This window comes from Thalassophryne amazonica, chromosome 3 (genome assembly GCF_902500255.1).
Source record: "Thalassophryne amazonica chromosome 3, fThaAma1.1, whole genome shotgun sequence".
Lineage (NCBI taxonomy): Eukaryota > Metazoa > Chordata > Actinopteri > Batrachoidiformes > Batrachoididae > Thalassophryne > Thalassophryne amazonica.
In genome coordinates this window covers 9,586,529-9,658,617 of record NC_047105.1, presented here as the reverse complement: position 1 = coordinate 9,658,617, position 72,089 = coordinate 9,586,529, and the positions used below count along the sequence as shown (strand labels likewise).

The window sequence follows — 72,089 nt, the reverse complement described above, 5'->3', positions numbered from 1 at the left end:
TGACTTCTGGAGAAGATCAAAGATGAAGGTCAAAGTATAGTCTGAAAAACAAATTTTCCTAGATATGTAGCTCTGTAACCAGTAGGGCTGGAAATGCAATGTAAAGCTTATGTTAATTAGTAAGTCATTTCTCAAATGATGTCTTAATTGTCTGAAAATCACTTTTGCACGTTATCCCCAAAACCAAAAGTATTAGAGACACAATGTAAAGTTTATGTCCATCAGATCATTTGCACTCAACTCCTATCAGTGACATTATGATGATGTCACAAAGATGTTGTGAAATTATGTCAAAATTTTCAGGAAAAAAAAACACTTTTCAAGATTTTTCCATTATCATGGAGGTTGAAGAGATGATATACAGCTTCTATCAATCAGCAAACCATTTGTAATCAAATGGTATAAGTGACATTGTGATTTCATAGTTGTCAGGGAAAAAACACATTTTCCGTGTTATAACTACAACCAAAGGGCCAAGCAATACATCAATTCATGAGTGATTTGTAATCAAATGGTAAGAGTGACATTATGAAATGATGTAACTGTTGGTAAAAACAGATTTTCCAGGATATCTCTACAACCAACAGAGTTAGAATGAGTTAGAAATGAAATGCAGCATATAACAACCACCAAATCATTTGTAATCAAATGATGTAACTGACATTATGATGATGTCATAAAGGCATCATGAAACAATGTCTACTTGTTGGTAAAACAGATTTTCCAGGATATCTCTACAACCAACAGAGTTAGAATGCATTAGAAATGAAATGCAGCATATAACAACCACCAAATCATTTGTAATCAAATTATGTAACTGACATTATGATGATATCATAAAGGCATCATGAAATGTTGTAATAATCATCTGAAAACCACTAGCTACTACCAGTCAGTCAATTATTTGTATTCAAAGATATAAGAGACATAATTTCATTTCATGATGTCATAAAATTCTCATGAAATTGTAATTCTCCCTCTCTCTCTCTCTCTCTCTCTCTCACACACACACACACACACACACACACACACACACACACACACACACACACACACACACACACACACACACACACACACACACACACACACACACACACACACACACACACACACACACACACACACACACACACACACACACACACTTTTCAGGATGTCTCTAAAACCAGTAGGGTTACAGTTCATTTGTCATTTGTGGTGTCATGATGATGTCACTAAGGGTCATCAACTGATGTCACTATTGTCCAAAAAAAGCACATTTCCTGAATATCTGCAACCACTGGGGGCTCGATGTATGTCTTGTTGGTCTCTCTGCTACCACCAGGAGGAGTTCCTCACAGGTGTGTCTGTGATAACACACAAACTGTTGCACTGTGAGAGCCATTATACTTCTCCTTTGACTCTCACCAGGTATTTTCAAAATCGAAGACTCGGCTCACGTGGCCAGACTGTGGGGACTGAGGAAGAATCGTCCTGCGATGAATTACGACAAGCTGAGCCGCTCCATACGTCAGTACTACAAGAAGGGCATCATCCGTAAGCCCGACGTGTCTCAGAGACTTGTGTACCAGTTTGTTCATCCAGTATGAAGGAGCAACCAACAAACCCTTCAAAGTAAAAGCACAGACTATGTCTCTATACACTTGAAGTCCCCAGTGCATGTGCACTGACCGACCCCAGTGGTATACGCAGAAGTGATAGCTGCTGTATGAAGGCTTATCTGTGCATGGGAAGATTTTTCCAGTTTTTCAATTTCCTGCTGCAGAATGAGGTTCACAAAAAGAAAAAAAAAGATACATAAATGAACTGCCTCATCATTTGCATGATCTGCCTGTTTGTCTTCTGTCAGCTGTCCTGCGCTCACTACATCAAACAGTTACACCTGATTTCTTTCCAAGGAAAACACCCATCCCCTGCAGGCGCCTTGGCTTTGTCTTTTCAGTTCCCCCCGTTTTGACCACTGCCTGCGTGCCGGCTGTGTTTGACTAAGAGCCAGTTCTGCACCCTCTGTTGGAAGAGTGGTTTGGATTGTTTTGCTTCTTTTTTGGGTTTGGTCCTGGCTGTTTACACAAACAGTCATGCTTCATCTCATCAAGGACAAGAGGCAATCACGTTTTTTTTTTTTTATCTCACTTGAATTTTACTGAGAAGACTGTTGATTTTGCATGTGACTGTGTGATCCAATGGATCCTCAAATCCTGGTGTGACTGTGTTGTTGATAGCATTAGTTTTTCTTAAGGTGCATCTTGACAAACTGTTGAGGAGCCCTTCTTCATTTTTAACATGTAGTCTCTGAAGTTTGCTGGCGCGTTTTGTGGCATCCGTCACTTGGAGATTGTCTGTCTGTCCATCCGTCTGCCTGAGTGACAATGATATCTACATTTCAAAAAGGGCTCATTAAACTGCGTTTTTGACCCAGAGATGTGTCCGTTTGTCTGTGAGATTTGGGAAACTACAAGGACATTACTTATTAATGCTGAGGTTGAACAACCCTAGAAATCAACATCAAATCCATCCCATTGAATTCAGTGACCCATCTCATGGGAGGAGTCATTTATAGGCCCTGAGGCCCGTTGGTGCCGGTGCTTATCTCTGGATTCCATAGCATCAAGCAGATGAGACACCCACTGGGTGAGACACCAGTCCAGTGCAGTGCCTTGTCCAAGAACACAGACAGGTAGCATGCCCAGGAATCAAACCCAGATCCATTGGCAGCCCAGCTCCTTATCCACTCAGCTACCTGCTGTACAAAATTTCAGTGAACTAGTGCATTGCCCGTGGGGATCCATGGGCTCTAGATTGGGTAGTGTTTATAAAAGAGGTAGCTGACATTTTTCAAGGGTGGTAATAAATTATACAAAGTTTCTATAGTGAGTTGGAATGGCGTGTGAGTCCAGAATGTTTTTAGAACCTTAGACCTCAACAGTTGTTAGAGTAAGAACTCAACCCTGTTATTTTCTGTTAATTATGTCATTTTTTAAAATATTAATTTCCTGTCAGGTATTTATAAATTGTTTTGGTTCTTGTTATCATATACACATTATTATTATTATTATTATTATTATTATTATTATTATTACCCGAGGCTATCAAATATGATCATCAGGTATTGCAAAGACTTTGTGTCTGTGCTCATCATAAGTCCAGTCCTGTTACTGCCAGAGTTTTCAAATTCACAGGGAACATTCTTGGGACACAGACCTTTGCACATGTTCAAAGATGGGTAATCTTGACTTATTTTAAGAGGTTAAAATGTGACATTGTGTTTCATGCTGTTCCTTTTTTTAAGTGGTCAGGCTGACAGCCAATCAGAATAGAGAGGCACTGTGACGTCAGCAGTGTTGCCAACTTGGCGACTTTCCAAACCCTCTAGGTGACTTATTTTCTCAAAAGGGACTAGCGAAAAATCTAGCGACTTTTCCTGGCGTCACTGGAGACTTTTCTGGTGTTTGGCGACTCAGATCTAGTTTCCGTTCTCACCAAGCAGCAGCGGCTCAACCCACCTCCGCTGCTGCTGCAAAGCCTTCTTCTTCTTTGTCTTTCAGCTGTTCTCGTTAGGGGTCGCCACAGCAGATCAATCGTTTCCATCTCACCCTGTCCTCTGTATCTTCCTCTGTCACACCAACCACCTGCATGTCCTCTCTCAGCACATCCATGAACCTCCTCTTTGGTCTCCCTCTTCTCCTCCTGCCTGGTGGCTCCATCCTCAGCATCCTTCTCCCTATATACCCTGGGTCCCTCCTCTGCACATGTCCAAACCATCTCAATCTCGCCTCTCTGACTTTGTCTCCAAACCGTCCCACCTGAGCTGTCCCTCTGATATGTTCATTCCTAATCTTGTCCATTCTTGTCACTCCCAAAGAGCATCTCAACATCTTCAGCTCTGCCACCTCCAGCTCTGCCTCCTGTCTTTTTGTTAGTGCCACTGTCTCTAAACCATACAACATAGCTGGTCTCACTACTGTTTTGTAAACTTTCCCCTTCACTCTTGCTGATATTCCTCGGTCACAAATCACTCCTGCCACCTTTCTCCACCCACTCCACCCTGCCTGCACTCTCTTCTTCACCTCTCTACCACACTCTCCATTACTTTGAACAGTTGACCCCAAATATTTAAACTCATCTACTTTCACCACTTCTACTCCTTGTAACTGCACTAGTCCACTGGGCTCCCTCTCATTTACACACATGTACTCAGTCTTGCTTCTACTGACTTTCATTCCCCTTCTCTCCAAAGCATATCTCCACTTCTCCAGACTAGACTCAACTTGCTCTCTACTCTCACTACAGATCACAATGTCATCTGCAAACATCATAGTCCATGGGGACTCCTGTCTGATCTCATCTGTCAACCTGTCCATCACCACTACAAACAAGAAAGGACTCAGAGCTGATCCTTGGTGTAATCCCACCTCCACCTTGAATCTGTCATTCTAGTGTAGTCCTGCACTACCCTAACATACTTCTCTGCCACTCCAGACTTCCTCATACAATGCCACAACTGTTCTCTTGGCACCCTATCATAAGCTTTTTCTAAGTCCACAAACACACAATGTAACTCTTTCTGTCCTTCTCTGTACTTTTCCAACAGTATTCTCAGAGCAAACATTGCATCTGTAGTGCTCTTTCTCGGCATGAAACCATATTGCTGTTCACAGATCTTCACCTGTTTTCTAAGCCTAGCTTCTACTACTCTTTCCCATAACTTCATGCTGTGGCTGATCAGCTTTATGCCTCTGTAGTTACTGCAGCTCTGCACATCACCCTTGTTCTTGAAAATAGGAACCAGCACACTTTGTCTCCACTCCTCAGGCATCCTCTCACTTTCCAAGATTTTATTAAACAATCTGGTTAGAAACTCTACTGCCATTTCCATGCCTCCATTGGTAAAATGGTAAAATGGTAAATGGACTGCATTTATATAGCACTTTTCCATCTGCATCAGACACTCAAAGCGCTTTACAATTATGCCTTACATTCACCCCGATGTCAGGGTGCTGCCATACAAGGCACCCACCACACACCGGGAGCAACTAGGAGATTAAAGACCGTGCAATGCCTCCGTGGCTGTTCCTGCACCTCACTCGGACTCAGTCAGACTTTACCTCATTTGCTGTGCTGAGACTAATTAGTCTCCAGACTTTGAGGATCAGTGGCCTTGAGAAGTTATGTTATTTTGAGAAGTGATAGCTAATTTTAATGGCAAAATAAACAAACAAACCAACAATCAAGTTTATTTGTAGTTCAACATTATTAAGGTGTTTTTACTCACTTTTTTTTTGTCTGTCACAACGTGTTTTTTTTTTTCAACAAATACAATAACAGTAAAATGAACAACAAACAAACAAAGTACAGTCATTTGCCCAGTTCTGGATAACGCTTTTTAAAGTCCTGCAATACGGAGCCATAATGCAACTGAATGTCCTTTACTGTGTATTGCTCCAAACCATCAACATGTCTATTAGACCCCATTCCTACCAGGCTGCTCAAGGAAGCCCTACCATTATTTAATGCTTCGATCTTAAATATGATCAATCTATCTTTATTAGTTGGCTATGTACCACAGGCTTTTAAGGTGGCAGTAATTAAACCATTACTTAAAAAGCCATCACTTGACCCAGCTATCTTAGCTAATTATAGGCCAATCTCCAACCTTCCTTTTCTCTCAAAAATTCTTGAAAGGGTAGTTGTAAAACAGCTAACTGATCATCTGCAGAGGAATGGTCTATTTGAAGAGTTTCAGTCAGGTTTTAGAATTCATCATAGTACAGAAACAGCATTAGTGAAGGTTACAAATGATCTTCTTATGGCCTCGGACAGTGGACTCATCTCTGTGCTTGTTCTGTTAGACCTCAGTGCTGCTTTTGATACTGTTGACCATAAAATTTTATTACAGAGATTAGAGCATGCCATAGGTATTAAAGGCACTGCGCTGCGGTGGTTTGAATCATATTTATCTAATAGATTACAATTTGTTCATGTAAATGGGGAATCTTCTTCACAGACTAAGGTTAATTATGGAGTTTCACAAGGTTCTGTGCTAGGACCAATTTTATTCACTTTATACATGCTTTCCTTAGGCAGTATTATTAGACAGCATTGCTTAAATTTTCATTGTTACGCAGATGATACCCAGCTTTATCTATCCATGAAGCCAGAGGACTCACACCAATTAGCTAAACTGCAGGATTGTCTTACAGACATAAAGACATGGATGACCTCTAATTTCCTGCTTTTAAACTCAGATAAAACTGAAGTTATTGTACTTGGCCCCACAAATCTTAGAAACATGGTGTCTAACCAGATCCTTACTCTGGATGGCATTACCCTGACCTCCAGTAATACTGTGAGAAATCTTGGAGTCATTTTTGATCAGGATATGTCATTCAAAGCGCATATTAAACAAATATGTAGGACTGCTTTTTTGCATTTGCGCAATATCTCTAAAATTAGAAAGGTCTTGTCTCAGAGTGATGCTGAAAAACTAATTCATGCATTATTTCCTCTAGGCTGGACTATTGTAATTCATTATTATCAGGTTGTCCTAAAAGTTCCCTGAAAAGCCTTCAGTTAATTCAAAATGCTGCAGCTAGAGTACTGACGGGGACTAGAAGGAGAGAGCATATCTCACCCATATTGGCCTCTCTTCATTGGCTTCCTGTTAATTCTAGAATAGAATTTAAAATTCTTCTTCTTACTTATAAGGTTTTGAATAATCAGGTCCCATCTTATCTTAGGGACCTCATAGTACCATATCACCCCAATAGAGCGCTTCGCTCTCAGACTGCAGGCTTACTTGTAGTTCCTAGGATTGTAAGAGTAGAATGGGAGGCAGAGCCTTCAGCTTTCAGGCTCCTCTCCTGTGGAACCAGCTCCCAATTCGGATCAGGGAGACAGACACCCTCTCTACTTTTAAGATTAGGCTTAAAACTTTCCTTTTTGCTAAAGCTTATAGTTAGGGCTGGATCAGGTGACCCTGAACCATCCCTTAGTTATGCTGCTATAGACTTAGACTGCTGGGGGGTTCCCATGATGCACTGAGTGTTTCTTTCTCTTTTTGCTCTGTATGCACCACTCTGCATTTAATCATTAGTGATTGATCTCTGCTCCCCTCCACAGCATGTCTTTTTCCTGGTTCTCTCCCTCAGCCCCAACCAGTCCCAGCAGAAGACTGCCCCTCCCTGAGCCTGCTTCTGCTGGAGGTTTCTTCCTGTTAAAAGGGAGTTTTTCCTTCCCACTGTTGCCAAGTGCTTGCTCACAGGGGGTCGTTTTGACCGTTGGGGTTTTTTCTGTAATTATTGTATGGCCTTGCCTTACAATATGAAGCGCCTTGGGGCAACTGTTTGTTGTGATTTGGCGCTATATAAATGAAATTGATTTGATTTGATTTATTGTTGTATTGGGTATTTGGATGTTATCTAGCTGAAAAAGTCGTGTAAAGCCACATTATGTGTGGTGCAAATATGTGCCGGAAATGAATCACTTTGCCCGGTTCTGGATCACGACACTCTGTGTCACTCTGGGGTCATTCCTGGCATCTGGCTGGAGCCCTTCTAATGCAGAATGATACACACTGTGCCCGAGAATGTGTTTTGAACACAAAATGATATAAATTATACTTATTAAATGAGAATTTACTTAGTTTCGAAAGGCAATGTTATACGTTTTTACGAGCAAAAAATGTAGTGTTTTTAAATAATAAATAAATGAAGATAAAATAAAATCTGTGGTAATAAACATTCTTGGATTTTGTTATCTCCCCCTATTTAACTCAATGAAGTGGGTCAGGATAGCACAAGATGCCCCAACTTGCTATTATTTCACACCTTATATCGTTCGAGATGGAGAGCAAAGGAGGGATTTAAATGTGTGGAGGTGAGATTTCTCCTGAATTAAAAAGTAAAAGCCCCCACATTCATGCCTATTCGTGATGTTGAGATGACCCTCAAAGTACATATGGATCACAAGTACTGACACGAGGCTGCTGCTTCAGTGATCCACAACCAGCAAATTTTCGCGTCGGAGATAAATGCGTGCAGCAATTAAACAGTAAGACCTAACACACTGACATTTTCTACCCAAGTAAGTATTGTATATCAATGACTTTGTGAATGTATCTAAAGTACTTAGCAGCATATTATTTGCTGATGATACAACATTATTTTACTCTGGATCAGATATACAGGAAGTAGTACAAGTGATAAATACAGAGTTGGAAAAAGTTAAACACTGGTTTGATATAAACAGATTGTCACTAAATCTTAATAAGACAAATTTCATATTGTTTAATGACAGAGTTAAAAAAAATGATGTGTCATTAAAAATAGATGGAATGGACATACAAAGGGTAAAAGAAATGAAATTTCTTGGAGTCATGATTGATGAAGATCTTACATGGAAGTCACACATAAATGACACAAAAGGAAAAATAGCGAAAGCCATTGCTGTTTTGCATAAAGTCAAATTTTCGTTAAATAGTTATTGTTTATTAACATTGTACAATTCATTGATTGTCCCATATTTAACTTATTGTGTAGAAATCTGGGGATCAACATGTAAAACTTATACACAACCATTATTTATTCTGCCGAAAAGAGCTTGATTAGCAATAGTCCTTTTAGAGATCCATCTAATCCATTATTCATTAAGTATAGGGTACTTAAATTTCATGATTTAGTTGATTTGAAAATATTACAAACAATGCACCAAGCTAATAAAAATACCTTACCAATAAACATTCAAAATATGTTTGAAAACAGAGTAAGTAGTTATAATTTGAAAGGAATAGAAGTCTTTAAAAAACCAAGATTCAGAACCAAAGTAAAGGAACGGAGTATTGCAGTGAATGGTGTAAAATTATGGAACAACCTCAACAAAGAAATCAAAGAATCAAGGTCGCTTAAATTATTTTAAAAAACGTATTAAACTAGATGTATTAAGTAAGTATGAAACTATGAAATAAGTCAGTGGGTTGTGATAAAGTCTAAAATGTAATCTGTTAATAATGTCTAAAATGTTTTAAGTCTAAAATTTAACCTGTTACAAATTTAATCTTTTAAATAATGGCTAAAATTATTAAATAAGTCAGTGGTATGTGACAAAGTCAAAAAATGTAATCTGTTAAATAATGTTGAATAATGATGCTTAAAATTTAAAGATTGTATTGTAAAAAGGGGCAGAAAATATAAGACTTGTTCTTCCCTCTGCTCCTTTTCATTCAATGTCTTGTAATATATTCATTTCTGCTTTTCTGTTTTGTTTTAAATGAATTAAATAAATATTGAAAAAAAAAAAAGTATTTTCCCCCTCCAAAAACACTGAATGGCTAACTCATCTTTGCTACTTCTTAGAGATCGTCACTTTTGCACTTTTACGAATGAGCGAGTCAGAAAACGCACACACCATGGAGACCGGATGTTTTGATTCCTTTGCTGATCACAAGGATGGCTGGATCCAGTCGAGCTTGTGGTCGTTTGTAGACAAAACATCAGTCTTTCCATTGGTACCAAGTATTAGCTTATTCGTGCTGATTACGAGAAACGACGGCGCAAATACTACAACAGTGATCCGGAACCGGCAATGATCCGGAACTGGGCAAGTGACTGTATGAGGCCACAAAGAGATAGAAAAACAAAGCTTTAACATTAATGCTCTTCAAAAAAAAAAAAAAAAAAAAAAATCCTTATAGACCGTGGCAGCATTATGACATATTGTTCAAATTCAGCCAGAGGGCCGTGTGAAATTCATTTACAGTACTCTACATTTATGAATATGGAATTTACCAAACAATATTAAAACGTTGAATTTCAATTTTTCAATTTATTTTCATTTATATAGCGCCAAATCACAACAGAGTTGCCTCAAAGCGCTTCAACACAGGTAAGGTCTAACCTTACCAACCCCCAGAGCAACAGTGGTAAGGAAAAACTCCCTCTGAGGAAGAAACCTCAAACAGACCAGACTCAAAGGGGTGACCCTCTGCTTGGGCCATGATACAGACATAAATTACAGAACAATTCAAAGAACAATTCACGGACGAATATACAAGAAATGCTATTGCCGCACAGGACAGGAGGATCGCCAACACGAATACAACTCCCATCTCTGGATGGAGCTGCACCTTAAACAGAGAGAAAAAACAGAATCAGGCATCAGAAAGACAAAAAAAAAAAAAAATACTGTATAATTTGCCAGCATTAATCAACAAGAAAAACAGAAGAAATACTAAGGTGATCACCGGCCATGAGCCCTAAACTTCACTAAAAGACCCAGAATTTAGGTAAAGTTGAGGCTGCAGCCCGCTCCAATTACTAATAACATGAATTAAAAGAGTAAAAAGTGTAAAACAAAACTGTACCAGTATGCTAGCCATATGAAAGGGAAAATAAGTGCGTCTTAAGTCTGGACTTGAAAATCTCCCACGTTTTTTTTTTCCCTACAGCATCTGTTGATGTCACACTATGCAAACAATGTGCAAATTAGACAATTACATCATTTAGCGATTTCTGGCAACTTTCAGGACAGCCAATAGCTACTTTTCTTACTGAGGAGTTGGCAACCCTGGCTGTCAGTGGCAGGTCTCTGTAAAACCACTTCATTTATGTGTTTATATGACATGTTTCTCATATATTCTGTAAAAACTAGTGAGAAATAAACACATCTAAAACTGAAAACACTGGTTTTCGAACCTAATAACACTCCTGAAGTGATTTACAAGACATTTCACAGACTTTAGCGTGGTGACATCACAGGCTAGCTGCAAACCGTTTTGTTTGTGTGTAAATATAACCTCTGTCATATATTATATAAAAGTTAGTGAGAAATAAACACATCTAAAACTGAAAACACTGGTTTTGGAACCTAATAGCACTTCTGAAGTGATTTACAAGACAGTTCACGGACTTTAGTGTGGTGACATCACAGGCTAGTTGCAAACCGTTTTGTTTGTGTGTAAATATAACCTCTGTCATATATTATGTAAAAGTTAGCGAGAAATAAACACATCTAAAACTGAAAACACTGGTTTTCGAACCTAATAACACTCCTGAAGTGATTTACAAGACATTTCACAGACTTTAGCATGGTGACATCACAGGCTAGCTGCAAACCGTTTTGTGTGTAAGTATAACCTCTGTCAGATATTATGTAAAAGTTAGCAATAAATAAACACATCTAAAACTGAAAACATTGTTTGTGGAACCTAATAACACTTCTGAAGTGATTTACAAGAGAGTTCACAGACATTAGCGTCGTGACATCACAGGCTAGCTGCAAACCGTTTTGTTTGTGTGTAAATATAATCTCTGTCATATATTATGTAAAAGTTAGTGAGAAATAAACACATCTACAACTGAAAACGCTGTTTTTGTAACCTGATAACACCTCTGGAAGGATTTACAAGACATTTTGCTGATGTCAGTGTGCACGCTGACTTCCGCTGACTCAAAGTTAAATTCTGCTCTTGTCAAAAGCTCATAAACATAAATACTGTTTATGATTGATTGATTGCTAGAGGGGCTTTATTGAACATGTACAAATTGTAAGTAAGGCAATTACATCTTAAAAATTAATGTAAATAACAATCAAGGTATAATTTTATATTTATATAATTATATATTATACTTTGCCCTGGGATACCATTTAAACAACTGCAATTTATAAAGAAAAAAATGTTCATATGGCCTAGCGTATTTTAGCATTGCATTATTTATTATTATTATTATTATTATTATTATTATTTGTCATTTGATTTTTAAATAGATTACAATAAAAATAAGGGTTTCACTTTCTTTTGCCGTTCATGTATTTTTTATGTATTTACAATTATATTATGTACTTACATTGAACTTACCAAATAAAATCATGCATGCACACATACACGTACACAGACGCCACTTCACTTTTAATATATAGATGATTTACCACCCCCTGCTGGAATGGTGTGTGAGTCCAGAATGTAATTATCAACATCCATTGTTCAGTGTTGTTAGCTAATATCCATAGTTTCTCCAAAAATATCAGTCCTATCAAAATTACATTTTGGCAGCGTTCATCCTTGATATAGTGACAAAGAAAAATGATTCAGTGTGTGTCAGAAGATAAGCAGATGTTACATTAATGCATGAAGTTCCCAAGTCCTCACAGTTTTACATTTGGTCAGACCACATTTAGGGGCCCCTGCTGCATCATTCAGTGATGGGTGGGAAGATGCGGGGGTTGTTTTGTATGTTTGTTTTGTTTTGTTGTTGTTTTTTTACAGCTGCGTAATTTCTCTCTGACAGTGGCTGGAACTATCCATTTTAATTCAGTGTCAACACAGAACATTCATCTGTGTTTTGGTTATGTTAAGGTTATAGTCGGAGCTAGGGGTAGGGTTAATTATTTGTAAGGTACAAGTTTACTAGACTCTAAGGGCATTCTCCCATTGCCAGTTTTTGGCCCCAATTTTCATCCTGATTTCAAAATTGAAGCAAATTTTTTACAATAGTAGGCAAAATTCGAATTACCTACTATTTTTAGATCCACTTGTATACAAGTGTAACAGTGTTTGTGAATACATTCACCAATGTATGTATGATTCCCATTACACGATTGGTTTTGCCCATGTTTAACGTCTGCCTTGTGTTTCCCCACTCGGGGCACAAATTCAAGATCTCCTGGATGGGAGGCAGGCAAACTAACCACGAGGCTAGACCAGTGCCACAGACTGAACGGTTCCTTAAAAATCGGCCCCCCCGATGATGCGGTTCACGGATCATCATCTATCTCAGCGACAGATATCTGAAGCTTTTGTACAACAATCATTTCCACATAAATTCAGCATTATTTCATCATAAAAGGTGGCGGAAGTGATCAGAGTGCCACAGCTAAACAAGTTACCAGCTGATGCACTCACTGCGCATCGGTCATTTCAAAACATCACGTAATTTCGCTGAGTTTCTGCTTAAAACAGCCTCTTTTGTGCTTGAAACTGACTTTAGACAGATTTAAGAGGTTTAACCTTTATCATCTGATGGTTAATAATCCCATTAATCCATTTGATTGCTTTGGGTGAAGAGACTCTGTCTCAGATGTGCTGCTGTGGTCTGAAATGACGCATGTGCAGATGCAAAAGGCGGACTGTTCTGTCTACAACACCAGTTGTCGCCAGAGCATCTTTTGGTATCACGATTGAGGTTTTCTGACGGCTTCATCACACATGCACTGGCATTAGCGCAAAGTGCCACTTCTGTGTTTTTCCCACACTTTCATAAAAGTTCAAATGTCTCTGTTTTAAGATCTCAGAAATGCCTTCTGTCACTGACAGACAACAGTGAGAGCCCCAATTACTGCATATTGTACAACCCCAATTCCAATGAAGTTGGGACATTGTGTAAAATGTAAATAAAAACAGAATATAATGATTTGCAAATCCTCTTCAACCCATATTCAATTGAATACACCACAAAGACAAGATATTTAATGTTCAAACTGATAAACTTTGTTTGTTTGTTTGTTTGTTTGTTTTTTGTGCAAATATTTGCTCATTTTGAAAGGGATGCCTGCAACACATTTCAAAAAGGTTGGGATGGGGCAACAAAAGACTGGGAAAGTTGATGAATGCTCAAAGAACACCTAATTGGAAACAGGTGAGTGTCATGATTGGGTAGAAAAGGAGCATCCCCAAAAGGTTCAGCTGTTCACAAGCAGAAATGTGGCGAGGATCACCACTTTGTGAACAACTGCATGAAAAAATAGTCCAACAGTTTAAGAACAATGTTTCTCAATGTTCAATTGCAAAGAATTTAGGGATTCCATCATCTACAGTCCATAATATAATCAGAAGATTCAGGGAATCTGGAGAACTTTCTACACGTAAGTGGCAAGGCCGAAAACCAACACTGAATGCCCGTGACCTTCGATCCCTTAGGCGGCACTGCATTAAAAACCAAGATCATTGTGTAAAGGATCTTACTGCGTGGGCTCAGGAACACTTCAGAAAACCTTTGTCAGTTAACATAGTTCGTCGCTACATCTACAAGTGCAAGTTAAAACTCTACCATGGAAAGTGAAAGCCATACATCAACAACATCCAGAAACACCACCGCCTTCTCTGGGCCTGAGCTCATTTGAAATGGACAGACACAAAGTGGAAAAGTGTGCTGTGGTCTGATGAGTCCACATTTCAAATTGTTTTTGGAAATCATGGACATCGTGTCCTCTGGACAAAAGAGGAAAAAGACCATCCAGATTGTGACCAGCACAAAGTTCAAAAGCCAGCGTCTGTGATGGTATGGGGGGTGTGTTAATGCCCATGGCATGGCACCATCAATGCTGAAAGGTACATCCAGGTTTTGGAGCAACACATGCTGCCATCTGTTGTGGTCCTTCTTTTTGGTCGTCTCAGGATGTCTTCTTTAGATAACACAAAACTAATTGCAGGTGGTTTGCAAGAAAAGGACACAACACTTTAGAATAATTCAGCCTTAAGCAAGACAAAATGCACAGAGTTTTTAAGTTTATTTAAGCATCCGAAACAGAGCTTATATAAACTGAGCCCTCTAGAGAGACTGAATATGCACCAACCGCGCTCAGCTATATATTGGAGACCCGCGGGCATCGCTCCTCCTTCGACTTTTTTATTTATTTTATTCCCAAGACATGGTTTTCTATTGGAAGCGTCCTCTAGTGAACCCTAAGCAGGTGTTAGGTCATTATTTCAATGTGACAAATGCTCCCATTAAAACTTGAAGGATTTACAACTGATTTTTAAAAAAATCACCATCTGCCACAGGTGCAGCTGGCCTGAGGCCCGCCGCACCTGGCCTGCGGGCTCATTACTGCTGGGGTATCAGCCAACTCTGCTGCCAACTTGGAAAGTACCTGACAGGCCGAGTGACTAATAGAGCCCTTTTTGGGTTGAACACCTGTTAGTTCAACCAGAGGACATATAGTTCAGATCAGGACACTTGATAGTTCATCAGAGAATACACAGTTCAAATAAGAACCTAAAAATTCTTCTACAGTCCCTCCTCTGGGACTCGAAAGAGTCCCATTACATCAACTATACTCTTGGGCTGTTTACTGACAAGACATCCTCATTTGTGCATTGCAATAAAAAAAATCACATCACTCGAATTTCTGATAACTCTGGTGCGGATATGAATATAAGTGATACTTCACACGGTAAATATATTTAAGTGCAGGTGAACTTACATACTAAGGCACACGGTGGTCAATTAGCTGGATTATATCAACGCAAGGTGACACTCAAACATTGAGTTTTGGTGTAAATCAAGGCACTTAAAATGGCCACATAATACAATTTACAGCAAACTCTTAATCATGGCAAAGTAAAGGCATTACATTGACATTGTGTGCAACCAATCATCTTCTGGCATCTATTGTCTCACTCAACCAGAGGCTCCAACCCATTATACTTCGTTCTACATATTATTTTGTTAAAGCTTCACACATTTATTATTTAAGCGCATCAAATAACCCCTACGTTACCACTATTCAGTCAACCAATCAAGAAACTATTCTAAGGTTAGCGCAGCTATGTCTAGTTTAATGATAAACACAATAAATGGTTTCCCTTCATGTCCGTCCTTAAGTCATTTGCCTTATCCAATCATATAATGGTTGTCATTATAGGCCATTTCTCAACACATCCAAGCAACGTCTTTTTCAGGGACGTCCCTGCTTGTTTCAGCAAGACAATGCCAAGACACATTCTGCACGTGTTACAACAGCGTGACTTCATAGTAAAAGAGTGCGGGTACTAGACTGGCCTGCCTGCAGTCCAGACCTGTCACCCATTGAAAATGTGTGGCACATTATGAAGTGCAAAATACAACAAAGGAGACCCCGGACTGTTGAACAACTGAAGTCATACGTCAAACAAGAATGGGAAAGAATTCCACCTACAAAGCTTCAACAGTTAGTGTCGTCAGTTCCCAAAGGCTTATTGAGTGTTGTTAGAAGGAAAGGTGAAATAACACAGTGGTAAACATACCACTGTCCCAGCTCTTTTGAAATGCGTTGCAGGCATCCATTTCAAAATTAGCAAATATTTGCACAAAAACAAATTTTATCAGTTTGAACATTAAATATCTTGTCTTTATGGTGTATACAAATGAATAGAGGTTGAAGAGGATTTTCAAATCATTATATTCTGTTTATTTATATTTTACACAATGTCCCAAATTCATTGGAATTGGGGTTGTACCTTCTTGTACACTTTCACCTACTTTTACACAAGACTAATTGGTCTTCACAAATTATATCTGAGTATTCACATTTTGTGGATCAGAATTTATATGTATGTAATCAATTTTTACCTCCACCAGCGAAGTTAGAGAAGGTTATGTTTTTGCCTGTTTGATTGTGAACAGCCTGAAGCCCACAATTTTTCATATATCATTATGAATTTTTTAGTGAAGATTCATATCCTGATAGGCAAGACCTGATTCAGTTTTCAAGGTCATAGGTCAAAGTCAGGAAAAATCCCTATCTTTAATGTTGAACAAATTTTTAAAAAAATCATAACTTTCAAAAAAGGTTAAATTTATATTTGAGAGCATTATGTATGATGGTATCCTTTATCGACTGACAAAAGTTTGATCTGGATCTGATCCAGATTACAGATTTTGTGGCCATTTAAACTGAACGTTGAAAACCCCATTTAATGTATATTTTACATTATATCTTAATCAAATGTGTGTCGATCACTCTCATATTTGAAAGTGAGGTGCAGACTGGCACTCACTATCACCTGACAGTTTGATCCACATCTGATTTGGATTGTGGATTTTGTGTACATTTGAATTTAATATTGAAAAGCCCATCTGGTGTACATTTTGCATTATATCTCAATCTAAAGTTCCTCAGTCACTCATTTTTCTGTTATGGGTTTACCTGTTATGGGCTCTCACAGGGTACTCTCTTTCTTTCGGCCGCTGGTGTGCACGAATAGTTGTAGTGACAGGTGTACGAGGCGTTTGAGGAGGCTGCGATTTTTCATGAATGCATGCAATTCCTGTTGGGGAAAGTGTAGTGACACGGACCCACAACAGGGGGTGCAAATGAACGGTCAATAAATGAGCCAAAATGTAACAATTTAATTTTGTGAATGTGCACAGACAGACAATCACAGAATCTGATAGCAGTCAATACACAAAGGTGACGTGTGGGCAGGCTCGAGGATAGAAGACGTCTGTTCCGAGAAGAGCCGTAACCACACGATTTCCACCGCCACCGAACCTGGTGAATACTGGAGCCGCCAAGTCCCGAATTCCCAGGTGATCACCGTCCCCGAGTGAGATGTGGGTGTGCACACCCAGTAACAAAAACAGTCAGAAGGTGGAAAGTCACCTCCACCTCTAATCACACACTCGTGCAGCTCCTGTTAAATCACTTATCTGGTTGGAGTGTGAAGCGAAGCCGTCGCTGATCACACTTTACGCCAATCCACAGATAATGAAACGCCACAGGAATATGGCTGCAAAGAAGTTCAGGTTATTACTCAATGATTTAAGTCAGCAGAGAAAAGTACCTTCACAGGTAGATGATATCTCGGCAATGAGGTGGAGACGACGTCCGGTCTTTATGGAGTGAGATGATGTAGTGTAGATGGGTGACAGCTGTCAAGAGATAATGAGTGACAGCTGTCACCCCCCGGCTGTGTCCGTGGCGGCAGCGCCCTCTCGTGCCTGAAGCCCGCACTTCAGGCAGGGCGCCCTCTGGTGGTGGGCCAGCAGTACCTCCTCTTCTGGCGGCCCACACAACAATTCCTCCTTCGTGTGGTCGTCAAAAACTTTTTCGCACTCTGCACAGTTTCCCCAAATCACAGTGACAGAAGCCTATAACGCCTTCAGAGTCAGGTGGGTGTGTTGTGTGTATGATGTTGATTCTATTGTGACTTTATTATTGAACCAGAATGTCCACACCTGAGTCAAATACAAATTAAATCCAGCCCCTCTTCACTTAAACAATGGCATTCTAACACCTCTTAAGACTTTTAATCCAACTTTTCCCCTGTGCAATCTAAAAATCAGTATACGCACGAGTGTGGTTGGCTGCCTGAAGAGAAAAAACTTATTTCACCAGCAGAACTGCTATGACTGGTGTTGCTCAGGGGCACCTTTTCTTGGCAGGTGCACGTTGTGACTCAGTGCATAAAAAGAGCAGTTACAGCTAATTTATGTTTGGACTGTATTCAAAGAGGATCAGTTAACGGTGAGACAAAGTACTGGATAACAGGAACAGCAATATGTAAAAACATTAAGGTTATTAAATTTCCCAGGATGTATTCAGGCAAGTAATGTTTCCAAAATGATTTCACAGCACGCTGAACTCCATAAATGTACATGTACTGTGCATCAAGAAAGTATTCACTGTGCTTCACTTTTCCCACATTTTATTATGTTATGTATGTCTGGTTCCAAAATAGATGATATTCTTTTTTTTCTTCAAGATTCTACACACAATACCCCATAATGGCAATGCGATTTTTTTTTTTTTTGGTTATTTTTGCAGATTTATTTAAAAAAAATAAAATAAAATAAAATCACATGTACAGTGAGGCCAAAAAGTATTTAGTCAGCCCCTGATTGTGCAAGTTCTTCTACTTAGAAAAATGAGAGAGGTCTGTAATTTTTATCATAGGTACACTTGTCAAGAGACAAAATGAGAAAAAAAATCCAGGAAATCACATTGTAGGATTTTTAAAGAATTTATTTGTAAATTATGGTGGGGAATAAGTATTTGGTCACCTACAAACAAGCAAGATTTCTGGCTCTCACAGACCTGTAACTTCTTCTTTAAGACGTTCTTCTGTTCTCCACCTGTTACCTGTATTAATGGCACCTGTTTGAACTCTGTATAAAAGACACCTGTCCACAGCCTCAAACAGTCAGACTCCAAACTCAACCATGGCCAAGACCAAAGAGCTGTTGAAGGACACCAGGAAGAACATTGTAGATGTGCACCAGGCTGGGAAGAGTGAATCTACAATAGTCAAGCAGGTCAGTGTGAATAAATCAACTGTGGGAGCAATTCTAAGAAAATGGAAGACATACAAGACAATTGATAATCTCCCTTGATTTGGGGCTCCATGCAAGATGTCATCACATGGGGTCAAAATGACCATGAGAACGGTGAACAAAAATCCCAGAACCACATGGACCTGATGAATCACCTGCAGAGAGCTGGGACCAAAGTAACAAAGGCTACACACTACGCAGAGAGGGACTCAAATCCTGCAGTGCCAGACGTGTCCCCCTGCTTAAGCCAGTACGTGACCAGGCCCATCTGTTTGCCAGAGAGCATATGGATGATCCAGAAGAGGATTAGGAGAATATCATGTGGTCAGATGAAACCAAAATAGAACTTTTTAGTAAAAACTCAACTAGTCATGTTTGGAGAAAGAAGAACGCTGAGTTGCATTCCAAGAACACCATATCTACTGTGAAGCTTGGGGGTGGAAACATCATGCTTTGGGGCTGTTTTCTGCAAAGGGGACAGGACGACTGATCCGTGTTAAGGAAAGAATGAACATGGCCATGTATCATGAGATTTTAAGCCAAAACCTCCTTCCTTCAGTGAGAGCATTGAAGATGCAACGTGGCTGGTTCTTCCAGCATGACAGTGATCCCAAACACACCGCTCGGGCAACAAAAGAGTGGCTCCATAAAAAGCATTTCAAGGTCCTGGAGTGGCCAAGCCAGTCTCCAGACCTCAGCCCCATAGAAAATTTGTTGAGGGAGTTGAAAGTCTGTGTTGCCCAGTGACAGCCCCAAAACATCACTGCTCTAGAGGAGATCTGCATGGAGGAATGGGCCAAAATATCAGCTACAGTGTGTGCAAACCTGGTGAAGACTTACAGGAAACGTTTGACCTCTATCATTGCCAACAAAGATTATGTTACAAAGTATTGAGTTGAACTTTTGTTATTGACCAAATACTTATTTTCCACCATAATTAACAAGTAAATTCTTTAAAAATCCTACAATGTGATTTCCTGGATTTTTTTTTTCTCATTTTGTCTCTCATAGTTGAAGTGTATCTATGTTGAAAATTACAGACCTCTCTCATCTTTCTAAGTAGAAGAACTTGCACAATCAGGGACTGACTAAATACTTTTTTGCTCCATTGTACATATATTCACAGCCTTTGCCATGAACCTTAAAATTGAGCTCAGATGATTTGTTTCCATTCTTGAGATGTTTCTACAGCTTAATTGGAGTCCAGCTGGGGTAAATTCAATTGTTTGGACATGATTTGGAAAGACACACACCTGTTTACATACAACCCCAATTCCAATGAAGTTGGGATGTTGTGTAAAATGTAAATAAAAAAGAATACAATGATTTGCAAATCCTCTTCAACCTATATTCAACTGAATACACCACAAAGAAAAGATATTTAATGTTCAAGCTCATAAACTTTGTTGTTTTTGTGCAAATATTTCCTCATTTTGAAATGGATGCCTGCAACACGTTTCTAAAAAGCTGGGACAGTGGTATGTTTACCACTGTGTTACATCACCTTTCCTTCTAACAACACTCAATAAGTGTGCAGAATGTGGCTAGGCATTGTCTTGCTAAAATAAGCAGGGACATCCCTGAAAAAGACATTGCTTGGATGGCAGACATGGGTCGATGACTGGTTTCACGGTATACCGCGGTATGAAAAAGCCACGGTATCAAAACCACTAAAATTTTCCCTTATACTGTCTCTACGGTATGAGCGGGTTATGAGAATTCTTGACAGGCAGACTGGAGGCGCCTGCTGCCGCCCTTCCCCCTGGCGCACACCTCTGTCTCTGTATACAAACAGGCAGCTAACGTTAGCTAGCTCTACATCATGGCTAAAGGAGGTGAAGCCTGCACTGAACTTTTCCCTCCGTCTAAAAGGACCAAGTCAGCTTTTTCATTTTATTTTCCTCGGAATAGCCCTTCAAACCAAAAACGGTGGCAACAAAGCACCGTAGCTGTGGCCTGTGTCGGATGCGGAGAGATTCAAGATACCCGCAAAGGATTACATGGAAGAAGTAAACTTTATCCTATCTTTGAAACCACTGAGAAGTACAAGCGGTGGACTCGAGTCGTGCTTGTGGTTGACTAAATTTCTCCCACAAACATGTCAAGAAGGACAAATACATCTATTCCAAGCACTTTGTTGGTGAAGCTGGGCCAAGTATTGAGCATCCAGAGTTCTGGACCTAATTCCAGCCACGTTTCTCCAAGCAAGTAAGTCATGTTTCCCACGCAGCAGATGCTACATGTCTAAAAGAGAGACAATCGTTTTGGTATTTTCTCAAAATTTATCAGTGGTATAGTGCTCGTAGCAGTAGACATTGCGTCAATTATTGCACCTGAATAACGTGCGCTTCATATGCAAACAGCCATAATGTTGTTAAAGCACATTTTAAAGTTATACATAATACCCTGAAACTGCTGTATTTTTGCCCACGGTTATCATACCATCCAAATCTCATACTGGCCCATGCCTACTGGATGGCAGCATGTGTTGCTCCAAAACCTGGATGTACCTTTCAGCGGTGATGGTGCCATCACAGATGTGTAATTGCCCATGTCATGGGCACTAACACAACCCCCATGCTGGCTTTTGAACTTTGCACTGGTAACAATCTAGATGGTCTTTTTCCTCTTTTGTCCAGAGGACACAACTCACTGATTTCCAAAAACAATTTGAAATGTGGACTCATCAGACCACAGCACTTTTCCACTTTGCGTTTTTCCATTTCAAATGAGCGCAGGCCCAGAGAAGGCGGCAGCGTTTCTGGATGTTGTTGTTGTATGGCTTTCACTTTGCATGGTAGAGTTTTAACTTGCATTTGTAGATGTGGCGACGAACTGTGTTAACTGACAATGGGTTTCTGAAGTGTTCCTGAGCCCACGCGGTAAGATCCTTTACACAATGATGCCAGTTTTTAATGCAGTGCTCTCTGAGGGATTGAAGGTCATGGGCATTCAATGTTGGTTTTCTTTCTTGCCGCCTTCATGTAGAAAATTCTCCAGATTCTCAGATTCTTCTGATTATATTATGGACTGTAGATGATGGAATCCCTAATTCCTTGCAATTGAACGTTAAGAAACATTGTTCTTAAACTGTTGGACTATTTTTTTCATGCAGTTATTCACAGAGTGGTGATCCTCACCCCGTCTTTGCTTGTGAACGGCTGAGACTTTTGGGGATGCTCCTTTTATATCCAATCATGACACTCACCTGTTTCCAATTAGGTGTTCTTTGAGCATTCATCAACCTTCCCAGTGTTTTGTTGCTCCGTGCCAACTTTTATGAAATGTGTTGCAGGGATACATTTCAAAATGAGCAAATATTTGCACAAAACAATAAAGTTTATCAGTTTGAACCTTAAATATCTTGTCTTTGTGGTGTATTCAATTGAATATAGGTTGAAGAGGATTTGCAAATCATTGTATTGTGTTTTTATTTACATTTCACACAACGTCCCAACTTCATTGGAATTAGGGTTGTATAAGGTCCCACAGTTGACTGTCAGAGCACAAACCAAGCATGAAGTCAAAGGAATTGTCTGTAGACCTCCTGTCTGCAGGCACAAATCTGGGGAAGGGTACAAAAACATTTCCGCTGCTTTGAAGGTCCCGGTGAGCGCAGTGGACTCCGTCATCTGTAAATGGAAGACGTTCAGATCCACCAGGACTCTTCCTAGAACTGGCTGCCTGTCTAAACTGATTGACTGGGGGAGAAGGACCTTAGTCAGGGAGGTGACCAAAAACCTGATGGTCACTCTGTCAACACTCCAGCATTCTCTGGTCTGATGAGACAAAGATTGAACTCTTTGTTGTGAATGCAGACGTCATGTTTTGAGGAAACCAGGCACCATCCCTACAGTGAAGCATGGTGGTGGCAGCATCATGCTGTGAGGATGTTTTTCAGCAGCAGGAACTGGGAGACTAGTCAGGATTGAGGGAAAGATGAATGCAGTAATGTACAGAGACATCCTGGATGAAAACCTGCTCCAGAGTGCTCTTGACCTCAGACCGGGGCGACGGTTTATCTTTCAGCAGGACAATGACCCTGAAGCACCTTTCACACCAGGCTTACGTAGAGTTGCATTGTGCTGTGTCAGTTGCATGGAGGGAGAAAAAAAAAAAACGTGCATGCAGGGGGAGAAGCTTGGCTCCATGACACTGTTACAGACAGCCTGGACATGCAGATGGATTTAATACACTGGAAAAAAGTCAGAATACATTATTTCTCGGAGTTAATGGACTTTTTTTTAATCTGCCACAATAGTGACAGAACTAAAAAAGGTGGAAGCACCACGGAGCTGCTGCTGGCATCATGCGCAATTTGTCCATGAGGAGTTGACGTGGACATGTTCTCTCGCTGGCCATCTGTCTGTGAGCGGTTATACTGGATGGGGACATGTCCTCTTGCTGGTACTCGTCCGTGAGCAGGAGCTAGTGAATTTTATTTAATGTGCTACAATCATGACAGAACTTGGAGGTGAAGAAAAACTGCAAAGCTGCAGCCGGCGGTCACACGTACAATGAGGAGTTAGTGGACGTGGAAGCTTGGCCGGCCTGTCTCTTCTTCTTCCACTGTTTTGAAGCTTCACTGCCAGCAAAGTCCAGCTGGATGAATAAAATCTATCAATACATGTGTGTACTCATAAAAACACTAAAAGGTTTTTCACCCTGGTGTAGGGTTGTGTACAAATTGTGTAGGCTTGGTGTACAGTAGCGCAGTGTTATGTAGATTTACCTACAGTAGCGGAGTGTTGTGTAGACTTGCGTGGAACACTGCATCTGTGCTCTACACTGACAGTCTGCAAAAAAAAAAAAAAAATTAAACGTTAAATATTTTGTGTCCATTTCATGGCCTCCTTTGTGTCCCTCAGCATATTGCCACGTAGGGCTGCATAAACTCAGCGTAGTCAGTTTGTGGCATTACGCAAATATATGTTGCCCGAGGGGCTTAAGCACACAGCCAAGATATCAAAGGAGTGGCTTTGGGACAACTCTGTGAATGCCGAGTGGCCCAGCCAGAGCCCAGACCTGAATCTGATTGAACTTCTCTGGAGAGATCTGAAATGTCTGTGCACCGACGCTCCCCATCCAACCTAATGGAGCTTGATAGGAGCTAGAAAGAGGAATGGACAAAACTGCCCAAAGACAGGTACACCAAGCTTGTGGCATCATATTCAAGAAGACTTGAGGCTATAATTCCTGCCAAAGATGCATCAACAAAGTATTGAGCAAAGGGTGTGAATACTTACGTACATGTGATTTCTTAGTTTATTTTATTTTTAATAAATGTGTAAAAAACAAACAAACAACATTTTCACATTGTCATTATGGGGTACTGTGGCTAGAATTTTGAGGGTAAAAATGAATTTATTCCATTTTGGAATAAGGTTGTAACAAAACAAAATGTGGAAAATTTTAGTGCTATGAATACTTTCCAGGTGTATTGTGTGTGTGTGCACATATATATATATATATATATATATGTGTGTGTGTGTGTGTGTGTGTGTGTGTAGAGAGCGAGAGAGCATTTCCTTCTGTTGCAAATGGTGCATTTTGAGTTTCACCGCCTCTGTACTTCTATGCTATGGTGTTTCAAAATATTTGCAAATAACAAGCACAGATTTCATTTCATTCACAGATTTTTCATCAAAGTTTGCAGCACAAATATAACGAATTGAATATTTAAATAAGTAAGCTCAAGGGCTTTTTTAATGACATTTAAGGAAAACAAAGAGACCAGCAGGAAGCTGTCTGAGATCAGATATGACGTCCACCAATCAGAAGTCGACATCAATCAATCAATTCAATCAATCAATTTTATTTATATAGCGCCAAATCACAACAAACAGTTGCCCCAAGGCGCCTTATATTGTAAGGCAAGGCCATACAATAATTACGTAAAAACCCCAACGGTCAAAACGACCCCCTGTGAGCAAGCACTTGGCGACAGTGGGAAGGAAAAACTCCCTTTCAACAGGAAGAAACCTCCAGCAGAACCAGGCTCAGGGAGGGGCAGTCTTCTGCTGGGACTGGTTGGGGCTGAGGGAAAGAACCAAGAAAAAGACATGCTGTGGAGGGGAGCAGAGATCAATCACTAATGATTAAATGCAGAGTGGTGCATACAGAGCAAAAAGAGAAAGAAACACTCAGTGCATCATGGGAACCCCCCAGCAGTCTAAGTCTATAGCAGCATAACTAAGGGATGGTTCAGGGTCACCTGATCCAGCCCTAACTATAAGCTTTAGCAAAAAGGAAAGTTTTAAGCCTAATCTTAAAAGTAGAGAGGGTGTCTGTCTCCCTGATCTGAATTGGGAGCTGGTTCCACAGGAGAGGAGCCTGAAAGCTGAAGGCTCTGCCTCCCATTCTACTCTTACAAACCCTAGGAACTACAAGTAAGCCTGCAGTCTGAGAGCGAAGCGCTCTATTGGGGTGATATGGTACTATGAGGTCCCTAAGATAAGATGGGACCTGATTATTCAAAACCTTATAAGTAAGAAGAAGAATTTTAAATTCTATTCTAGAATTAACAGGAAGCCAATGAAGAGAGGCCAATATGGGTGAGATATGCTCTCTCCTTCTAGTCCCCGTTAGTACTCTAGCTGCAGCATTTTGAATTAACTGAAGGCTTTTCAGGGAACTTTTAGGACAACCTGATAATAATGAATTACAATAGTCCAGCCTAGAGGAAATAAATGCATGAATTAGTTTTTCAGCATCACTCTGAGACAAGACCTTTCTAATTTTAGAGATATTGCGTAAATGCAAAAAAGCAGTCCTACATATTTGTTTAATATGCGCTTTGAATGACATATCCTGATCAAAAATGACTCCAAGATTTCTCACAGTATTACTAGAGGTCAGGGTAATGCCATCCAGAGTAAGGATCTGGTTAGACACCATGTTTCTAAGATTTGTGGGGCCAAGTACAATAACTTCAGTTTTATCTGAGTTTAAAAGCAGGAAATTAGAGGTCATCCATGTCTTTATGTCTGTAAGACAATCCTGCAGTTTAGCTAATTGGTGTGTGTCCTCTGGCTTCATGGATAGATAAAGCTGGGTATCATCTGCGTAACAATGAAAATTTAAGCAATGCTGTCTAATAATACTGCCTAAGGGAAGCATGTATAAAGTGAATAAAATTGGTCCTAGCACAGAACCTTGTGGAACTCCATAATTAACCTTAGTCTGTGAAGAAGATTCCCCATTTACATGAACAAATTGTAATCTATTAGATAAATATGATTCAAACCACCGCAGCGCAGTGCCTTTAATACCTATGGCATGCTCTAATCTCTGTAATAAAATTTTATGGTCAACAGTATCAAAAGCAGCACTGAGGTCTAAAAGAACAAGCACAGAGATGAGTCCACTGTCTGAGGCCATAAGAAGATCATTTGTAACCTTCACTAATGCTGTTTCTGTACTATGATGAATTCTAAAACCTGACTGAAACTCTTCAAATAGACCATTCCTCTGCAGATGATCAGTTAGCTGTTTTACAACTACCCTTTCAAGAATTTTTGAGAGAAAAGGAAGGTTGGAGATTGGCCTATAATTAGCTAAGATAGCTGGGTCAAGTGATGGCTTTTTAAGTAATGGTTTAATTACTGCCACCTTAAAAGCCTGTGGTACATAGCCAACTAACAAAGATAGATTGATCATATTTAAGATCGAAGCATTAAATAATGGTAGGGCTTCCTTGAGCAGCCTGGTAGGAATGGGGTCTAATAGACATGTTGATGGTTTGGATGAAGTAACTAATGAAAATAACTCAGAACAATCTGAGAGAAAGAGTCTAACCAAATACCGGCATCACTGAAAGCAGCCAAAGATAACGATACATCTTTGGGATGGTTATGAGTAATTTTTTCTCTAATAGTTAAAATTTTATTAGCAAAGAAAGTCATGAAGTCATTACTAGTTAAAGTTAAAGGAATACTCGGCTCAGTAGAGCTCTGACTCTTTATTAGTGAGACGCCATTTCCTCTCCAACTTACGGGTTATCTGCTTTAAGCTGCGAGTTTGTGAGTTATACCACGGAGTCAGGCACTTCTGATTTAAAGCTCTCTTTTTCAGAGGAGCTACAGCATCCAAAGTTGTCTTCAATGAGGATGTAAAACTATTGACGAGATACTCTATCTCACTTACAGAGTTTAGGTAGCTACTCTGCACTGTGTTGGTATATGGCATTAGAGAACATAAAGAAGGAATCATATCCTTAAACCTAGTTACAGCGCTTTCTGAAAGACTTCTAGTGTAATAATAACAGAAGTGTGTGGTAATTATCACATTTTGAGTGATTCTTTAAAGCTACTGGCAACAATAAAATAAATCAATGTGGTTTCCTGCTGACATCTAGTGGCAGCTTAGCAAACAAAAAAGATCATAATTGAAAATTTTTATTCTTCAATGTTTAACATTTGGTGATAAACATATTTTATTCTGTTCAAATGCATTTAAAGGTGTGTGTGTGTGTGTGTGTGTGTGTGTCTTTGGGACATTTTCTTTAGTACATTGTTATTATTAATTTATTATTTATTATCATAACTTTGATTTTGTGTGCAGGTTCGTGAATCTGAAGGTTGTGGTTTATATTTGTCCTTTAAAATTGTATTGAATGAATTCGCAGTTGGAAAAAAAAAAAATCAGCCATCAAGGCGTTCTGTGCTGCACTAGATATGGTCAGAATCAGAAAATTTTAGAATTTCATTCATGTTACATCTATTTTACAAAAATCATTTCATTTATTTATTTACTGTTTCTTGACATTTATTTATAGCAATGAAGCCAGTGCATTGAGGTGTTCGATAAAGTGTCAAAAACTACAAACAGCTGTGGTCAGCAAGTTAGCTGGGTGGAGTAGAACACAGGGCAGAACATGATGCCCACTATGTAGGCAAATTGGAGATGAAATGTACAACAGAACATAAGCTAAATCTGGATTTAAACAATAAATAAATCATGCCTGGGGATAGTGGCAAAATGTCTCGTGGGTTCTACAAATTAGTGACTAACTTGAAACATCACCCCAAAGTGTTTAAGAACGCGTTTCAACACTGGTCTGGAGTTTATATCAAAGGAAAACATCTCTGTGTGCTACACAGGTAAATACTGTAAGAACTATACAAAAGAATGGGAAACTAAAAGTAGAATTACACAACAGATAGAATGTTTGGCTGGGGATAACGTCAAAACTTTTTGTTGGTCCTGCAAATTAGTGATGTCAGCTCAAAACACCGCTCCACAGCATTTGGAAACCTGTTTAAAACATGGTTTCAAAAGAAAAACATCATTACGTAAGTAAATACTGGACAAAATATGCAACAGAATCTGAAACTAAAACTTGAATTAATCTATCAATCAATCAATTTTTTTATATAGCGCCAAATCACAACAAACAGTTGCCCCAAGGCGCTTTATATTGTAAGGCAAGGCCATCATGCTCTAATCTCTGTAATAAAATTGTATGGTCAACAGTATCAAAAGCAGCACTGAGGTCTAACAGAACAAGCACAGAGATGAGTCCACTGTCTTACACAACAGATAGGAAGTTTAGCTGGGGATAGTACCAAAACTTTTCATTGGTGCTGCAAATTAGTGATGCTAACTCAGAACACTGTATGCAGAAACCTCTTTTGAACAGTGTTCCGGAGTCCAAGCTATGCGAAACGGGGTGTCAATATGCCACCAACGGATTCAAAACAAATGCTTCCAATTCCAATTTTGCCGTTGAAACACTGTGCAGGGTTTATATGTGCATGAGCACATATGGTGTCTTGGAAGTATTCAGCTCTGAGGGCCTTTCTTTTTGAAATTCATTCATTTAAATATGTACTGAGCCAACAATGTCCAAGCATAGAAAGAAAACAAATTTTGTAAACCCTTTTTGCTTCAAACCTTTGTGTTTTGGGTGCACAGACACTCATGCATGTGATTTCATGTTTGCTTTTCTGAGGTTATTTATTTTAGTTTATGCAGATGAACAGGCAATACAGTTTGGAAATTTCACCACGATGGGAAAAGAAGTCAAGGAAAAAACAAGTCCTCTAAAATGTTTCCCTCCACTTTGCAGAGCAACGGCTCCAGCAGACAGAAAGAAAAGGGCGTTAAAGCATTTTTAAATATGATTAGCTGTCCTTCAGTGGCGTCACAGTGGGTGCAGCAGCTGTAACGTACCACTGCATAAACAACTGAATCGAGGACAGACTGGATGGAGTTTACTTCTGCAGTACATTCATAAACAGACATGTTCTGTTTAAAACAGAGTAAAAGCTTAAAAAGGTGGATTTGTTAAATTCAGTTGACAGTCTCTCGGTGGAAAGTCTTTTCCACTTCGGTTGCCATCGTTAGGGTTACGGGAATCATTTCTCCAGCACTTACAGACCAACAAAAAGTGCACCAAAACTGAGAGACTGTGACCTCACTGATCCTTTAACAAGCTTTTTTTTTTTTTGCAGCACAACACTGATCAACTCATCAATATTTCAGAGTCAGATCCTCTTTCTGTAGCTTTCTCAGTAAGAAGACACCAACAGCACGATTACCGTGAATCACGTGCACTGAAATGACTCATGGCTGCTTCACATGTTCTGGACACGATGCAATATTTGAATACGGAGCCTTCAGTCGAGGCACCACGCAAACCACGATTAAAAGTTTAAATTAAATATTCGGTTGAAATAAATTCAGCGTGCACAGTTTGACATCAGTCAAGAGGAGCCACACAGAATCAGCTCATCATGACAAAGAAAGAAACTGGAAGCAGACTGACATGAACCCACAGCAAACGACGACAGAGTGCATTAAAGGTATATCATGCAGTTCACAGCAACATCTAGTGGTGATGCTTCAGATTGCAACAACCCAACAGTTTTTTTTTACTCTCCCCAAAAAAAGCATGAGGTCATAAAACCTGCTTTTTTTTTTGTTTGTGTTTGTTAGTCAGTTTGTAAGTAGTTGTCTTTTTACCTGTTTTTACCCGAGGCCATCAAAATACGGCTATCGGGTATTGAGACGACTTTGTGTCCATCTGTCCTTCTGTCTGTGTTCACCAGTCTTATTACTGCCAGAGTCTTCAAATTCATAGTCAACATTCTTGGACACAGATCTTGGACAAGTTCAAAGATGAACCTTTCCCTATTCCTAATTTTATGGTATGATCTCACGGAACGTTAGCATGGTAACGTCACATCCTCGTGTTGCTAGCTGCTAACTTCATTTTGTTTTCAACTACAAATAACACCTTTCTCATGTATTATGTAAAAACTGGCAAGAAATAAACACTTCTAAAACTGAAAATGCTGCTTTTGTAACCTGATAACACCTCTGGAAGGATTTACAAAACATTTAGTGGACATTAGCATGGTAACGTCACTTCCTGGTTTTGCTAGCTGATCACTTCACTTTATTTTTGGTTAGAAATAACACCTTTCTCATGTATTATGTAAAATCTGGCGAGAAAGAAACACTTAAAACTGAAAAGACTGTTTTTGTAACCTGATAACACCTCTGGAAGGATTTACAAAACATTTAGTGGACATTAGTATGGTAACGTCACTTCCTGGTTTTGCTAGCTGATAACTTCGCTTTAAAGGTACATGGTCATATGGCCGAGGGTATTTTAGTATTGAGTTCTATTTAAATTTAAACTTGAGTTTGATTCTTATGTAACTTTTTAAATTATACTGTCAAATATGGCTTAATTTACTTCCCCCAAAGTAATAGCGATATGACAGAATGCTTTGTTTCTCATTAAGCATCACCCCCGATACATGTTGGTGTTACATCCATCCATAAGATATTTGAACGGTTTATAACCTCAACCATACAAACAATATAAATCCAATGTCTTCCATTGGATGGGACATTTGCGCAGGCTTCCGTGTTTGCCATCTATAACAGAGTCTGCTTATAATACGTGACTTCGAGTTTAGTTTTTTCAATTGCTTGAAAAAGGATCACATGTGGCAAGTTGTGATTTTAGGCTTGTTATAAAGGATGTGGGTTCATATTAATGTATTCTTATGCTAATGTTTTCACTTAAGTTGTAACAGACTATACTAATAAAGGCATGTTTTTGAAGCTGTGGTTGCTTATTTGTGTGGCCAGATGTGGCAACACAGTACCACAAAAACTAAAAACTAACAAAAACCAGGAATAAGATTGATGTCAGGCAAAAAACAGTGGCTTTGAATTTTGAAATATCGCAAACTCTCATGCTGCGGGAATTCGTCCGAGATCCATGAGGGACACTTTGTGGTTTGCTCAGAGAATTGTTGTAATCTTTGTGGTTCTTTGTGTGGGAATCTGAAGTGTGCTTTTTTGCTCCCACACAGTAAAATCACCAATGTAAAACTTAACACTGATGGTGTTAAATTAACACTGGTGATTTTACTGTGCAAGCATCCTGAGAGTTGCTGCACAATGGAGCATCACAAGAACTACCTGTATGAGCCACTTTCCCTTTTCCATACCAGTTAATTTGTGTGAATTACTCGAAAAACTCGATAAACCTTGCCTGCCATTGCTCTTGTCTTTACTGTAAATTACGGATTTTTGCGCCAAAAACTGTAGTGCACTGTGTGATAATTACAGTGCATGGACAGAAACTGGATAGAGATGACTTTTGATAAATGGAATGCACCTCCATTTGGTTTTGGGTGTCAAAACTGACAGTTATCTTTCTTCTTATTGGACAAGTTAGTTAACATTACTAAAAATGTGCATTTTGTATGATTTGTTTTTTTGTTTTGTCAGCTCAAGTTAGATAATGTTACCTAAAAGTTAATCTTACCCACAAACACCAAACAGTTGCTCGTCAGCCAATGCATAAACAGAAAAAGTCAGTGTAATATCATGTAAAGGCTGTGTCGGGTTTACTTTTCTTAACTTGGCAAAATAACACTAGCATAGTGGTGGGGATTGCTGCATCCCTGCACTTTCATTTTTTTTTTTAACCCACTGTGCATTGGTTTTGTTTCAATGACAACAGTACACCGCTAACATTATGTTTACAGTGGTGATGAAAGTACAACACTCAAAGGCAACATTTAGCGTCCGTCCAATCTGCTCCCTTAGATAAGCTTTTCTGTCCCAGTTGTAATAGTCTTTGTTGAGTGATAGGTTGTACAGCACAGCCAGTCAGCCCTTCAGTACATCATGGGTGTGTTCCAGTTACGCAAGAATAGTTGATTATGTGACTTATGCAAACACATGGATGCAGGCTTGGAAAAGAAAGTTGATGGGTTGCAATCTCAAAACTCAACAATAGATGGTACTGTACACTACATAATGCACATTTAATTGCATATACAAAAAAAGCCTTGGCTAAAACAAAACAAAACAAAACAAAACAAAAAAAACAAAAAAACTGAAGCTAATCTGTACAAAACCCCTGCAATCTCATATTTCCATTCAGGCTCTGCATAACCTTTGCCCAAAACCAAATCTCATCTTAGAACAGCAAGACGGTTAATGTAAACAATGCTTACATTTTCATTCCAGAGACACTTTTCTGATTGGCTGTTTTTTTTTTTTTTAAAGACATGGAGCTGTCTTTTATCTCATTTCAAAAATACTAATTCCACGACTGCTTAAACATGCTGTGGAGTGGATCAGGAAATAATAAAAATGCCAAAACATGTAAATATTTCAAAAAGAGAGACTACACTGAATTCAACGAGGAAATTTTGTACAAGGAATCAGACTGTATAAAAAGAAAATATTAAAATATATACATGAAATGCACAGTGCATAGGCAATTCCCGCTATCCAGGCGCCGTGGATGATACTGTAAAAATTTTGCAATGAAAAAACATATTGTTGTGGTATATCAGCATCACAACTGAAGCCAATAAACACGCAAAAGCTCAAAATGTTTTGTTTCAGTTGCAGACATTTGTGCATGTGTTTGGAGAAGATGTGATTCCCAAATCCAGAAGATGTAAAAGTCCCGACAGCTCACTGTGCTGGACAACAAGACGAAGCTTTGAAGTCTCTGGCAACGTGCAGGATAAATCAGTCTGGGTTTGCTTTAAGACAAGATGAGCACCCTCTGCTGGAATAGTTAGATCGGTGCAACATAATTGGCTGGGTAGAGACCCAGCTGGCCGTTGTCTAGGCGACCTTTGCACCAACCCTGCTCGTCCTCCTCCTCCAGCTTTGTCAGTTCATCCCCTGCAAAGGAGGTACAAAGAGAGATTAATAGAATCAAATCTCACTATAGAGTGGAAGCTAACTTTACTGACGCAAGCACAACGCTCCATGCAAAGTGCTTTTTATGTGCACGGACACTGGGGGTGTTTCCAGATACATCTACCAAGTTACTTCATTAAGAACGACAGCGTGTTCTGAGTGATGTGGAATAAAAATCAGTGCAGTAATTAAATCTTATCAGTCACACAACTTATCCACACGACTGCCCTTAAAACTCTGCCCTTGATGCATTTGAAACACCCTGGCTTCATTAGGTTGGATACCCAGGTTACAGTTGTGACTGAGCACATATCAATAACATGAGTAAGTGTAGCAACAATGTGACTGAGCTTACACACATAACTGAGCATCGCAACAACCAACTGAAGGTAAGGTTAGACCTTAGTTGTGGGAAGTGCCTTGAGGCAGCTTTGCTGTGATTTGGTGCTACAACCCCAATTCCAATGAAGTTGGGATGTTGTGTAAAATGTAAATACAAAGAGAATACAATGATTTGCAAATCCTCTTCAACCTACAGTAGTGTTCAGAATAATAGTAGTGCTATGTGACTAAAAAGATTAATCCAGGTTTTGAGTATATTTCTTATTGTTACATGGGAAACAAGGTGCCAGTAGATTCAGTAGATTCTCACAAATCCAACAAGACCAAGCATTCATGATATACACACTCTGAGTTCATCAATTTTGTGGAACCACAGGTGTGAATCAGGTGTCCCCTATTTAAGGATGAAGCCAGCACCTGTTGAACATGCTTTTCTCTTTGAAAGCCTGAGGAAAATGGGACGTTCAAGACATTGTTCAGAAGAACAGCGTAGTTTGATTAAAAAGTTGATTGGAGAGGGGAAAACGTATATGCAGGTGCAAAAAACTATAGGCTGTTCATCTACAATGATCTCCAATGCTTTAAAATGGACAAAAAAACCAGAGACACATGGAAGAAAATGGAAAACAACCATCAAATGGATAGAAGAATAACCAGAATGGCAAAGGCTCACCCATTGATCAGCTCCAGGATGATCAAAGACAGTCTGGAGTTACCTGTAAGTGCTGTGACAGTTAGAAGACGCCTGTGTGAAGCTAATTTATTTGCAAGAATCCCCCGCAAAGTCCCTCTGTTAAATAAAAGACGTGCAGAAGAACAATAAGAAATATACTCAAAACCTGGATTAATCTTTTTAGTCACATAGCACTACTATTATTCTGAACACTACTGTATATTCAATTGAATACACCACAAAGACAAGATATTTAATGTTTAAACTGATAAAATTTATTTTGTGCAAATATTTGCTCATTTTGAAATGGATGCCTGCAACACGTTTCAAAAAAGCTGGGACAGTGGTATGTTTACCACTGTGTTACAGCACCTTTCCTTCTAACAACACTCAATAAGCGTTTGGGAACTGAGGACACTAATTGTGAGTGTCATGATTGGGTATAAAAGGAACATCCCCAAAAGTCTCAGCCATTCACAAGCAAAGATGGGTGAGGATCACTACTTTGTGAACAACTGTGTGAAAAATAGTCCAACAGTTTAAGAACAATGTTTCTCAATGTTCAATTGCAAAGAATTTAGGGATTCCATCATCTACAGTCCATAATATAATCAGAAGATTCAGCTCAAAGGTCATGGCCAAAAACCAGCATTGAATGCCCGTGACCTCACTTCACTTATTCCACATTTTGTTATGTTACAGCCTTTTCCCTTCTACACACAATACCCCATAATGACAATGTGAAAGGTTTTTTTTTTATTTTTGCAAATATATATATATATATATATTCAGTTATATTTGGTTCTGTTCATTATTTTTATGGACAGAATTTCTAGGCGCAGCCAGGGTGTAGAGGGGGTCTGGTTTGGGAACCACAGAATCTCGTCTCTGCTGTTTGCGGACGATGTGGTTCTGTTGGCTTCGTCAAATCAGGACCTTCAGTGTGTACTGGGGTGGTTTGCAGCCAAGTGTGAAGCATCCGGGATGAAAATCAGCACCTCCAAATCCGAGGCCATGGTTCTCGACTGGAAAAAGGTGCTTTGCCCTCTTCAGGTCAGTGGAGTGTCCTTGCCTCAAGTGGAGGAGTTTAAGTATCTCGGGGTCTTGTTCACGAGTGAGGGACGGATGGAGCGTGAGATCGATAGACGGATCGGTGCAGCATCTGCAGTGATGCGGTCGCTGTATCGGACCATCGTGGTGAAGAGAGAGCTGAGTAGGGGGGCAAAGCTCTCGATTTACCGATCGATCTACGTTCCGATCCTCACCTATGGTCATGAGATTTGGCTCATGACCGAAAGAACGAGATCGCGAGTACAAGAGGCCGAGATGAGCAGAAGAACAATAAGAAATATACTCAAAACCTGGATTAATCTTTTTAGTCACATAGCACTACTATTATTCTGAACACTACTGTATATTCAATTGAATACACCACAAAGACAAGATATTTAATGTTTAAACTGATAAAATTTATTGTTTTGTGCAAATATTTGCTCATTTTGAAATGGATGCCTGCAACACGTTTCAAAAAAGCTGGGACAGTGGTATGTTTACCACTGTGTTACATCACCTTTCCTTCTAACAACACTCAATAAGCCTTTGGGAACTGAGGACACTAATTGTGAGTGTCATGATTGGGTATAAAAGGAACATCCCCAAAAGTCTCAGCCATTCACAAGCAAAGATGGGTGAGGATCACTACTTTGTGAACAACTGCGTGAAAAATAGTCCAACAGTTTAAGAACAATGTTTCTCAATGTTCAATTGCAAAGAATTTAGGGATTCCATCATCTACAGTCCATAATATAATCAGAAGATTCAGCTCAAAGGTCATGGCCAAAAACCAGCATTGAATGCCCGTGACCTTCGATCCCTCAGACGGCACTGCATTAAAAACTAACATCATTGTGTAAAGGAGCTTACTGCGTGGGCTCAGGAACACTTCAGAAAACCATTGTCAGTTAACACAGTTCGTCGCTACATCTACAAGTGCAAGTTAAAACTCTACCATGCAAAGCGAAAGCCATACATCAACAACATCAACAAATGCTGCTGCCTTCTCTGGGCCCGAGCTCAACTGAAATGGACAGACGCAAAGTAGAAAAGTGTGCTGTGGTCTGATGAGTCCACATTTCAAATTATTTTTGGAAATCATGGACGTCGTGTCCTCCGGACAAAAGAGGAAAAAGACCATCCAGATTGTTACCAGCACAAAGTTCAAAAGCCAGCATCTGTGATGGTATGGGGGAGTGTTCGTGCCCATGGCATGGGCAACTTACACATCTGTGATGGCACCATCAATGCTGAAAGGTACATCCAGGTTTTGGAGCAACACATGCTGCCATCCAAGCAACGTCTTTTTCAGGGACGTCCCTGCTTATTTCAGCAAGACAATGCCAAGACACATTCTGCACGTGTTACAACAGCATGGCTTCGTAGTAAAAGAGTGCGGGTACTAGACTGGCCTGCCTGCAGTCCAGACCTGTTGCCCATTTAAAATGTGTGGCGCATTATGAAGCTCAAAATACGACAATGGAGACCCCGGACTGTTGAAGAACTGAAGTCGTACATGAAGCAAAGAATGGGAAAGAATTCCACCTACAAATCTTCAACAATTAGTGTCCTGAGTTCCCAAACGCTTACTGAGTGTTGTTAGAAGGAAAGGTGATGTAACACAGTGGTAAACATACCACTGTCCCAGCTTTTTAGAAACGTGTTGCAGGCATCCATTTCAAAATAAGCAAATAGTTGCACAAAAACAATAAAGTTTATCAGTTTGAACATTAAATGTCTTGTCTTTGTGGTGTATTCAACTGAATATCGGTTGAAGTGGATTTACAAATCATTGTATTGATAGCAAACCTATGTGACTGGGTGTAGCAACAATGTGACTGAGTGTAGCAACATGGATGAGCATAAAAGCAAGGTGACAGAGCGCAACAACAACCTAGCTGACCGTAGCAACAACATAATTGAGAGTAGCAACAACGTGAGTGTCCATACCAACATGGACACCATATTTATAACAGATGATAACGGAGTGGATCAGGCTGGTTGTCGCTGTGTGAGTGAAATATTTTCTGCCTATGGAGAGGAATTAAACTTGTTTATGAATTAAATTCATAAACAAGAGTGTGTTCCTGGTTGTACTGATAACTAAGACAAGACTTGGGACCTAAAGTTTTATCTACTATCAGTCTCTGCAAATTTGTGAAGGAAGTTTGTAAAAACTGCAGTAAAAACACGCAAACTACACTTACGCCAGTGGAAGGCATTTTGTCAAAAGCGATGTTTATAAGAATTTACTCAATGATATAAGAAGTGATAATCGTCTGTAAGTATGTTTTTGGGGAGGACATCTGTACGCTTGGAGTCGTGTATCTGTACAACAGTGAATTAGGGCCGTCTCAGCAGGTAACACATGTAGCTGGGGAGGGGAAAATATTCTGAGGTTGGGGGAATTATTTACAATAATCAGAAATATTCTGGAATTCATGTGTCCATTTTCTAGGTATATAATTCAAGCATGAAAGCCTGTGTTGCAGGTCTCAAGGCTGGTTTTCTGATGCCTAGTCCTAGGCCTTGCTATGTAGTTCAAGGCCACTTGTCTTAACCTATTTTTTTGCACTGTTTCCTTCCCACCAAACAAAAAAGCAGCTGTCACAGTAACTTCACGCCTACGATGGTCTATATGTGCAATGCATGAATGCATTGTTTCTGTCACCACAGTACTACACACATACATAGACACATGCTACGTCTACAAGTACTAACGTGTAAAACTCTTCCAAAACAGCCTTGTCACTACCCAAGCATTATTGTAATCCTTTACCCGGGTAACATATTAATATCTGTAATCCAAACACATTGCGTAACGAAAGTGTGCTAAAGTTTACATAAGACCACGTCCAGCTCACCTGGCTGTGGCTTGAAATTACACAAGTTTATAGGAACGGGCCACAGAGTTTGTATAGTAGATAGAGTTTGTATAATATTCAACCTCTGCCTCCAGTTGCTGTGACTGTTTTGGCCTTGGCGTCAGAGACCCAGGACTCGGTCTCAGCCTTGGCCTCGGGAGAGGTGGACTCGACTGCAATACTGATAAAAGCAGATGTGCATCTAATACGACTTCTAAGACTCCATTTCCACCCAAATGCTCAGTTTCCCAACTGTTCACAGTCACAGGAATCGACCCTGTGACACGACACTGAAGGGAGGGGCCACCTGCTGTCCTGCTCACCTGCTCTGAAGCTGAGCTCGTCCTGCTCCTGGCCTTCATAGTCATACAGTGCTCTCACTCTCACCCCTTTTCCAGTGTCTTCTTCGAAGGGGTTGGTCCCTCCGTTGGTGTCATTGCCGGAGTTGGGGGTCATCTGGTCCTCATCTGACCATTCTGTGGAGGCCGTGTACGCCTGGTTCTTCTCATAGCTGCTGAGGCTGTGCACAACACATTGTGCAAGTTAGTGGGTCGCCCAGGACCAAAATTGGGAAACATCAGACTTCAGACAACTTTATTAATCCCAAAAAAGGGCAATTACATTTACACTCGTTACCTCAGAATACAGCAATTAATCCACAATTATTACTTGTTTACCGTAATAATGGCATACATCAAAATGAAAGCCAACACATATACATTTGACATTGTTTATGTGCACTGAACTTGAAGCAGTCCGTCATCTGAATTGAAGCAAAGTGGGTGAAGGCTGCAGCAGGATGGGCCTGTGCCGCCCAGCCTGGGGGTTGAAGGCTGCAGCAGTAAAAACTGCGCTGCCTTCGAGGTGGCAGGGAGGAAGCCAGGGTGAGGGGAGTGGAGAGACGAGAGGGGAGGAATGCGACCGTCCTTGCGGGAGTCCCAAGCTGAATCTCAAAGACATCAGGATGTCTTTGAGAGTAAAATACGAGAAGAAGAGGAAGGCCCCATATTCCCCACCAGTGAAATACTCACTCGAACTTGGATTTAGAATCCAGGCTTGTTTCTTTAGTATTTATCAACATAAAATGTCATCAAGATCCATTCATAGCTTTTTGAGTTCAATATTTCTACATCTCTAACATTCTTCTACATCCCAGATAGAACCTGTGTATGTTTTGGATCGCCTCAAAAATTAAATATATTACTTCAGTTCATCAGTTATCATTATGAATAGTCGTTGGATCTACTCAAAAATGACATAAATTAATTCAGTTCATTATTTATTCACCAGTTATTAGTTCATTATTAACAATTTTTAATTAAGTGTTCCTGAATGCTTAAAACTGGATCTTAAATCCACACACTGCTTCCCGTCAAATTCAAAATAAAATACCCTATTTTTTGGGAGAATTTCCATCTGCTCACTAAATTCAACATCCTCTCTTCTCGTGACTAGTTGAGAAAAATGTAGCTGGATCACCTCCAAAATGGAATCACTTATCTATCGATCTACTCACCAAATGTGTTCATTACTTCTTGAGTTATCTTGCTAACAAACAACCAAACAGACAAATGCTGGTGAGAACATTACGTCTGTGATGGGGTTAATCAGTGTTGGGTTTTACCTTCCTCGATCTGCAGTTTGGGCCTGATCGACTCCCGTTGTGATGTGAGTGAGCGTGACTCCATCGTTGCCCTTCTTTGACTTTTCTTTCTTCGAGATGCTATGACAAAGTTCTGGATTGAACTCCTGTGGAGGTGGGAGACAAAGTAGTCTATAAGTTAGCTTTTTTTGTTTGCTTAACAAGCTGTTCCACCCCATGTTTTCCCATTAGCACGATTAATCTGATCAATAAGTGGGCAGCATTCATTTCACAAAGTGCCAGTCTGACATTCGTGTACCTCAACCTGCGGCCAGTTCATGTGCATGCCGGGGCCATGATTGTCACTGAACCACTTCAGATCTTCCTGCGGGCTGGCTGATGTAATGAGGCATTCAAGGTCTCTGTATATTGTGGCGTAACTACGGAAAAGCAGAAAGAAGTCACAGCAGGACAGAAGTGGTGACTGAGTTCTTATGAAAGCTGTTTAAAAATGTTCCAAACCTGTTGTTCTCTGTGAGGTTGAGGTGGCGTTTGACATCCAACATCACCTCCTGGAGGAAACCGAGCCTCTTCTCTTCAAACTGCTGGCACTGGTCAAACACCTGCTCCATGTTTTCCATGTACTGTGGGGTGGACTTACTCAGCTCATCCACAGCCTTCTCGTACTTCTCCTTAGCCTGGGTTGTAAAACAGACAGGAAAAAAAATAACTGAACACACTGACGGGAATGGAATTTTAAGATGTAACACCATGCTGAGGCATGAGCAGCCATGTGACGTTTGTTTGTGAAGAAGAGTAAAAGTTATTCACTTAGAGACAACAACAAAGAGAATTCAAATGTGAGGAAAAAGTCATCTTTCAAAAGTATGAATGCAGACGAGGCTTTAGCATGAAGGTACAACCCCAAATATGAATAAAGATGGGATGATGTGGAAAAATTTTAAAATAAATAAAAACTGAATGACCGTGCTGGAAGAGGCCAGTGAGGGAAGCCACCAAGACACCCAGGCAGTTCTGAAGGAGTTATAGGCTTCTGTGGTTGTGTCTGGAGAAACTTTGCATCGTGCAATTTTTATGTGTTGCAACACCAGTTATACAGCTTCATGATGAAGTGGCGTAGAGGAGGATTTTCTTAGAAAACACATGCAAAATTTCAGCTGCTGTTTCCCAGAAGTCATGTGGAAAACTCAAGCTTAGATTTGATCTGGTTTCCTGTTCCTCTCTACTTGACTCCAACATAAAGCAGTGAATGGGGTTGCAACAGGCAAAAGCTGCACCATTCCCAGTTTCTCCACTCACATCCACAGAAGCCTACAATTCTTACAGAGCTACCATGGGTGTCTTATTGGCTTCCCTCACTTGTCTCCTTCCAGTATAGTCACTCAATGTTAAAAATGAATTTAATTACTTGTCATAGCAAGATGAATTAGATGTATCAATTTTGTTTTTGTGCATTCTGTACTGTTGTTTGTATGGTTGTGCTTTGAAATGTTAGTTCAGTGATTAATATATACGTAGTATTTGTTATTATGGGTATATTTATATATACATATGTATAAATTTTTATTTTTATAGTTAAAGGGGTGGGTATTTATAAGCTTTTGCTTCTGCCTACACCCTTTTGGGCACATGGGTATGTTGCTAAATTGCTTTCTTTATGAACTTTTTTTGGTATTTTTGAGTCTGTGTGTGCCGAATAAATAAATATATTCATTTATTCATTCATTCATTCAATATTTGAGAACTGCCAACTTGGCATAGATGTACCACACAGTACCATAACATTTGTATTTCTTAATGACTGATGTAAATGAAGTCTAAGACATAGTCAGTGTTCATGTATCCACCCTCAGACTTGCCTCAAGAAAACTGGCTGTAAATGTGATTATTTAATCCTGATATCCTGATAGAACAAGTAAAATTGCCTATGAGGACATGGGCCACAACTGCAAATCTTATTTTCTGCAAACGTTAACTTCTCAAATGAATAAAAAGTTGAGACCTTGCCACACACTAGAGCAGCTTTTGTCACCATCTAGTGGATGCTGTGAGCATTTCAGGGCTTCTGGTACATTTCCCACTTTAATCTAAAAATTCAGTTAAAAAACAAAAAAAAACCAACCATTTATAAATGTCAGAAATGCACGATTTGTTTGGCAGGCAGAGCTTTGATGTCTTAGTATTAATGCAGAAAACAGATCTTATGTTTTAGGATGCAGAAGGTTTTGCAGTGTGGATGGACAGAAGGACAGCAAATTCTCCTGACAAACACAACTTACTGTTGTGAATAAATTGCTACCATCATAACTTATTTGTTCTTTGGAATGTGTTGCAGACCTTAAAGGCAGAAATGGATGTATATTAACAAATGAAATGCATGTCTCAGAGTTATAAAAGTCATTTTAAATCCTGTGGCTGCGACACTGTCACAGTTTTCCAACTAAAACCGGAGCTTGGAACCTTGGATAGGATTTCAGTGACTGCACTGTTCTGAAGAGACACTGAATGACAGTGAGACCTGAGCGCTGAGAAAACCAACACCACAGGTACTGATGGGGCAGAGCAGGTTAAATAATGTATACACCGTCTGATAAAAGCTTGAGACATTTCATGCCTGCATGTTCAAATTTGAGAAAACCCTAAATCTTGTGTGTTGGTCTTGCGAATGAAAAAGTCTGATGAGTGCATGTGCGGAGTCTTCACCTTCTGTGAGTCCTGTTTGCACTTATCCAGTTTTTCCTGGAGTTTCTTCTGCTGCTCAGCTGTGACAGAAGACTCTCCTTTACTGTTGGCCTCTCTGATCGATGCCAGCTTCTCCTCTTTGCAGGCCACATGGTACGACTTCTTGGCAGCATCGAGCTGAAAATGACAACAAAAAAAAAAGTGTCGCTATGAGGAACTCTACGTTTTGAGATGACCGCTACCATAAAACAGAACACGGAGCACCGTAAGTGTTTCAAACCGGCTCACCTCTTTTAGTTTTTTGGCCCATGGTTTCTGGGCCTTCTTGAAGCCGTCCTCTGCTTCTTTGGCTTCCTTGAATCCTCCCATCATCTGTTTGTGGTACGAGTCTTTCTGCCAGTTTTTCACCTTCTCAAAGTCCTCGTTGACCAGGTTGTTCCTCACTTCCTGATGAAGCTCACTTGTCTTCTCTGCCTCCGCCATCAATGCTAGCCACGCTCGTTCCACTGTGCCGTACTGAGGCCCTGATTGAAGGACCGAAAGGACAAAAGGCAATCAGGCTTTGTACAACCACAATTCCATTGAAGTTGGGATGTTGTGTGAAATGTAAATAAAAGCAGAATACAATGATTTGCAAATCCTCTTCAACCTATATTCAATTGAATACACCACAAAGACAAGATATTTAATGTTCAAACTAATGAACTTTATTGTTTTTTTTTGCAAATATTTCCTCATTTTGAAATGGATGCCTGCAACACATTTTAAAAAAATCTGGGACAGTGGTATGTTTACCACTGTGTTACATCACCTTTCCTTCTAACAACACTCAATAAGCATTTGGCAACTGAGGACACTAATTGCGAGTGTCATGATTGGGTATAAAAGGAGCATCCCCAAAAGTCTCAGCCATTCACAAGCAAAGATGGGGTGAGGATCACCAGTTTGTGAACAACTGTGTGAAAAAATAGTCCAACAGTTAAAAAACAATGTTTCTCAACATTCAATTGCAAGGAATTTAGGGATTCCATCATCTACAGTCCATAATATAATCAGAAGAGTCAGAGAATCTGCAGAACTTTATACATGTAAGCGGCAAGGCTGAAAACCAACACTGAATGCCCGTGACCTTCAATCCCTCAGGCGGCACTGGATTAAAAACCGACATTGTGTAAAGTATCTTACCGCGTGGGCTCAGGACCACTTCAGAAAACCATTGTCAGTTAACACAGTTCGTCGCTACCACTGTCCCAGCTTTTTTGAAACGTGTTGCACGCATCCATTTCAAAATGAGCAAATATTTGCACAAAAACAATAAAGTTTATCAGTTTGAACATTAAATATCTTGTCTTTATGGTGTATTCAATTGAACAAAGGCCAAAGAGGATTTGCAAATCACTGTTTTTATTTACATTTTACACAACGTCCCAATTTCATTGGAATTGGGGTTGTATATCAAAGTGAAAAAGCAAATACCTCATTAACATCTACAAGGTCATTCGAGGTACACTGTTACCTTTTTCTACCAGATGTCTCCATCTCTTGGACCAGTCAGTCAGTTGCTGCGCGTAGGCTTTTTCGACTTTGGCACGCTCCTGGATACAGTTCATCAGGTCATTGCAGAGCCTGTGGCCATCGTCAATCCTCTTCACTGTCCGTTTGTAGTTCCCAACCTTCCACACAAACAATGTGTCCAGTTCATTTTACATGGTTTAACTTTTCTACTCTATAAAACTTTGGTACTGTGAAGATCTCTGTCATTTCTCAACTTATTAATGTTCTTTAATGTAGGGCTGAAAAAAGTGTCAGTTTGTTTAGCAGTTAATGGACAGAAAAATAGTTTTCAACTTTTTACATAACTGATGTTCAAGTTATTTATCAAGGAATTTTTTTTTGACTTGTTCAATTTGATAAAACATAGTTTAACTTCTTTCCTGTTTTATTTCAGAGAAAATGTTCCACACAAAGGATAATCAAATGGTTTAAACTGCTTTTAATTGCTTCAAACTTGTCATAACATGGGTTTCTGTGTTCTGTGTTTCTGTTTGTGGTATGAGTCTTTCTGCCAGTTTCTTGGTGAAATTCACTTGTACCTGCCTAAAAGGTAAATGTCCACCAGGTGGAGATATTGCTTCATTTCAAGATCATTGACTACAGGCTGTGGGACACATTAGGATCATAGGTCTTAGCAATTTCATCAATAAGTGGCTAGTCAGCTTTCTGACAGGCAGACCTCAGACAGTGAGTATACCAGGAGCACCACAGGGTTCTCAATCCCGTACTCTACAGTCTTCGTACAGTGCATCTAGAAAGTATTGACCTCACTTCACTTATTCCACATTTTGTTATGTTACAGCCTTTTCCCTTAAATTTCTACACACAATACCCCATAATGACAATGTGAAAGGTTTTTTTTATTTTTGCAAATATATATATATATATATATATATATATATTCTGTTATATTCGGTTCTGTTCATTATTTTTATGGACAGAATTTCTAGGCGCAGCCAGGGTGTAGAGGGGGTCTGGTTTGGGAACCACAGAATCTCGTCTCTGCTGTTTGCGGACGATGTGGTTCTGTTGGCTTCGTCAAATCAGGACCTTCAGTGTGCACTGGGGCGGTTTGCAGCCAAGTGTGACGCGTCCGGGATGAAAATCAGCACCTCCAAATCCGAGGCCATGGTTCTCGACCGGAAAAAGGTGCTTTGCCCTCTTCAGGTCAGTGGAGTGTCCTTGCCTCAAGTGGAGGAGTTTAAGTATCTCGGGGTCTTGTTCATGAGTGAGGGACAGATGGAGCGTGAGATCGATAGACGGATCGGTGCAACATCTGCAGTGATGCGGTCGCTGTATCGGACCGTTGTGGTGAAGAGAGAGCCGAGTAGGGGGGCAAAGCTCTCGATTTACCAATCGATCTACGTTCCGATCCTCCCCTATGGTCATGAGATTTGGCTCATGACCGAAAGAACGAGATCGCGAGTACAAGCGGCCGAGATGAGTTTCCTCCGCATGGTGGCTGGGCGCTCCCTTAGAGATAGGGTGAGGAGCTCGGTCACTTGGGAGGAGCTCGGAGTCGAGCCGCTGCTCCTCCACGTTGAAAGGAGTCAGTTGAGGTGGCTCGGGCATCTTTTCCGGATGCCCCTGGACGCCTCACTGGAGAGGTGTTCCGGGCACGTCCCACTGGGAGGAGGCCCCGGGGAAGACCCAGGACACGCTGGAGGGACTACATCTCTCGGCTGGCTTGGGAACGCCTTGGGGTTCCCCCGGAGGAGCTGGAGGAGGTGTGTGTGGATCGGGAGGTCTGGGCGGCTTTGCGCATATATATATATATATATATATATATATATATATATATATAACCTAATAAATCACAGATACATAAGTATTCACAGCCTTTGCCATGAAGCTCAAAATTGAGCTCAGGTGCATCCTGTTTCCACTGATCACTCTTGAGATGTTTCTGCACCTTAATTGGAGTCCAGCTGGGGTAAATTCAGTTGATTGGACATGTCATTATGGGGTGTTGTGATTAGAATTTTGAAGGTAAAAAAAAAAAAAAGATTTACTCTATTTTGGAATTAGGCTGTAACATAAGAAAATGTGGAAAAAGTGAAGTGCTGTGAATACTTTCCGGATGCACTGTACAAATATGACGAAGTCTGGGAGCATACTGTGTGCTTCAGTGCATCCACCATACCATTGAACTGCTATGTGTACTGGATAGTAACCACCCAGGCAGACATTTGCTTCATCCAGTGACTCTTGAAAGTAGTCATCTAGCTGCCACAGCCAGATAAAACGTGGGTATCCCCTGTGGGAGTTGTTACCCCTGAGGCACTGGGTCATACCACATGCCACATGTCATAGATGTATACTTCTGTAGGTGGGATGGACCAGTTGTCTGCCTGGGTGGTTGCCATCCAGGACCCATGCCAGGTCTATAGCATCATGGACACAGCACAATGCATGTTCTCAGACTTGACTTAATGTTCCCTTACGATGCAAGTGATACTTTACTCCCTAAAGTAAATGCTTATTTGACACAAAGTCATTGCAGTGGTACTCAAGGATCTGCCAAAGAGACCTGGTACCAAAGACATCCCATCATCACCTGAGGTTATTGGTTAGCATCCAAGTCCTTCAATCATATAATCAGACAAAAAGCATCAGGACCCTAAAAATCTTCCTGCAAAAGAAACTTTGCATTGCCAAACACTTCTGTCCAGTGAACACATGGCTCCATAAGCTCTTCCCAGGCATCTGTTGACCTCAAAGACTGAAGACCCAGAGATGTGAGTGTGACTACCGCTATAAGTGAATCTCTCTGCACATTCAGCACTTTCACCGCACACCGATACACTTCTGATGAGTCCAGAAAACATGCTTAAAGAATGCTCCTGTGGGTCACACCCGAGAGCAAGAACAAATAACCTATGTGCTCGTATGGATTAGAGAACTTGCCGATCCTGTCCATCCATCCTGCCATCTCTCTATCCATCTAACCACTCATTGCATTTTGCAGAGCACCTGCCTCGGCTTTTCCAAATCCTTGGAAAACAGTGATGCTTTTCCTGATGACTATGCCTGAAGATGGGATGACTGACAAATTGAGACTTTGTATTAGATTCAGAATAATAACGTGACTGTTTGCAGTACTGCTGCTGTTGTAAGGATCAGGAAGGGGCCACGTTAAAACTCTCCTCTCACCCTGCACGGTAACGGCAGCGGGAGCTGCCATAATGACACATGACTGCATTAATGTCACACATTCATCATCGCAGAGAAATTAGGCTGCGCTTCGGAACAGAAGTGCACTCATACTTCAACTTAAAAATGGCCCGACAAATGTGTAATGCCAACTAAATGAAAAGCAGCGTGGGAGAAATGTATTCCCCGGCGAGTCATCGCTGTAATGCAGTGATGGACTGCGTGATGGAAGCCACCACCTTTGCTGCTTCAGCTGATTCTTAAACAGCTGCCTGGCAGAAGGGACGTGATGAAATTCAGCCTAGAGCCTAGAGGCAACAGCCTAGAATAAAGCCTGGTGAGGCACATTTATCTTTAAAGCACTAAATGACGCCATCTGTCAGGTAGCAGCATCACGGTCACTGCTTAACGCGGTGAAGTTTTTCTTAGTGCCTCATGAACAGTTTTCAGCTCATACATAATAAATGGACTTCAGGAACTTGTTGATCGAATTACATCAGCAGTTTGCTTTTGGAAGAAGCAGCAGATTTGATGTCATGAGAGGAGGAGGACGGCGCGAGCATTTCGTGTTACGACAAACCACTGTTTTCTTTACTGATTAATCTGTCCATTGTTGTTGCAGTTAGGCTAAAATAAATCTGATGGATATGAGTTTTTTAAATAAAATGTTACTAGGGGAGCTATGACCACTACCTTTGCTACCTTTGTTTATATGTTGTTTAAAGGTGTTTTAGTGAACAACCATATTTTGGTGGCCATCTTGGACGCCATCTTGGATAACTGCCTTGAGGCCAGTTTTTATCTTTGGGAACATCCTGATTGTGTTTTGGGGTCATCTAAGGGCCCTGTCCCACTGGCGTTTAGGAGGATTTGCACATGAAATGAGGAGACAAAAGCTGAGCGTCCGCAACAAAGGTGGGCAGAAATGACAAATGTCCCTGGGTGGATCAGCGAATACATGTGGAAGAAAAGCGGATATAACAGGCAACAGAAGCAAAGGCGACCGCGGAGGCGCCCCCATGAGGGGCACAGCGGCCGTGATGCACTCGCTCCATCCGTGCCCACTCTGTCTGCATGCGCAACATACCATTTGCGACCGTGATGTGGCCATGCTGGGCACGCGTCATATCTGTTTTGCACACTGTCCCGGTCCGCCACTAAGCCGCGCCAACCCATCGGTTGCGAATATCAGCGTATGACAGGGGATATGCGGCGCGTTGGTTGTGTATGTCCTGCGTATGTCTTCAGTATGTGTTCAGGCAGTGATGCGGATCTCATCCGCAGCAGGATTTTTGAGCCGCTCAAAAATCCTGGCTGCGGACATGCGTGCCTCTGTGGATGATCACGGATGTGTTCGGATGGCAGTCAACTCATACAGGAATGTTACACGGTTATAGCGGTTGTTTGGCGGATGTGGGCCACTTCTGTGCGCATTCCATCTGCAAATCCTCCTAAACGCCAGTGGGACAGGGCCCTAAGGAACATAAAAAAGTTGGTTTGGTTTAGTCCTGGGGGGGGTGCAAAGGTAGTGGTCATAGCTCCCCTAGTATGTGGCAAAATAGCAAATATCTGATTTTAAAGTCCTGGCAAAAGCACTTAAAATGTTTTCTTTGTAGCTATGGAGTTGTATCAGGAAGGTCATCCAACATGGACCGTGTCAGTAAGGGCTGCCAATCGGTGCGACACAGTGCATTGTGGTCTATGTAACTTGGATCCAAACACTGACCTTGATTAGTGATATTGATCCCGTGCAACCAAAGTTTGACAAGCATAGTTTTGCACAAAATAGAAGTAATAATAATAAAATAATAATAATAATAACAATTATATTAATAGTGTGTACATGATAACAACAACCTAAACAATTTATAAATACATTAAGAAAGTAATTAATATTAAAAATGACATAATTAACAGGAAATAAAAGGGTTGAGTTCCTCTTCTATAAATTGTTGAGGTCTAAAAAGTTCTAAAAACATTCTAGACTGACACACTATTCCAACTCATTGCTTAACTGAAATGAAAAATGTCAGCTACCTCTTTTATAAACACAACCCAATCTAGAGCCTGTGGATTCCCACGGACAACACGCTAGTTTATTTACATAGTGCTAAATCACAACATAAGTCGGCTCAAGGTGCTTTACAGGGATAATTTTTAAACCTTACCAACCCCCCCTGAAAGAAGGAGGTGTAAGAAGAAGAAATAACACTTTAAACCCATCTATCCTTGCTAAAGCAGTTTAATCAGATTATCTATCCAAACTGGTTGAAAGTGCTGGTTTAGATCTATTAGTAAACAGAGCGTGTCGCGGCCTCAACCTTTCTCTAAAGTCTGGGTCTGTTAGTGAAGCTTAGGGCTAGTGGCAAGCGGTCACCTTAGTATTTATTCTGCTTTCCTGTTGCTTAATGCTGACGAATTATCCCTTAAGTGTAGTTTTTTCTGGCCGACTGATTCCGTTTTCTTTTTCTCTCTGTCTGAGATGTGGCTGGATCCACGTGCTGGATTGGATGATTTCTGTGGCGATGTGGGGCGGAACAGATCCAACGAATGGCTCAGTGACCCCAATCCCCTCCTGATGGTGGACTGGACGCCTGCATGGACTCTTGTCAATTGTTGTTGTGTTGTGTTCTGTATTGTAAACTTTTTTGTTAGAATGGCCCAAGCAGAGGGTCGCCCCTTTGAGTCTGGTCTGCTTGAGGTTTCTTCCTCAAATTATCAGAGGCAGTTTTTCCTTACCACTGTCACCTGTGTTCTTGCTCTAGGGGTTGGTAAGGTTAGACCTTACTTGTATGACGCGCCTGGAGGCAGCTTTTTCTGTTTTGGCTCTATATAAACTAAATAAATATATTTTTTTTAAATCCAGTCAAAATTAAGGCAATAACTGTTTTAAATTACTTTAAACCAGGTTTGACTGTTTTAAAGCAGTCTATCCTTCATGCATAGAACATCATTGAAGCAGTTCATCTAAGACGCAACAGCGTTACCAGGACCCCAAAAGTACTGCTACATACCACCACTAGATGCCAGCATTTAGTCACCACTTAGTCAGAGTAGGCCTGTCTGTATTTATTTTACATTATGGTCATTTTGCATGCTAAAAGATGTCAATATGACTCAAAATAAGAGGTTCACTGCTCATCACCTGCATTGATCATAATTTGAAAATTGCAAAGCTCAAAATGCAGTAGCTTTTACAAGTTATTGAAGACCCACTGTTTCACGGACTTAATCCTACGCATGCCCTGCTAATCGCAGGGAATAAAACAAAACAAGGAAGTCCTCCAGTTGAGATTTGAGAAGCATGAACTTATCAATTTTTTTATGCACCTGGACAAATATGTTTACGGTTGATTTCTGAGCCAGTGAATCAGAAGAATTACGGAACGTGCAAAAGCTCACATTGGTTTATTTGCATGTTCTCGTATTTATTGTTTCACATGTAGGTTGGTTAATTCAACTCATAGCTGTAAAATTAGTCATCGTTGCAGAATGCACAAAGTCATTAAATACCATGAACAGATTATCATCAACACAGTTAATAAATGAGGCTTCTTATCGCTCTGACCACCTCACAGAGGAAGTGGGTTCAGAGATAGTTTATCACTTGGAGCCTCGGTAACAGGGTAGAGTTCAGTTTTTCAAGCTGCACCCTGCTGCCTCACCTCCCAGAAGCTGTCTGTGGTCTCCTCCAGGCTGGCTGAGTCATCGTAGGATCCAGACATGGTCCGAGATTTGGTAGGACGGTTTCAGGACGTGGTGATCTGCAGCAGAATGATGTTCCTCATGCACTGGAAGGGAGGATTGCAGAGATCAGTGCGACATAAGCACATACAAAAATATCACTTTGTGCAACACTGGAGCCCGTGTTAGATCATGTGTTCACACCATCGTGGTCTTAATCTGGATACTGTGCTATAAACACTAATCATGTAGCATGAAACGATTGTGAAGAAAGACATTATAATCCATGGTCCTTGCCCATTATCTATATTACCACAGTCACTTCATCAAGGCACAGTGAGTCACCTGTTACAGTCCATGACCTCCGCCGGCCGCCATACCTTCAGAATATGTGCACTGGGCAACATATCGCTTTATTCATTTTTCACACATTTTGTTTTGCATTGACCACTCCACTGGTGTCCTTTTCCCATCATGTACTGTGCACATCTACAGCATCATCCTTCACAGCGAAGCAACCCTAAAGCTACGACCAACAGTGGCACCACAAAGCTTGGCCAGACTCCTGCGACCCGCCTCTTGGACTCACCCAAGGAAAGGTAAGATTTCCTATATAGAAACTTTTTCCTCAAATTTTGAATACTGACACACTGCTACTGTCATTTTCCCATCATGCATCGACCCCATCCCAGCTTTGCCAGCCTCCCGTGAGTATCACAGCTCTCAATGGATTTATTACACTTAATTCATGATTTCTTGGACTTACTGAGGATCCTTCTCTCATGCAAAAGGTTACGGAAAGTGTAAATATTTTAGACAGGCCTCCTCCAAGAAGATCCCGGTTCGGATCTACTTATGCCTCATTCTGCTTGTAGATCTGGAATTGCATCAGGAAGAACATTTGGTGTAAAAGTTATGCCAAATCAACATGTGGATCCAGAAAACCTGTGCAAAATTAACAGCAGAAGAAGTAACACGGTGTGTGTTCTGTTTTATTGCCTGACAACCAAGTTATGGCATTAGAGCTGCAGATAAGTGTTTTCATTGTTAGTTAATCTTTCAATGGCTTTTACAAGTAGGAACAACTGATTAATCATTTACTGTTTAAAATGTTAGAAATAGTTAAAAACAAACAACCCAAACAAAAAAATCCATCTTGTTTTCTCAAAAATCCAGAGACTTTCTTGGTGTTTACTTTTTTCAGCCAATGGTCCTTCAGATCCTTTATGATGAACCATATCTTGTCAATCTGTAGCACGTAGACTGATGTGAATTCAAGTGGTGGATGACAGGACACATTAAGTCGATTTCTGTAACAACCACTTAAACTTAATTTAAGCCAAACAGTTCTAAAACTTGACAAATACAGTTTCTGCTCTGTTTTATGTGCTTCAAATGTTTTAACAGCAGTTTATTTCAGTCTATTTTATTGGTGTTTCTCTCAAGTAAAATAGCACAGGCCCAAATCCTCACATTCGAAAGACAAGTCAAAATATGGCTTATTTTTCTTGATGAATTACAACTAATTGTTTAACTCGGAATCTGACAATTATTATTCTGTCCATAAGTATTTTATCCATCAAGTACTGTATTTTCTGGAGCATAAATTGCACCAGATTATAAAGTGCCACGTTTTTCCTTTATGTGAATTCACTTTTTAAACTCAGTGTTTCCATGGGGGTGAGTTTAACAACAGACAGGAACTCAGTGTAGCACACTGGCACATCACAACCTCTGCTGTAACTTAACATAAGGACTTTTAAATTCTAAAAATAAATAAGAGGGACAAATAAATGTGTGTCAACATACTGGTTGTTATTATGCAAGACGCTCTCAGCTTGTGGTGTGTACAAAAAGGACTGTTAAATTCCAAAAGCAAGCAAAATAACATATAGGATATTATTTGATGCACATGAACACAGATTGCTGGCCCACAACACCACAAAATATATGAGGGTCCATTAGTTTTGTTGTTTGTTTGTTTTTTTTAGAATTTTTATCAGCTCTTGCAGGCATCCATTTCAAAATGAGCAAATATCTGCACAAAAACAATAACGTTTATCAGTTTGAACATTAAATATCTTGTCTTTGTGGTGTATTCAATTAAATATAGGTTGAAGAGGATTTGAAAATCATTGTATTCTGTTTTTATTTATATTTCACACAACGTCCCAACTTCATTGGAATTGGGCTTGTATCATTGTCCTAAGCGACATACAAGATTGATGAACACTTTTACTTTCCAAACACTCATGTTAGGTACCAGCTATCTATAAAACCACGATTGACTTCATGAACCATCAGTGCATTTGTGTTTCATCTGATATTTTACATTGTATTGCTCTCCTGAGACGACTGTCAAAGTTAATGACCGGCTACTACTTTGCAGTGGCGCTGATTCACACATCCCCTGCAGCAGAGCTGTCATCCCCAATTTAGACAATGAACATTATCCCAAGATTTGGTTGGAACATTCTAAGGAATCTGCAGCAGGCATAAGACATGAATAATGACACCGGCAATGAAATGACGGCACAAAATGACACCCAGAGTGTAAAGAGAGAAAATTATTTTATCCAAAATAGAAATACTTTCCTGAGTCACAGAACCTTCACATGCTGAACTGACCATTTCATAAAGCAGAATTACAGACGGCCTCTGTTCTTTTGTCTTCTTCATTTGCACAGAACGAAAACTACCAAACTGCTACTCTTTAAATTTTCAGGCATCACTGCAGCTACTGATTATTTCTGTCAGTTTTTTTTTATTGATTTTTATTGACTCAACAATCTTCCACAAATCAATGTTGTGTTTTCAAATGTCAAAACCCTGAGACGTTAACTACCTCTTGAAGAAAATTCACAAAAAAAGCAGATCCTCACAGAGATCCTCACTTTTGTTAGATAACATAACATCTAGGAGTGTGCGCTGGAAGCACCAGTTTAATAATACCCAATTTCCTTTTTGCATCCTGCCACTGATTGAGAGGACTGTTATTAGGAATTATTGTATCTCCATCAACGCTTTATGATGTCATAATGCCAGAATGTTAAAGAAAAATGATCAAAAAATTCAGTGGCCCAGATGAATCTAAGAACTCATATTTAATTTGTTCTTACAGATTAGTCTGACTCCTCTCCTACTGAAGTTCATTTCACACCCGTTGATCTGACATGGGGTGAGCTTTATATGATGATGGACAGTTAGCATTCATAACTACAGCTAGGCTAGGGTAGCCCTACTATTATTGCTTCTCTACTGGTTGCTCTCATGGAGGAACAGATCAGGAAAGTGGGCAGATCAGGGTCCACGATGAGGCAGAAATCCACAGAGGAGATTACAGGCTTTATTTGGTAGACTGGATTCCTGGCTCGCAGTCATTAAAGTTAAGCATTGGCGACTAAATAATGTCATAGCAAAGGTGTGTACATTATGTTGAACTACATATGAAGTCGATGTTGTAACTTGGTTGCCTAGCCTAACTGTAGATAATTTACAAATTGTTGCCGTGTTGAATTTATGATGTGACAAAGAAGGTGCCAATACAAACAAAAGAGCAGCTGCCAAACGACCAAACGTAAAACTCCTTCATTTGGCAGATGTAATTTGGTTGCTGGAGCCCGTGTGTGCTCTCTGAGGACACCTTATATAAAAATACAGTAGTGTTCAGAATAATAGTAGTGCTATGTGACTAAAAAGATTAATCCAGGTTTTGAGTATATTTCTTATTGTTACATGGGAAACAAGGTACCAGTAGATTCAGTAGATTCTCACAAATCCAACAAGACCAAGCATTCATGATATGCACACTCTTAAGGCTATGAAATTGGGCTATTAGTAAAAAAAGTAGAAAAGGGGGTGTTCACAATAATAGTAGCATCTGCTGTTGACATTACAAACTCAAAACAATTATGTTCAAACTGCTTTTTTTAGCAATCCTGTGAATCACTAAACTAGTATTTAGTTGTATAACCAGTTTTTCATGATTTCTTCACATCTGCAAGGCATTAATTTTGTTGGTTTGGAACCAAGATTTTGCTGGTTTACTAGTGTGCTTGGGGTCATTGTCTTGTTGAAACACCCATTTCAAGGGCATGTCCTCTTCAGCATAAGGCAACGTGACCTCTTCAAGTATTTTGACATATCCAAACTGATCCATGATACCTGGTATGTGATATATAGGCCCAACACTATAGTAGGACAAACATGCCCATATCATGATGCTTGCACCACCATGCTTCACTGTCTTCACTGTGAACTGTGGCTTGAATTCTCACAAACTGTCTGCGGCCCTTGGACCCAAAAAGAACAATTTTACTCTCATCAGTCCACAAAATATTCCTCCATTTCTCTTTAGGCCAGTTGATGTGTTCTTTGGCAAATTGTAACCTCTTCTGCACACGTCTTTTATTTAACAGAGGGACTTTGTGGGGGATTCTTGCACATAAATTAGCTTCACACAGGCGTCTTCTAACTGTCACAGCACTTACAGGTAACTCCAGACTGTCTTTGATCATCCTGGAGCTGATCAGTGGGTGAGCCTTTGCCATTCTGGTTATTCTTCTATCCATTTTGATGGTTGTTTTCCATTTTCTTCCACGCGTCTCTGGTTTTTTTTTGTCCATTTTAAAGCATTGGAGATCATTGTAGATGAACAGCCTATAATTTTTTGCACCTGCGTATAAGTTTTCTCCTCTCCAATCAACTTTTTAATCAAACTACACTGTTCTTCTGAACAATGTCTTGAACGTCCCATTTTCCTCAGGCTTTCAAAGAGAAAAGCATGTTCAACAGGTGCTGGCTTCATCCTTAAATAGGGGACACCTGATTCACACCTGTTTGTTCCACAAAATTGATGAACTCACTGACTGAATGCCACACTACTATTATTGTGATAACCCCCTTTTCTACTTTTTTTTGCTAATAGCCCAATTTCATAGCCTTAAGAGTGTGCATATCATGAATGCTTGGTCTTGTTGGATTTGTGAGAATCTACTGAATCTACTGGTACCTTGTTTCCCATGTAACAATAAGAAATATACTCAAAACCTGGATTAATCTTTTTAGTCACATAGTACTACTATTATTCTGAACACTACGGTGTATATATATATACACACACACACACACACACACACACACACACACTTTGTGTTATGCAAAGTAAAGTTGTGAAAGTCTAGTTATCTTGTGGAGGTTATGTGCTGTTGTGTCGGCGAGAAAAATTACTTCTCTGCAAGAAGGTGCAAAATGCACATCTCCTGACCTCCACGGTTTAGTTTTTATGGTAATACAGCTCATAAATGGTATATGGTGGCTTCGCCCCTTGCATGTACATGCAGCAGATAGTTTGAATCCATCCCAACTTTTCCCTGCGGACACTCTGTTTACTTTAGATATTTGCACAAACACAAACCGCAAAGGTAATAGAACACGGGGACAGAATGAAGTTGAATTTCAAAAAGGCAAAGGCTATACACCCAACCGTTGGGCAGATAAATATAATGTCTTATCTTATTCGCCCAACCGTGATCGTGTATTTGACACGTTTTGAGCATCTAAACTACATTTTTTACACCACTTTTTAAGGCTCTATTGTGGCATATGTTTGACACATTTAATGGCGTCGTCTTTAATTACTGCGATAACACCGCAATGGATCAAAACAGACAAACTTCATAAGCATTTTGAACGGAAGCTTGTTAATGACAACGAAACAGTTTGTGAACAAAATGCTGCTTGTTGGCTGTAAGATGGTGTTAGTTTGACACTGTTCCCTGGGTGTGATGAGTCAAACAGAACCACTTTAGATCACAGCCCCTCCACGGGGTGCAAACCCTCCCACAGCCGGCGAGAAAATATCCGCCTTTTTTCCCCCCTGCATTGAAACCGGAAGTGAGCTTACAAACGTGCTCATTGATCGGTTGTGGTTGGGCATATATGCTCGTGAATTTACTTTATTGACCCAATGGTTGGGCGTATAGCCACTCCGTGTCAAAAACCACGGCGTGTGGGTGAGATACACGCAACAAACACACCACAAAACCAAACAGTGCACAAACATTCTGCTCAAGTGGATAATGAGAATGAAATGACAAGAGCATCAAGTCAGGGTTCAATGCGGCGACACGCCAGCTGCAGGCTGACGGAGCTGCTGCAGGAGCGCAACTAAATGTCAACAAACAGATGATGCTGTGAAGGTATCAGATAAGGATTCACTCTGCGATGTTCTACTGTTTGATCGGTGAAGTGGGGTCATTTTTGTACCACAGGCATTTAGTGACGAGCCAATGTGTGCAGACGCCATGGGGCGTATCCTGATTATCTTGAGCGCACGGTCTAAAGTGCATAGCAAGAATACATTTGGGCTGCGTCCAACTCCACTTTGCTGTTTATACAGTGTGAAATCTGACTGCAAAGTGAGGCACAGGATGCAAAGGGTGGGTTTTGGGCAAAACATGAATTAAACCCCAGACCGGCATCTGTCATTGTCTCTATAAGATGAGCATGCGGGCGGAATTGTTATTTAAATGGCAAACACAAGTGAGGAGTTTTTCTGTGTAGGCTCTCAGTTGTCCAGGTGGTTTCCATAGTAGAGAAGCTTGAATCTTCGACTGGACTGGGTTGCTTGACGCGAGGACGTTTCGCTTCAAATCGCAGAAGCTTCCTCAGCTAAAATTCTTGCTCTGATGGTCTGACTTCTGTCTTGACTCTTGTAGAGAAGAATAATCAAGAAGTCACAAAAGCTGGAGTTTTAAACCTAACCAGACCCCTCCTACCGAGAGGCAGACTGCTATAGGCTGGTGACTAAACAATAGCTCTAATTAGCACCTATTGTGCTCTAGTTAGCACCCTCCTAATGACAGGACAGCTGTCCCTCTCCTGATGGCTCCCTTGACGACTCTGCTGATGACGTGAATGACTCATTACCATGAACAAAAAACTGAAACTCCTTTGACCTGAGTACCCCATTGTAAACAGGGGATAAAGTGTGTCTCAGACCCCCTCCCCGGTTAAGGCTGGGTTTCCTTGACCCCTCTCTCAAACCATTTCTTCTCTCTGGCTAATATTTTAACTTCTTTGTCCTCAAACGTGTGGTTAGTGTCTTTAAGGTGGAAATGAACTGTAAACTGAGGTCCACTGGCGCCCTATCTGCGGTGCTGGTATAGCCTTTTGTGTAAAGTCAATCTTCCATTCCAGCTTATTAATTAATCAAAAACCCAGACAGAGCTTTAATTCATTTGAAAGCTTGACTCTTAGTCTTGTCCATCCAAATTGGAAGTCCCAAAAACCAGTTTTATTTGTTGTTATCTATCGTCCTCCTGGTCATTACTGTGAGTTTCTCTGTGAATTTTCAGAACTTTTGTCTGACTTAGTGCTTAGCTCAGATAAGATAATTATAGTGGGCGATTTTAACATCCACACAGATGCTGAGAATGACAGCCTCAACACTGCATTTAATCTATTATTAGACTCTAGACTTATTGGCTTTGCTCAAAATGTAAATGAGTCCACCCACCACTTTAATCATATCTTAGATCTTGTTCTGACTTATGGTATGGAAATTGAAGACTTAACAGTATTCCCTGAAAACTCCCTTCTGTCTGATCATTTCTTAATAACATTTACATTTACTCTGATGGACTACCCAGCAGTGGGGAATAAGTTTCATTACACTAGAAGTCTTTCAGAAAGCGCTGTAACTAGGTTTAAGGATATGTTTCCTTCTTTATGTTCCCTAATGCCATATACCAACACAGTGCAGAGTAGCTACCTAAACTCTGTAAGTGAGATAGAGTATCTCGTCAATAGTTTTACATCCTCATTGAAGACAACTTTGGATGCTGTAGCTCCTCTGAAAAAGAGAGCTTTAAATCAGAAGTGCCTAACTCCGTGGTATAACTCACAAACTCGCAGCTTAAAGCAGATAACCCGTAAGTTGGAGAGGAAATGGCATCTCACTAATTTAGAAGATCTTCACTTAGCCTGGAAAAAGAGTCTGTTGCTCTATAAAAAAGCCCTCCGTAAAGCTAGGACATCTTACTACTCATCACTAATTGAAGAAAATAAGAACAACCCCAGGTTTCTTTTCAGCACTGTAGCCAGGCTGACAAAGAGTCAGAGCTCTACTGAGCCGAGTATTCCTTTAACTTTAACTAGTAATGACTTCATGACTTTCTTTGCTAATAAAATTTTAACTATTAGAGAAAAAATTACTCATAACCATCCAAAAGACGTATCGTTATCTTTGGCTGCTTTCAGTGATGCCGGTATTTGGTTAGACTCTTTCTCTCAGATTGTTCTGTCTGAGTTATTTTCATTAGTTACTTCATCCAAACCATCAACATGTCTATTAGACCCCATTCCTACCAGGCTGCTCAAGGAAGCCCTACCATTATTTAATGCTTCGATCTTAAATATGATCAATCTATCTTTATTAGTTGGCTATGTACCACAGGCTTTTAAGGTGGCAGTAATTAAACCATTACTTAAAAAGCCATCACTTGACCCAGCTATCTTAGTTAATTATAGGCCAATCTCCAACCTTCCTTTTCTCTCAAAAATTCTTGAAAGGGTAGTTGTTAAACAGTTAACTGATCATCTGCAGAGGAATGGTCTATTTGAAGAGTTTCAGTCAGGTTTTAGAATTCATCATAGTACAGAAACAGCATTAGTGAAGGTTACAAATGATCTTCTTATGGCCTTGGACAGTGGACTCATCTCTGTGCTTGTTCTGTTAGACCTCAGTGCTGCTTTTGATACTGTTGACCATAAAATTTTATTACAGAGATTAGAGCATGCCATAGGTATTAAAGGCACTGCGCTGCGGTGGTTTGAATCACATTTGTCTAATAGATTACAATTTGTTCATGTAAATGGGGAATCTTCTTCACAGACTAAAGTTAATTATGGAGTTCCACAAGGTTCTGTGCTAGGACCAATTTTATTCACTTTATACATGCTTCCCTTAGGCAGTATTATTAGACGGTATTGCTTAAATTTTCATTGTTACGCAGATGATACCCAGCTTTATCTATCCATGAAGCCAGAGGACACACACCAATTAGCTAAACTGCAGGATTGTCTTACAGACATAAAGACATGGATGACCTCTAATTTCCTGCTTTTAAACTCAGATAAAACTGAAGTTATTGTACTTGGCCCCACAAATCTTAGAAACATGGTGTCTAACCAGATCCTTACTCTGGATGGCATTACCCTGACCTCTAGTAATACTGTGAGAAATCTTGGAGTCATTTTTGATCAGGATATGTCATTCAAAGCGCATATTAAACAAATATGTAGGACTGCTTTTTTGCATTTACGCAATATCTCTAAAATCAGAAAGGTCTTGTCTCAGAGTGATGCTGAAAAACTAATTCATGCATTTATTTCCTCTAGGCTGGACTATTGTAATTCATTATTATCAGGTTGTCCTAAAAGTTCCCTAAAAAGCCTTCAGTTAATTCAAAATGCTGCAGCTAGAGTACTGACGGGGACTAGAAGGAGAGAGCATATCTCACCCATATTGGCCTCTCTTCATTGGCTTCCTGTTAATTCTAGAATAGAATTTAAAATTCTTCTTCTTACTTATAAGGTTTTGAATAATCAGGTCCCATCTTATCTTAGGGACCTTGTAGTACCATATCACCCCAATAGAGCGCTTCGCTCTCAGACTGCAGGCTTACTTGTAGTTCCTAGGGTTTGTAAGAGTAGAATGGGAGGCAGAGCCTTCAGCTTTCAGGCTCCTCTCCTGTGGAACCAGCTCCCAATTCAGATCAGGGAGACAGACACCCTCTCTACTTTTAAGATTAGGCTTAAAACTTTCCTTTTTGCTAAAGCTTATAGTTAGGGCTGGATCAGGTGACCCTGAACCATCCCTTAGTTATGCTGCTATAGACGTAGACTGCTGGGGGGTTCCCATGATGCACTGTTTCTTTCTCTTTTTGCTCTGTATGCACCACTCTGCATTTAATCATTAGTGATCGATCTCTGCTCCCCTCCACAGCATGTCTTTTTCCTGGTTCTCTCCCTCAGCCCCAACCAGTCCCAGCAGAAGACTGCCCCTCCCTGAGCCTGGTTCTGCTGGAGGTTTCTTCCTGTTAAAAGGGAGTTTTTCCTTCCCACTGTAGCCAAGTGCTTGCTCACAGGGGGTCGTTTTGACCGTTGGGGTTTTACATAATTATTGTATGGCCTTGCCTTACAATATGAAGTGCCTTGGGGCAACTGTTTGTTGTGATTTGGCGCTATATAAAAAAATTGATTGATTGATTGAAGCACAAAGCACTTTGCAATTATACCTCACATTCACCCATTCACACAGACACATTCACACACCAATGTCAGGGTGCTGCCATGCAATGTGCTCACTGCACACCGGGAGCAACTCAGGGATTAAGGACCTTGCCCAGGGGCCCTAAGCGATATTCCAGTCTAGCTGGGTTTTGGACCGAGAATTCTCTGGTCTGAAGCCCAACGTATAACCACTAGACCATCACCTCCCCAAACACAAGGACAAGCAGAGTGTACATACCTTGTGAACCTGCCTACATAGGAGACATCTGAATATTCTGCCATATAAACAGCAGAAAAACTACACACTTACATATTGAATGCTATTTGATGCAGTTTGGATAAAACAAGTCATCAGATGGGCACGGATTGTTGGCCCACAGTAGCATGGAGAACTCAACAGTGGATTTATGCAGAAGTTCTCAGATTGTGGTGTGTAACACAAGGACAGTTAAATTCCAACTATAAGCAAGACGAACAAATAAATGTGAGATGGACAACATACTGGATTATACTATGCTGGACATACTGGTTATTTGAAGCTTGGACAAAAGAAATCACTAGATGTACACAGACCACTTGCCCACAGCATTGGAAACACTACAATAAAAACATGAGTCCATTTGATTTTTTTTTTTAATGAGCTCTTTATTTTGGGATGTTTATGCATTGTTGTTTTGGTATTTACTGTTTTATTTTTTTGAGCTTTCTGTGTTTATTGCTTTGATTACTGGGAAATTACTGTACAAATAGTAATTCATAGTAATTCTTCATAATAATAATAATAGGTTCCTTGTATTCTGTGAGTACTTGGTGAATAAAAGCTATTCTGATTCTGATAATAATTATAATAATAACAATTATATAATGGCTGAATGGATCCTTGTCATTTGATTGGTGGGTTGTATGTCACTTGACATGGATTATTCGTACCATTTGCCATTGTGTTTCATTGACCGTGCAATAGTTCTTTATAGCGTGCAATTTTGGTGCTATATGAAATGTGCTATTGCATGCCCCGTCCACCGTGCATGCTCACACTACCAGGGGTGGCATTTAGCTAAACATAGTGGAGTTTGTTTTGCTGGTGGACGACGATTTGAAGGTGATAATTGTTCTAACACAAAAAATCTAATCCACTATCAGTGGTGGGCACAGATAACCAAAAAATTTATTTTGATAACAGATAATCTGATAACTGAAAAGTTATCTTTGATAAAGATAAACCACCCAAAAATGTATCGGAAGTTACAGATAACCGATAAATTCCAGTATTGTCTCTGCTACATTTGCAACTACTAACAAGCTGAATTTGAGTTTTAACACCACGATCGCCTTTTGAAGCATCAAAAGCGACAATAGACCCAAACAATGAGCCCGCACTTCTATGTTTGAACATCCTGCCCCCTGCTGGAAGCTCTTGTTTACTACACGGCTTCCAGCACAGAAGCACCCTGAGAGCAGCCACAAAGCCAGCTCTCTACCAATCACAACGCTCCGGTCAGGCGGAGGTCTTGGAAAATAAAGTCATGCTGACTTATGGTTTGGTGTGAATACTAATAGAATAACTCCATTAATGTCAATTCTGTCATTTGTACAAAGTTAACATATAACATATCTTTTAATGTTGAATAATGCACTAATTCTGAGGTTTTGTAACAAACACTGAGAGATTGCAAAGGATTCTGGGTAAAAGTGCCTCTGCTAAACACTGATTGGTTCAGTCATTCATTATGTAAACCAACACATTAATGTGATGTGTGTCGTGTGTTGGTGTTTACAGATAAATGTGCTTTTGTAAAATATTCCATTTTTTATTTGTAAAAACAGGCATTTTTACAGAGCCCTGAAAGTGTCATCACAAAATGTTTTGCATGTGAAGAGAATGTGTGCTCATTTGATTAGTGCCGTGTGCATGTTTTATGATGTTGTAAAACGTGCACTCAATATTGACACATAAATGGTGGCTTTACACTGTGCGAGTTTTGGCCCTTTTTCAGATGATTTTTCATTCGTGCGAGAATTTTTTGGACCGAGTTAAAGGTTAATCGCGCGTCCTGCATCGTGTAGTGTACATCGTGTACATGGAGTAACAAGCTGCGTTTAACATCTCACAACCATCTCCTGATCGCAGATCATATGGTCGAATGAAAATCAAACCTGTTTGATATTATTCTGGTCGGCCGTTGTGAGGTTATCCTGCTGCTAAAGAGCTACAAGCGTCCAACCGCTCGCACTGTGCCTGTGCAAACACCGCAGAGCTGTCTTGTAATGTTTTTTTGTTGTTGTTTTGTTTTGTTTTTAAACTTTGATGTCTCCCATTGAGAGTTTTTGTAAATTAACCCCTTAACGCCTGAATTTATATAGCTGTATATAAAAAAATGTTTTGTGTGTGTTTTTGCCTTTAAGTAGATGGTAAATAATGGTGAGATCATTAATTTCACTTTTGCACAAAAATAAGTCGTAATTTTGGTATTTGGTAATAATTTATGTTATAATGTTCTAATAATAATACTGGTATGTTGCAAATATGCAACAGCAGGCATACTGGTCAGTTTGGTATGTTGCATATTTGAGTCAATTATTGTAGCATATATGCGACAATAGGCATTAAGGGGTTAAGTCTGAAAAAAAGCTTACGTTTTGCTTCTGGAAACAAGTTCGACGTGTGGTTTTTGAATGTACAATGTGTGTGAGAACATAAATCGTGTGCTCTGAACGTTTGTGGTACAGTTTGAACTGAGAGTACAGTGATTAAAAGTATCAGAGTGTCTGCTCAGCTTCAGGACGAATACTGCCATGAACTGCCATGAACACTACTGGCCAGTAGATGGCAGTAGAGGCCTTGAAAACTTGCCAAAACAAAATTCCAGATAATCCGTGTCTGCTACATTTAAGATGCATGGAATTTAACAAATGCAAATACAATAACAATGTCTATAAACCCAGAGAATATATTCACAAGAGTTTTCGGCACTAGAGTCTAATGCTGCTGTCCGTGGAGCCTGAACAGAGTCTCTGAAATGCATTTCTCATGTCGTGAACATACTGAAATTACTCTATCCTACCCATAATGCACTGCTGGGCACAGCATGTGCTCACTAAAACCTTAAAAATTAGCACATTACTTTAAAATTACGAGGGTAGGCTGAAAAGTTCTAAGGCTCCCCATGAAGGAGTAATGCATTAACTGCATTATAGTGAGCCTTAGAACTTTTCAGCCTACCCTCGTAAAACATATATCTGATATTTTCACTTTATAAAACTTCAGACATGACAGTAATTTTAAATAACTTGTCCAAAATTAGTTTGGTTAAAAATTGAACCATAAGTTAAAAATGTATGCCTCTGGATGACTTGGGTGATATTGCCATCATATCAGTATGGTGTTAAAGGAAATGATTTTTTTTTTTTTTTGTGACCAGTTCTCTTTTGCCTTCAGAGGGTAGAGCAGTTCCTCCTGAAAGCAGCTCTCTTCTGTTTGCAGAGGGTAGAACTATCCATCTGTCAGGAAACTTTTAACAGGTAGGTGCTCAACTGATTTTAAATTTTAAAAATGTTTGCTGCTGTTCAGCTTTGTTTACTACGTTATCAGTCTAAAAGTTATCGGACAAAATTTATCGGAAGATAATTAGTCTGATAATGGTTTTTAAAGTTATCTAAAAAGATAATCCAATAATGAAAACATTATCTTCGATAATTATCTGTTATTGGATTACCCACTACGCTATAAGCCGTCTGGAAGCATGAAGAGCTGTTAGGATGAAGATGATGAAGTTAGGATAAAAAGCTGGACAAATTTCTGATGTGATTTTTCACTGGAGTGAGGAAATCAGACGGCAGTCTGTGCTAAATGTGGCACAATGCCAGGATTGTTTTTTGCAAGTTGACTGAGAACAATTTTGGACTCCTATTTAAAGTTTGTGTTGGACTGTTGACATCAAAGCACCAATGACGAACACCAAATTGTAAGCCCATTTTCTGTTGTTTATAAATTAATAAAATATCAAATGACAAGGATCTATTTCACCGTCATATAAAAAAATAATGAATGTTTTTTTTCATTCTTTCAATGGAACGAATATTTAATTTTGTGAAATATCAAATGAAATATTTGTACCATTGAACTCTGAAAGGGCAGCACAGTGGATTAATGGTTAGCACGGGTACCTCACAGCAAGAAGGTCATGGGTTTGATTCCCACCTGTGGCCTTTCTGTGTGGAGTTTGCGTGTTCTCCCCGTGTTTGCGTGGGTTCTCTCAGCATGTTCCGGCTTCCTCCCACATCCAAAGACATGCAGGTTAGGTAGAATGAAAAGTTTAAATTGTCCGTAGGTGTGCGTGCGGGTGTGAATGTGTTTGTTTGTCTATACTTGGCCCTGCGACAGACTGGCGTCCTGTCCAGGGTGAACCCTGCCTCATGCTCTATGACTGCTGGGATAGGCTCCAACCCCCCACCACCCTTGATTGGAGTAAGCGGTTGAAGATGAGTGAGTGAGTGAGTGGGTGAGTGAACTCATAAACATTCTCTATTTGTATATAATAATAATAAGAAATGCACAATTTTTTCACTAAGTTGCAGGACCTCCAAAAGTAGTAAAAAACAACAACGACGACGACGAAAAACCCCCAAACAAGCAAAAACAAAATCAAACAAAAATCCTGCGAGCTATAATCTGGACAATGCCTCACTCTCACGATTTATGGAATTATTTCTTTGATTTTATCTCTTTTGTGGAAATTCAGGATGGAGCCCTGAACTACTTTCCTTATGGGGACAATACAGCATATCAAATCAAGATCAAAGATCAAAGATCAACGATGCTGTGGCTACTCTAAACAGAAACAGCCAAAAGAAGACAACCAAAAGTTTCAAAGATTCAAGCGCCAACATGTGCTGTCTGCGCGATTTTTAGCCGAGGTCTCTGGCCAATTAGAAGACGATGGTTAGATCAGTGACCTCAAAAAGTAGGGTTTCATGTGTAGTCGAGAAGACAAATATGAAACAATAGAAACAGAGTGATGTGCTTTGATAGGAGGTCAGGGGGAGGGGTGGGAGCTGCATGGGTATCTGGGTCAACCATGGACCAAGAGATTGAGCAACATTTTTTGACAATGGAGGAGAGAGATGAAATAGAGAAGAAACAGCGAGTTAGGAGGTGATGAGTCTGAAACCAAAAATAGAGTCATTTGAGAGCATTTCTGCAGTAGTCCAGGTTAAATAAATGCCTTGTCTGGACACAGAGGGCATTGTGGGTAGAGAGCTGGGTGTTTATCATGCTTGGTTAATCCATTAGCTACGTGCACACAGGGGTTTTTTGTTAGGATCAGCTCTCACAGAGAGGCGCCTATTATACATTTTTTACCAGAAAGTCTTCATTTTCTTAACAAATTCAACAAGTCAAACTCAAACAGGCAACACATCGATGTGGCTGCATTTCTAACAAAGTGCACAATATCCAGGATTTGTTCATTAGAGAAAGGGAAAAAACACATGTACCCTACCCACTCCCACACACAAAAACACTCAAACATACCCTCGACGTATCGCCGCCACTTCATTTGTCTGATTCATGCTTCACTCTTTCTTCTATTTCCCATCAGTCTCAACACCAGCATCCTCAAAAATAAGTGAATCCAAGAGGATCGAGAATTCTCATCACTCTAATGCAAAGTGCACAGGCACCAAACCCGCGACTCCCAGCGCCCTCACCGCACAGACAGCGAGCCACGGTCTCAAATCCTTCAGGCTACTGCAGACAAAGACCTCCAAAAGAGCACAGCCCCCCGCCAGAGCAACAAAAGCTTACCCACAGTCCTCCATTAATGGGACACGGCGACTGAGGCTGCAGTGTTGGGAGAAAAAGAGACACGCGGGCTGTGCTCAGCCCCTCGCCTCCTCCTCGCCTCCCCTCCTGTCTGATGATTTTTTTGTCAAGTCCTGTTCTCGCTCTCAAAGAGCTAACGGAGCTCCGACCTGAGATCTGCCCGCCTGCAGCACCGTGCAGGAGACGTAGAATTCCCAGTAAGTGATAATCCCCTCGTGTGTTGCTTGAATGGCTCAGCCGGATGTCTGCTTAATGAGCACCGTGGATGCTGACGTGAGGACGAGCAAAGCATCAACAGCATGACGACGAAAAGGTCAGCAATGACACAGAAGACCAGGTTTGGAGCAGGTGCTGGGCAATGCCTGACCTCAAACTTTCCAGACAGACCTACGTTCTATCCTCATCTCGCAAATATGAATAAATACACGTGACTGTAGTGCCAAAGTTGAATCTTCAGGCTTCACAATACAATGTTCAAAAGAAATGCAACAAACCACATTTGAGGAATGAAAGCACTGAACACCACCAAATTCAGAACCAAACATCCCTACAAAAAAATCCATTATCATCACGAAACTGTTTTCAGTATCATAGCAAGTCCTCCTGACACTGACACCAAACACACACACACACACACACACACACACACACACACACACACACACACACACACACACACACACACACACACACCCATGTGAAAGCTTTTTATATTATTTATAGGATTACTCAAGCGCCCCCAAAAGGTAATACAGTAAATAATGAAAAACCACATATTAAGACAAATCCTGTGAAACCTGAATAATAAACATGAAATGCTAACAACTTTAAAATAGTTTTAAAATAAACCGCTTCCTCAGTGCATCATCACACTGTGTTCTAAGATCAACTATGGCAAAATAATAATAAAGGAATAAATTCAAATTATTTGAGCTGCAGACATTTTCCAAAGCATCCAAGAAAAATGAATGTTTAAGAAAAACATGCAAGGAGATGTACGAGGTCTGTTACAAAAGTATCGGACCTTTTTTATTTTTTGCAAAAACCTGGTGGATTTGAATCACGTGTGCTTGCATGAGCCAACCTTGAACCTTCGTGCGCATGCGTGAATTTTTTCACACCTGTCGATTGCATCATTTCCTGGTAAGCAGCCTTTGTGTGGGACGTGTGCAGTGCGCTCAGTGGATTTTCATTTCAAGGCTCCTCTTCAATGGTTGTGCGAAGTTGCTGGATATTGGCAGGAACTGGTACACGCTGTCGTATACGCCGGTCCAGAGCATCCCAAACATGCTCAATGGGTGACATGTCCGGTGAGTATGCCGGCCATGCAAGAACTGGGACATTTTTAGCTTCCAAGAATTGTGTACAGATCCTTGCAACATGGGGCCGTGCATTATCCTGCTGCAACATGAGGTGATGTTCTTGGATGTATGGCACAACAGTGGACCTCAGGATCTCGTCACGGTATCTCTGTGCTTTCAAAATGCCATCAATAAAATGCACCTGTATTCTTCGTCCATAACAGATGCCTGCCCATACCATAACCCCACCGCCACCATGGGCCACTCGATCCACAACATTGACATCAGAAAACCGCTCACCCACACGACGCCACACACGCTGTCTGCCATCTGCCCTGAACAGTGTGAACCGGGATTCATCCGTGAAGAGAACACCTCTCCAAAGTGCCAAACGGCAGCGAATGTGAGCATTTGCCCACTCAATTCGGTTACGATGACGAACTGGGGTCAGGTCGAGACCCCGATGAGGACGACGAGCATGCAGATGAGCTTCCCTGAGATGGTTTCTGACAGTTTGTGCAGAAATTCTTTGGTTATGCAAACCGATTGTTTCAGCAGCTGTCCGAGTGGCTGGTCTCAGACGATCTTGGAGGTGAACATGCTGGATGTGGAGGTCCTGGGCTGGTGTGGTTACACGTGGTCTGCGGTTGTGAGGCTGGTTGGATGTGCTGCCAAATTCTCTGAAATGCCTTTGGAGATGGCTTATGGTAGAGAAATGAACATTCAATACACGAGCAACAGCTCTGGTTGACATTCCTGCTGTCAGCATGCCAATTGCACGCTCCCTCAAATCTTGCGACATCTGTGGCATTGTGCTGTGTGATAAAACTGCACCTTTCAGAGTGGCCTTTTATTGTGGACAGTCTAAGGCACACCTGTGCACTAATCATGGTGTCTAATCAGCATCTTGATATGGCACACCTGTGAGGTGGGATGGATTATCTCAGCAAAGGAGAAGTGCTCACTATCACAGATTTAGACTGGTTTGTGAACAATATTTCAGGGAAATGGTGATATTGTGTATGTGGAAAAAGTTTTAGATCTTTGAGTTCATCTCATACAAAATGGGAGCAAAACCAAAAGTGTTGCGTTTATATTTTTGTTGAGTGTATTTTTATGACTTAAATATCAAAAAACCCAGAGGCGGTACACCTTTAAGTGGCTGCAGCAGACATTATTAATCTGTTACATTTCACCTTTTGCAAAAACTAATAGTTTAAGGCAGTGGGCTTCCACGTGGCTTATTTTTTGTAAAGTCAACTATTTCAGGATAATGTAATGTAATTAAAGTATAATGTAGAGTGTAATTACTCTTTGACAAATGATAACACACTCATTTACTTCTGTGTAGGCTCTCAGTTGTCCAGGTGATTTCCATGATGAACCGCAGACTGAGGTCCACTGGCGCCCTCTCTGCGGTGCTGGTATAGCCTTTTGTGTAAAGGTTGCTTCGTTTCACCTATGTAGTGTTCGTTACAGTTTTCCTGACATCTGATAGAATACACTACATTGCTCTGTTTGTAACTAGGGATCATGTCCTTAGGGTGAACTAATTTCTGTCTCAAGGTGTTAACCGGTTTAAAGTAAACTGGGATTTTGTGCTGTCTGAAGATCCTCTGTAGTTTTTCCGCTACTCCTGCTAAATAAGGGAGAGACACTCCTCTTCTTCTTGTCTCCGTCTCCTGTCTATCTGGTCTCTTTGTTCTCCAAGACTTCTGCACTTTGTCCAGGGACCATCGTGGGTACCCACATACTGAGGGCTTTCCGGACACGTTGTTGTTCTTTAGCCCTTCCCTCTGCAGTTGTGGGCACCTGTAGGGCTCTGTGTTGAAGCGTCCTGATCACCCCGAGCTTGTGTTCAAGGGGGTGGTTTGAGCCAAAGAGCAGATATTGGTCAGTGTGAGTTGGTTTTCTGTAAACCCCTGTCTGGAGCTGCCTGTTCTCTCCAATCGTAACATCACAGTCCAAGAAGGCTAAATGGTTGTTTCTGGCATCCTCACGTGTGAACTTGATATTGGCGTCCACCGAGTTGACTGTGTTCTGTAAGGCCTCAACTTGCTGTTTGCTTGATTTGAACCCATGTGTCCATCAACATAGCTGAACCAGTGCTGGGAGAGATGCCCATGAAAGATGTCAAGGCTGTTTTCTCCACTCGCTCCATGTACAGATTGGCCACAATGGGGGATACTGGAGAACCCCATCGCACAACCATGAATCTGTCTGTAGTAATTCCCCCTAAACAGGAAATACGTGGTTGTTGAGGCAGATCTCCAAGAGTTGGCAGATGTGGTCTGGTGTGAGTTTGGTCCTTTCAAAGTAGAGACACACTCCTCCAGCAGTCTCTGCCTCACAGCTGGTGTCATTTGATGTGACATCATTGTTCACCTGCATCCCCCACTACTGAGGCCGTCTCAGCTGTGAATTTATTAACACACTTGAAAAATAGTTAGAAAAAGCTTGAATCTTCAACTGGACTGGGTTGCTTGATGCGAGGATGTTTCGCTTCAAATCGCAGAGCTTCCTCAGCTAAAATGTCAGATGTCAGGAAAACTGTAACGAACACTACATAGGTGAGACTACGTAACCTTTACACAAAAGGCTATACCAGCACCGCAGAGAGGGCGCCAGCGGACCTCAGTCTGCAGTTCATCTCCACCTTAAAGACACTAACCACATGTTTGAGGACAAAGAAGTTAAAATATTAGCCAGAGAGAAGAAATGGTTTGAGAGAGGGGTCAAGGAGGCATTCTTTGTGAAATGTTTGAAACCCAGCCTTAACCGGGGAGGGGGTCTGAGACACGCTTTGTCCCCTGTTTACAATGGGGTACTCAGGTCAAAGGAGTTTCAGTTTTTTGTTCATGGTAATGAGTCATTCACATCATCAAGGGAGCCATCAGAAAGGCATCCATCCCATCATTAGAGGGACAGCTGTCCTGTCATTAGGTGTGCTAACTAGAGCACAACAGTTGCTAATTAGAGCTATTGTTTAGTCACTAGCCTATAGCAGTCTGCCTCTCGGTAGGAGGAGTCTGGTTAGGTTTAAAACTCCAGCTTTTGTTGGCTTCTGTTTTATTCTTCTCTACAAGAGTCAGACAGAAGTCAGACTTCCAGAGCAAGAATTTTAGCTGAGGAAGCTTCTGCGATTTGAAGCGAAACATCCTCGCGTCAAGCAACCCAGTCCAGTCGAAGATTCAAGCTTCTCTACCACTCATTTACTTTGTAATAACTGACAGAAAACCTTTTAAGCTTCTGGTCAGAATTACTGGCACCCCTATATATTAAGTACACATTTTAAAATATGTTCTGAAATAAATGTAAACAAAACTAATTTTACGTAATGAAGATATAGCGATATATTTAAATCCAAAGTTACTGAACAGAAACAACAAATTAGAACACTTTTGAAAGTAAAATGCAATACTTGATGAATTTATAGTAAATCATCACTTACCTACCATGTTCTTTTTTATGCCCGATATTAGCCTTTGTTGGGTATTCCAAACACAATATATATTTTAGGAAACCGCGGGTTACCTACATTAGCTTAATGAAAGCTGTGTGCAGTATAATTTCCATTACCTAATATCTGTGCTCAGATCGTATATACAGGAGCACACACATCAATTATTCACATTACTGTGTAAACAGATGAAGGAGATGACGAGCCTGACCCACATGGGCTTCTTCGTTACGATTCTAATCTCATAAAACTTTGAAGATAATTAGATTGTAAAACACCAGAGATCAATACACGTGAGCAGTCCGGCAGGCCCGACAGAGGGTCATCGTCTGTATTGTTGTGTTTGAGGACATTTGATATCGATAAAAAAAGAAGCTTATAA

At 40.4% G+C, this 72,089-nt stretch overlaps 2 protein-coding genes across 5 annotated transcripts in view; one reads left to right on the top strand and one right to left on the bottom strand.

The window, feature by feature from the left end:
• The window catches only part of LOC117506135 (SAM pointed domain-containing Ets transcription factor), a 21,137-nt gene extending 19,545 nt beyond the window's left edge, over positions 1-1,592 (top strand). For both annotated transcript variants that reach the window (XM_034165648.1, XM_034165642.1), the window contains exon 6: positions 1,414-1,592. In XM_034165648.1, coding sequence (XP_034021539.1) covers positions 1,414-1,592 — 179 coding nt within the window. The remainder of the gene's footprint in view (positions 1-1,413) is intronic.
• A 31,124-nt stretch (positions 1,593-32,716) lies between these two features.
• pacsin1b (protein kinase C and casein kinase substrate in neurons 1b) lies at positions 32,717-67,230 on the bottom strand. 3 transcript variants are annotated; one of them, XM_034165621.1, is made up of 10 exons: positions 66,929-67,230; positions 50,808-50,933; positions 43,952-44,108; positions 42,724-42,959; positions 42,457-42,612; positions 40,255-40,430; positions 40,052-40,172; positions 39,775-39,899; positions 38,474-38,670; positions 32,717-33,200 (listed from the first exon to the last, which is right to left on the bottom strand). In XM_034165621.1, the coding sequence occupies exons 2-10, from the start codon at positions 50,865-50,867 to the stop codon at positions 33,091-33,093; spliced, it is 1,338 nt and encodes a 445-aa protein (XP_034021512.1). In that variant the 5' UTR covers positions 50,868-50,933; positions 66,929-67,230; the 3' UTR covers positions 32,717-33,090. The 3 variants fall into 3 exon arrangements, with proteins under 3 accessions (XP_034021512.1, XP_034021524.1, XP_034021517.1); XM_034165633.1 differs by having other exon boundaries at positions 33,048-33,200; positions 38,538-38,670; positions 66,929-67,228; XM_034165626.1 differs by lacking the exon at positions 66,929-67,230 and adding an exon at positions 66,655-66,742 and having other exon boundaries at positions 33,091-33,200; positions 50,808-50,934.
• Between the last annotated feature and the right edge of the window lie 4,859 nt (positions 67,231-72,089).

Excerpts from the sequence above, each read along its gene's own strand:
- pacsin1b (XM_034165621.1), bottom strand. The coding sequence starts at position 50,867 with ATGTCTGGATCCTACGATGACTCAGCCAGCCTGGAGGAGACCACAGAC. Across the intron at positions 44,109-50,807 it reads CCACAGACAGCTTCTGGGAG|GTTGGGAACTACAAACGGAC; the intron begins GTGAGGCAGCAG and ends TTTGTGTGGAAG. Across the intron at positions 42,960-43,951 it reads GAGACATCTGGTAGAAAAAG|GGCCTCAGTACGGCACAGTG; the intron begins GTAACAGTGTAC and ends TCCTTCAATCAG.